This window comes from Pieris napi, chromosome 12 (assembly GCF_905475465.1).
Source record: "Pieris napi chromosome 12, ilPieNapi1.2, whole genome shotgun sequence".
NCBI classification, from domain to species: domain Eukaryota; kingdom Metazoa; phylum Arthropoda; class Insecta; order Lepidoptera; family Pieridae; genus Pieris; species Pieris napi.
In genome coordinates, this window is record NC_062245.1 from 5864702 (window position 1) to 5918859 (window position 54158).

At 33.2% G+C, this 54158-nt stretch overlaps 2 protein-coding genes across 2 annotated transcripts; both read right to left on the bottom strand.

Annotated features, from left to right (window-relative positions):
* Positions 1 to 4196: 4196 nt before the first annotated feature.
* On the bottom strand, positions 4197 to 5207 carry LOC125054829. Its single transcript, XM_047656956.1, has one exon. It carries the CDS (start codon positions 5050 to 5052, stop codon positions 4285 to 4287), a length of 768 nt encoding a protein of 255 aa, XP_047512912.1. The 5' UTR covers positions 5053 to 5207; the 3' UTR covers positions 4197 to 4284.
* Positions 5208 to 5319: 112 nt separating this feature from the next.
* LOC125054828 lies at positions 5320 to 33024 on the bottom strand. Its single transcript, XM_047656955.1, has 10 exons — positions 32848 to 33024; positions 29785 to 30059; positions 23894 to 24096; positions 19607 to 19734; positions 18706 to 18956; positions 12302 to 12463; positions 11580 to 11712; positions 10288 to 10476; positions 7251 to 7389; positions 5320 to 5678 (listed from the first exon to the last, which is right to left on the bottom strand). Exons 2-10 carry the CDS (start codon positions 30027 to 30029, stop codon positions 5545 to 5547), a joined length of 1584 nt encoding a protein of 527 aa, XP_047512911.1. The 5' UTR covers positions 30030 to 30059; positions 32848 to 33024; the 3' UTR covers positions 5320 to 5544.
* Between the last annotated feature and the right edge of the window lie 21134 nt (positions 33025 to 54158).

Below are 54158 nucleotides of genomic sequence, written 5' to 3' on the forward strand. Positions count from 1 at the left end.
AGTCTGAAATAAACTTTTTCTAATACAGATTTTTCTTCTTTCCAATTAACGACAACTCTTTGTAACGTCAAAATAAGCACAGTCCCTAGATGTCGTTACATAGAGTTTACTGTATTATTTTCATCAGATTATGTACAAAATAAAATTTATTTTTAAAATTGTATGAAAATCGGTAGAATTTTTAATCAGACTAAATATTGTTTCTTTTACAGAAGCGAGAAATAAATCGAGTGTTTAAAATCTGAATTATTCTATGTTCTGAAGTAACTCTATATGTCAGTCTAATATCAGGTTTCCAAAAGCATTCTTATATATCGACACATTTCGTTTAAGAGAATGTTGTATTTTAACTAAATTATTTTTATGTATGTTACCCTTTAGGTGGTTGGTAAAATACTTTTTGGATACACACATATTACATGCGCTACATATGGCTGAGTTTGATGGTTTACCTCTATTATTTGAAGTAGATGCCTCCGGTGTAATGTTAATGATGTTACAGATTTAATTAGGTAATAGAATATTATTGTGCTTTTCGTTTATGACCTCGTCCAGTTAGTTCCTGCCTAAGAAAAAACATTTTTGTTATTAAATAAAATCAGCAGTGTTGACAAGTGGCATCAGCGTGCGACTCTCATCCCCGAGGTTGTAGTTTCGATCCCCGATAGTGCACCAATGGACTTTCTTTCTATGTTCGCATTTCACATTCGCTCGAACGGTGAATAAAAACATCGTGAGGAAACAGGCTTGCCTTAGACCCAAAAACTCGACGGCGTGTGTCAGGTACAGAAGGCTGATCACCTATTTGCCTATAAGATTGACAAATGAAACAGATACAGAAATCTGAGGCCCAGATCTAAAAAGGTTGTAGCGCCAACGATTTCTTTTTATTTTTTATTTTATTTAATAAATTACAATTTTATAAAGATTAAGTACCTACGTAATTACAAAAATACTTACAATTGCTTTTCCACGTCAACACATAACTCAACCATTGTACTGTCATAGATACTGTCATTTTGAATATTATTTTTCTGCACTTCTTCATATTTTATAGATTCTTCCTTTTGCATTCACACATTAACTCATTCAGTTACAGTTATACATACAGTTCAATGTTTTTAGGTTAGCTCATCAATGATTTTAAGTCCAAGGAATGTAACACTTTATTTTTATAGATCAAGAAAGGGTTATTACTTAAGAACTTGTGAACAAATCATCTAAAGTTTTTTCTGCTTGATAATAGATGGGGACGTCTCGTCTTCTTCAGATAATGACGTATAGTAATTATAAGGTTTAAAACAATTTTCAACATCTTTCAGATTGTATGTTCCCTGAAACATACTATTCAATAAATATTCAAACAAATTTAAACACACAATTAAGAATGCAAACCTTAAATAGTTAAACTTACCTCCATTGCTGTATATTATTTAAAACTTCCAACCAACTTCACTTATGTCGAACTTAGAGCACAATACTAAACCTTTCTACAAGTATCGGGTTTTATACACTGGTAACGGATATCGTTATCTAATTACCATATTCAAGTCGACTGCATGTTTGAGCAAGTATCCGTACTTATCAGTAAAATGTGGATAATAAATACAAAGGGCACTCTAATACCCTTTGGAATCTTATTAATCGTTGCATTTTTTAAATATTTTTGGAATAGATAAAAACAGAAATGTATGTGTGGATTATAGTAGTTAAGCAATCACTTATGTAATTATTATAATATTAAGAATAACAAAATATAATATAAACGAATATGACATGGTTTTTATTTGCCTTCATTACTAATATGAAATGATACTATGAAATGTAGTCAGTAAAAAAGTAGGGAAGTAAACGCATAGTATTAAAGTATGAACACACTAGAAGTGCAAATGAGTCTTCGTAGAATACATCCCAGCCTCCACAGTAACGTATATTCTTCAAATCGATTGCCGATGTATGCTCAGGTACCAGCACTTATCATATAACTAGCGACCCGCCCCGGCTTCGCACGGGTGCAATGCTGATACTAAATACACTACAGAAAAACTGTGCGGCCGGCCGGTACCGCCGCAAACGCTACGTCCCGCAATTTTTAAATCTGTAATATCTTCGAAAATATTCACTTAAATCATACAGTGTAAAGGGCCATATAGATCTATATTAAATGAACAATGTATTCAAGGTATTTAATTGGTTAAGGACTAATGCTGTATTGGTTAAAATCGCTTCGAAAATTAGCCATTATTTGTCGTAAAAAGTAAATGACAAAAAAAAGTTATTGTGGGTTATCCATAAGAGATAGACATATACCATCACGGACTTTTCTGTAGACCTTTTCAATGTGTACAATAGTTAGTACAATATTTTGATAAAACTCGTAGGGTTCAGCCTGCGTTTGCAATGTAAGCGGAAAAAATGTAATTATTTACGACATCACATTAGTAACCTCAAAAATAACAGTACTTTTCCACTATTTAATGGATGTTATTATACATATAAACCTTCCTCTTGAATCACTCTATCTATTTAAAAAAACCGCATCAAAATCCGTTGTGTAGTTTCAAAGATTTAAGCATACAAAGGGAAATAGGGACAGAGAAAGCGACTTTGTTTTATACTATGTAGTGATGACTGAACCTTTTGAAGCATAAGAAGATTTTTTAAGGATGTGTAGGTACAATAGCGTTACGGTTTAGGATTATCTTTCGGCGGTGTGTAGAGAGTATCGCTTGGTATATACATTACTACAACTTCAAGTTTAGAAGACTTCCTTAAAAAAATTACATGCGACTCAGTGAATAATGATATGGTGCTAGTAAATTTGAATAGAATCATAATGGACATATAAATAAAAGAATAATACTGGAACAAAAATGTTTTATTTAACTATGTTACCCTTACGTCTATAGATAATGGTGTCTAATTATATTATAGGTAATGGTGCGTAACTATCGAGTTATTAATTAATTAGTTAACGGGTCGATTTTTGGCGCTGGCAGTTATATTGTTTGTTTGGATATTTAGGTATATTTATTTTTGTTTGTTTGTAGGTTATTAGGTTGGAAGGTTAGGTATAGTTTTTTATTTTTCATTTAGAGCCATGGGTTAGGTTAACAATGTAGGAAAGTTGATAACTATAGCGATGCATTCGTACTGAGTCAGTAATTAGAAGGAGCGGGAGTTTGGTGCAGGAAATAGTAGCTGATAAGGTGGTGATAAGTAATTAGCTAGGGTTTTTGGAAAGCTATATCTGAAACGATTAGAGATATCGCTTCGGAAGTGATCGCAAAAGGCTTACATGGGACGGCAATTTGACCAACTAGTATATATATACTTTAGTGTCACATAAAAAATATACACATAAATAGTTAATTGATTAAAAACAACCTAACGTTTGCATATTCTATGGGCTTCATACTTTCGATTGGTATAGAATTTATCTAATAATCGGTGAAATGTTTAAAAAAATATTTTTTTTTAATATTAATTAAAATACTCTGGACTGAAATTTGCTAAGCAACCCATATGGATTATATTTATTGACATATTAAATTAAATATAAAATACGTTTCATTAAATAAGCATCTCGGTGAAGGTCGTTGTATATCGGGATCTTAGACCAAACCTTTTTTTTTGGGTTTGGTCCATGAGCTTTGAAGTGAGCCAGAAACCGGGAATCGCTACTACTTATTAAAATTGATAATATTTTTGTAGAGTAACTGAATATTGTAAACCATCTAGTCGTATAGCTACTGTTATCGTTAAAACTATTTTTTCAAACGCTGCGCCTGCTAAAATTTAAAGGCATTTATCAAAACTCTTTATCGTAGAATTATGTCAGGCACTTTGTTTTTGTGACTTGTGGTCCAGGCTGTTATTATACATCTTATGTGAAATAAGCTTAAGGGCTACCGGAGTTTGCGAGATAATAAAAACCGATAGACAAACAAAATTACTGTAATTATTTTATTTGCTTAATCTGTAAATATTACATTTGGTTCAACTTTTTATTTGGACTATACCACAAATGTTTAAAAAGTTAAATTAATACTACTATAAAACTACTTACTTATAAAAGATAATAAATATTCAGTTCATTTTCACAATAGAATTGAAGATAAGATAAAACTTCTGCAAAGTGATAAATATATATACGTACCATTTATTTAATCAAATGAGAAAAATAAAATATCGACTAAATTATTTTATATCTTTAATGAGTATTACGAAGAAAATTAGTAGAAGTTCTTAGTATATTTAGTTCACGGCATCTCTCCTAACACCCTAACTGATTCTACACAAGACATCATACATTTTATGCGACACTTCCGATCCTCCAAAACTTATATAACAGCAACTATGACTTGGATGAACTTTTCCTGGGGTAATTGAAAGTTGGTGCCTTGCTCGACCCACATACAACACTTCACCTGCTTCTGTCTTCCCTCCAGGAATAGCTGCAGGAGGAACAATGCCATTTGAAGAAGGAACCCACCTTAAGCTATCCGGTTTCGAACAAAGAACCTCGATATTCTGCACTGGAATTTCTTTGCCGTTATACATTACGGAGGCAGACTTATGTCTCACTGAAAGCTTTCCAGGAATCAAGTCTCCGTTATGCCACGCTCGTATCACCCATAGAGGACTTCCGTCCCAACCCTCATGGCCCCCAAGAACCGCTTTCCCTGATAAATGTCCAGCTGTTGTTGTAGTAGTCGGCACCCAGTCGAAATCCCCACCAATTTCGGCTACTTGTACTTTATCTGCTTGGTTGGAGCTTTCGCCGTGGTAGATGTAATTGGTTATGTACGTTGGTTGGCCTTCCATAGGCGGTGGTGGCCCGGGCATTGGCATGGTGGGCATCGGCATCTGCATGCTGGGCATCGGCATTGGTGGCATGGGCATAACTGGCACTGGTACCATAACGGTACCTGGAACGTAGTATGGGTAAGATGGGTGTGGATGTTCGGCTGGTGGTGGATAGGGCCTAGAATTGTTCCCAGAGAGCGATGGTTGCCCATAAGATGGCGGTCCGTAAGGAGGGTAGCTCATCTTCTTGCTTATAAAACTCCTCTTTAAATTTCTAAAGACTATTTGAATTTTACACTGTTTACACTGGACAGTTTCTACTTTTGCGCGTAACAAATAACTGCCTATTGTCACGATCAATTCGTTTATATTGATAGCAAATTTAATCTAATCTTCACTGATACGAAATGGGGTGAACAATTGGAAATGACTCAATTATGTTATTGTTGTACGAATATCCTGGAATGATATTGTGAAATGTACTTTTGGTCTTTAAGATAAAAAACGAAGAATTTTTAAATAATTTAATTAAACATATGATACACATTATGACTAAGTTATTAGTTAGAATAAATATAATCTTATATGTTAAGCTTAGATTAAGATCCTTGTAAATATAACGATTTGAATAATCATTGTGGAGAAAAGCTAGACATCATCGTTCTGTATACATAATTGGTATGAATATTGTCCCCTATGTTTAAACAATACAGTGAAATCTTGTATAGCCCTTGGCTAAGTTAGAACAATAGCCCTGAAGACGCAACGATTATGATCCATCAAAGCCGGCCACACGAAAGATTTGATAAGGTCCGAGCGACGATCACCCGCCGCACTGTACCGAATGTGTTTCTCAGGGTTCATGACGACTGAAAACAAAAAAAAAAAAATTTTATAAGTGCCAGATAATTTTGACCTATAATTTAGAACTTTTGGATTTTGAATCACATTTTTACACTCTAGTATCCTCACCTCAACAGCTGTATTTTCATAGATTAATGAATTTCACGTTCTACTGCAGTATACAAATTTTACTAGTTTTTTTTTTATTGGACAATTCACACCAATTGACCTAGTCCCATGCTAAGCTGGTGAAGCTTGTGTTATGGGTACTAGGCAACGGATATACATACATATTATAAATAGATAGTTATATAAATACATATTTAAACACCCAAGACCTAAGCACAACACCAAATGCTCATCACATCGATGTCTGTCTCAGCCGGGGATCGAACCCGGGACCCATGGATTCGCAGTCAGGAGTATTAACCACTAGACCAATGAGTCGTCAAAATGATGTATCTTTGAATTGTCATATAGAAAGAATATTAGATTTTCTCAAATTTGTTACAATAAAATAATGAAAATGGCTCTTTAGTTCGATAAAAATCACGCAAATATTGATATATTATCTTTTTTAGTATAGAGAAAACAAAAGGCGATCTAATTTCAAATCAAATCTGTATATTTTCTATGAATTGAACAAGTAATGGAGGTCCAATCCTAGACCCCTGCGATACCCGGAGCTTACGCGCCGAGTACAAAAGGCTTATCTAATAGGCAGGTAATCTAATTGGAGTGGCTTTGTTATCAGGTTCATATGTGTATTACGTGTGATCGACATAATCCTACTCTTTGAGCACAGATTAGTTTACATTGAGGGAACAGATTATTTTGGGGCGTAAATGGATGTAGTTTTTTATCTGTAACGTTCTTTACGATAAAGTTCCTAAGAAGTTTCAAATTATTTAATTTTTAATGAATATGAAATAGCCAAAATTAAAATTCATTTGGTGTAAAGTCCGCCATTATAAGTGTTCGTCTCACAATGACAGAGACGCAAGTATGTTGTGGAATACGCTGCCTGACTCCGTACGATTGGCTACCTCTCTGACATCTTTTAAAACCCTTCTGTATAATCATTTCTTAACCTTATCCTATCCTGATCAATCGTGACTTGTATAATTCTTATGTTTCCATTTACATCACTATTCGCTGTTCATGTATTTGTAAGATAAGCTTTTAAGTTTTTAGTCTGTTATTAATATTTTTTTTGTATTGCTTTAGATTAAGGTACTATATATATATGTTTTATATAACATTTGGTTCTGCACTTCTCGCACGTTTCTTTTTTTTTAGTTTTTCTCTTTAACTAGGGTTGCCTGGAAGAGATCGCTTATTAGCGATAAGGCCGCCCGTTGCATCCCTTATAATTTTTATGTATTCTGTTTCTTTTTTGCAACGAAGTGTATATAAATAAATATGTTACCGGCTTTTCAAAAATAACGTTCTCTCAAAGAATTGTTTCGTATGGGCTGGGACCACATATTGGCGACAAAAAGTTTTGCGCTAAAATATACACATGAGCATATAACTGAACCTCGTACCTTGGTTTATTAATTAATCTTTTAAAAATCTGATTTTTGGTCTGGCCTTACCTGGAGTGAAATCTGTGTCTATGCGAAGCGGTGGAGAATGTAATGAAAGGGCCCAGGCAGCTCGGCAAGATGCAGCCACTAAAGCGTGCAGTGCACCACACGATGACAGACTACGATATTCGCTTAATGTCTTTACCACCTGTGAAGTGTCATGATATCATCTTCTGATTCCATACATTACTTTAAAAAAAATGTGAGCCGTCACGGAATGCCTGGCAGATGTGAAACATCGACATTATTTTGTAAAAGTAATATTCAGAAAAGAACAGATTGTGATAGGAACTTAATATGTATGTCAAAATGATAAAATAAAATATTACGTTTTTTTCCAGATAGCGATGACTATGTATTGAATAAACATTTATTATTATTTATATTACATACAAATTACGAATTTATTTCAAAATCGTGACTACTTAATTCGTTTAGTCAGTGACTTCGAAATACACACCGTACACACTACTGCATACAGACTATATATATACATCATCATATCACGTGCGGCTAAAGATGTTTCACATGAAAAATATATAGAAAAAATTATGTGCGTAACATAAACTCTTTTGCAAAACAAACGGGCACGGGAAATTTGCGTTCTAATGTGGATTTCAGTTAATTAAGTGAAAATTAATTGTCTGACGTAGTCTTTATAATTATAATTTTGTAAATTAATACGCGTGAATTCTGGAATTTTGGAATTTTGAAATGATGAATTCTTTAAGACCGATGTACACGGTCAAACAATAAGATGTCGGCAATAAAGACAGGATTTTTGAAGTGGAACTTCTTTAGGCGTGTGAGGGTAATTTTTTTACGGATGAAACGTCACGAAGATGTGCAGCGTTTTTGTCGAAGAAAAGGGAGAGAGCGATTGAAACCGATTGAGAGAGAGTGAGAAGGGTAAATTACTTTATAGAAATTCTATTTTTAAAATTTAGTAAAAAGAAATTATGAAATATTAGTATTTACTATTTTATCCAAAATAATTTATTGAAATCTCAAATGAATTGTAAATTAAAATTCATGAAATTCCTAACATATCTTCCTTTTTCCCTCTATTTTTTTTTTTTTTCTCGGAAATCCAAAGTTTTAGATTTGTATAATAGACCAGTGCCGATAATTTTTGAAACCAAAAAAAATTACAGTAGGATGAAACCCATTAGAAGAGGAGGGGAATATGATCAAAATGAAAGGAAAAATAAATTACGGTCGATCTGAGGTCGGGAAGGGTTAGGGGGGGGAGGTTTAAGGGTAAAAAACGGTTTATCTCGATTTCCGGCAAAACTAAAAGTCCTATCGAAGAAAGTTAAATGGCAAAGTTGTAGGTAATAAAAAGATCTAAAACTTTTGTATTCACAAATTTTTCACATAACCTCAAAATTTATGTGAAAAATTCAAAAAACCAAGTTTTTGGTTTTTAATTTTTATCTTTTACAAAATTTTTTTTTTTTTAACGAAATTTGGTGAAAACTTACCTTTCTATGTCCCAAATACGCTGTAATTTATTTGATTAAAAATATTTATTTTTTCACCTTATTTTGAATTAATATCGAAAAAATACCCTAATTTTCAATCGAAAATTCTGACGTCAAAATTTCAGCTTTTTTAAAAAAGTTGGTGTGCTTTCAGTTCGTTGAAATCTCTACTTTCCTATGGTAAAAAAAAATATATATATTACCATAGTAAATCTTCTCAGAAAACGCAAAAAGTCGTATGCAGTAACGCCCAGACTTGTCATCCCCTTCCTTACTTCTCTATGAATCTTCTTTAAATTATAATCAGATGCCTATTTATTACTATTTTAAGATAACTTATATATACCTGAGTGACCTAAAAAAAAATTAGCCTTTAGATGGGCTAAAATTTTCGTATTTCATAGAGAAGTAAGGAAGTGGATGACAGGTCTGGGCGTTACTGCATACGATTTTTTGCGTTTTCTGAGAAGATTTACTATGGTAACATATATATATTTTTTTACCATAGGAAAGTAGAGATGTCAACGAACTGAAAGCACACCAACTTTTTGAAAAAAGCTTACATTTTGACGACAGAATTTTCGATTGAAAATTAGACTGTTTTTTCGATATTAATACAAAATAAGGTGAACAAATAAATATTTTTAATCAAATAAATTACAGTGTATTTGGGACATAGAAAGGTAAGTTTTCACCAAATTTCGTTAAAAAAAAAATATTTTTGTTAAAGATAAAAATAAAAAACCAAAAACTTGGTTTTTTGAATTTTTCACATAAATTTTGAGGTGATGTGAAAAATGTGTGAATACAAAAGTTTTAGATCTTTTTATTACCTACAACTTTGCCATTTAACTTTCTTCGATAGGACTTTTAGTTTTGCCGGAAATCGAGATAAACCGTTTTTTACCCTTAAACCTCCCCCCCCTACCCCTTCCCGACCTCAGATCGACCGTAATTTATTTTTCCTTTCATTTTGATCATATTCCCCTCCTTTTCTAATGGGTTTCATCCTACTGTAATTTTTTTCACTTTTTATTTATTTTAAAGGCTATCTGCACTGGTCTATAAACAAGACTTAAAAATTAGTTTGCCAAAGAAGTTTCACTTCTGACATGTGTACTTTGTACGCACGCACTTTTTTTAATTAAAACGTAAATTTCCATCTTTTTTCAAAGGAGTTTATGAAAACTTGCTTCAATTGCTGTTGTCTTTTTACAATATTATGTCTTCGACCGATAATAATGTATCAAGCATATATAATATAAGTTTATATTTTATATAACAACCTTATTTTTATACAAGTTTATTTTTATCAGATTCTACTAAACAGGTAAAAGTACAATTCTGGTATACATCATTGATTCGATAATGTTTATTATCCGAAAATAAAGATTTTTATAAAGCCTAAAATTTACAATTACTTTAGTCAGTTTCTAATACTCCTGACTTATAAATAGTGAAAGATAAATAATTTTGTTAGATATTTTGATATTTTTTAATCAATAAACTCTGAGTTACGACACAATAAAATTACTGTATTACCTTAATTTGATTGTATATACCTGATTTATGACAGTCCTCTCAGCATCTCCCAGGGGAAAGTTGTGAGCCGTACTCCTCATTAACCTCATAGCAGAGGAAACAAAGCTGGAGATAGCTGGAGAGCTGTCATTCTCATTCTCACAACCAAGGAGAGATTTCACCTCACTCAATCTCCTATCGCGGAGACTAATCGCCGCGCGGAAAGATAACTAAAAACAATATAGAGTAAATTTAAAAATACTTAAAATACTAAAATTAAAAATGTTTATCAATGTTTTATATTATAGTCACAATTCGTTTATCCGGACTTACACAGCATAATGATCTCGTAATTGTGTTTTATAAAAGCTTTTTTTTATATAGAACAGGGGGCAAACTGCCAGAAGGCTCATCTGATGTTAAGTGATACCGCCAATGGACCGTCTCAATGCCAGAGGGCTCGCGAGTACGTTGCCGGCCTTTTAAGAATTGGTACACTCTTTTGAAATACTAAGTCGATTTAGTACGGAAATACGCAGCAGAAACTGCCTTAAGAAACGCTCAGTTGTGAAACAGCGGACGTCGAGGTGATACGGGTGGAATTTTGCATTCTGCCTCGACGTCCAATGATGAAATTCAGCTGCATGCAGATATTATTCCTAACAACTCCTCTGAACACTCTCATTTGTACATGTACAACACATGAAATAACTATAAAACGTTTTTTTAATTTACTATTATAATAGAATCTCCCAATCTATGGAGTCTGAGATAATCAACTATAGATATAAACTCACAAATCGCATAAAAATTATGCCGAATTGAATTTCGCTTCTGAAGTTCCAAAAACTAACACTACACACGCACGCTTCTAACAATTCTCAGCCACACTCTCAAATACAGAGCGTATTATACGCACACACACCCATACATTTGACTTTTGTTTGATTAGATGTAACAAGTACCACGGAATTGTTGTAATCTAGTTACCCACAACAGACGCTCCCCAGGGACTAGAATTAGATCAATTTTGTCACAACCATATTTCTGTCACGAATATAGTTATTTATTATGTTTGGTAACTGTTTATTTTAGCTCATGATCCTGGTACACTATTACACACGGGCCTGAGCCAAGAGAATACAGTTTTATTATTATTATAAAAAATCAATAGAACTTTTTAACGGATGTAAAACGTATTAGTCCTTTATTGTCTAAGAAGTATTATTTAGTTATTATTAATCATAATAGTTATTATTAATAGTATCTATTGTATAGTCTAAGAAGTAGAGTTATACTTATGTATGCCAAGTAAATCATAGTATATACTTACAACCACCACAGAAAAGACAATCTTGTATTTGAGCTGCGGAGTCTGTTTTAAATCGTCAAGTTGACTGAGAGCTGGTAGAGTTTCTTCCATCGCTAACGACCAGACCGCCGCGTATTGGGAAATCAGCTTACTTCTAGAAAATGATTTTATATGAGAATTCCCTTTGGGGCATACAAACAAATTGATACGTTAACATCTTTTAAAGCCTCCAGCCTTCTAAGCTACTCCATCAGTACTTGCGAGTTATATGTGATGAACGTTTCACTAAGTCTTGAAGGCGGGATGTTTTTATAATATCGGCTATTGCCTTTTTCCGAATCAGTGAAACTTTGGGTTCAATGCACTGTATAATCAACTTGTTTATAAAAGAAAAAAAGGCATGGCTATCATGGTGTTAATACCACAGCACACATTTCTAAATTATTTTCTTTACATAAAATACAAATAGTGTTAGTGAATGTTAGTCTGAAGTGCTAAAATAGTGAAAAAATAGAACACACGAATAAAGTGTCTTGCCCTTAACAGAGACTGTACGTTGTGTTATTGAACACTTTCTTAGGTTAAATATCATTATTAGTAGATTAAGTTAGACTTTAATTACCCTATAGTATTAAGTTAGGCTAGATTTTAAATATTTCATGATGTCTCAGTGAAGAGACAATGTATGAAAAAAATACAATTAATAAGTCTCGTTAAAAATCATTAATTGATAAAAAACTAACCTTTCAGGATGCTGTGGAGTATCATCGCTATCAGAATGATAACCATCACTGGCAGAGTCAGTTGGTGATCGCGGGGTCTCGACCGGTGCTTGCGTCTCTGTCATTTGTGATAAGACAGCCGCACAACCGCGAGAATAGTTCATCAACACACCAGCTACCGGTCTGAAAAGGTATTATTAGTAAAAAAATAAAAAACTAAAATAAGTCATTCATTATATCTTATGCTGCTTCATCATTAGAATATTGTGTCATATTGTAATGCTACATATATTCAATCCATAATCATAATAATTGCGAATAATTTTTGATTAAAAAAAATTAGTGGCACTACAACCTTTTTAGGTCTAGGCCTCAGATTTCTGTATCTGTTTCATGATTTGTCAATCTAATAGGCAAGTAGGCAATCAGCCTCCTGTGCCTGACACACGCCGTCGACGTTTTGGGTCTAAGGCAACCCGGTTTCCTATCGATGTTTTCCTTCACCGTTCAAGCGAATGTTAAATGGGCATATAAAAAAGTCCATTGGTGTTCAGCCGGCGACCGAACCTACGACTCCAGGGATGAGAGTCATGCTGAAGCAACTAGGCCAACACTACTCTTTTTTTGATAGAAGGAAAATGAATATCCTCTGCGATCCTAGATTTCATTGCATAGCCACTGTCTGTCTCAATGCCCAGTTTTGGCGGCAAGAATAATTTGGTCAAATTTGACCAAAAATGGCAAACATCAGTTCGAATACATTGGATTTCCACACAATATACAGTGTTTACTAGAATGTACGTGTATGTTTAGTTCCGAATACGCCCATGGAGCGCTCGAGTTTTTAGTAAAAAATTTAGTAAGAAATTTTACGTAAACTAAGGATTTTTAAAATCCTTACAAAAACGTACGTGCGTTGTTAGAGGAGTATGAGTATTATTTTTGACGTGACAACGTCTTATAATTCGATGGAGCCGGCTGCACGCACGAAAAAACATGACTCATGCGGCGTTACCTCGCTGTGAGGCGTTCCATTTAAAATTGACATAACATATTTATGTGTACAAATAAATGTGACTTGATCAATTCAATTGTGATTTCCATTTACCTCCTTCTCTATATCCATACAAAATACCTATCAAACAAATAATTTTTTTTTTAAACATGCAACCATCCCATCAATATTCTTTCATGACGTTGTCACGTTCAACTATCGTCAGTAAACCGACTTTACAGACAACCGATTTTTTACACTTTGCCACGTATGTACTAATTAGTCGACAGAACAACTTTAACTAATTTAAATCAGATAAATAATTAAATTTATAAGTTTATTTACCTATTGTAAAGATCGCGAAAAAGATTATTCCAATTTCACGTAATCAACGCAAGTTGTTATGAAAAAACTAAAAAGCTAGCATAACCCGTCAACAATAGTAAAATCTATTGCATCAGAACTTTCATACATTTGTATGGGAAAAGTGAGATAACATTGTTGAGAACCAACAAATTGCACCAACTTATTAGATTAATTACTATTGTTTTATTTTATCGTGTCAGTCACTTAACAAGTTGGTTTGAAGTATCCTTTTGGGCTATGGCACATAATATAAGCCGTGTCGATAGTTCATACATTTTACTTTGACCGTAAGGTAGTTACAGTCTTGTTTATTACACTTTAGTATTTCTTGTGTAAAATGGAAATATTTAGTGAAATAAGGAAGTAACCACGTAAGCTTTCTACAGCTTCCTTTCCATAAAGTTGCATTATTATGTAAGATGCGACAAAACCGCGATTACCTAATGCATAGATTTTTGTCAAACTTTGTTAAATTATGTAATTTTCGTCATAACTGAGCACTGGACTTTTCTTTATAAGAAATTAACACTTGTTGCGTAAAGAAAAACATCGTAAGAAACCCGGTCTTAGACCCAAATATTGACGTCGTGTGTCAGACAGACTGGCAACTACATTCAAAAAAAAAATCAAGAAACAATACAGAAATTTGAAGACGAAGGGATGTAGTGCCACCGACTTTTTTTCTTAAAGTAATCATTTTTACAAAATTAATTGAGACTAATTTTTGTCTTACGCACGACTATTTGTGAGTAATCTCTCACGTAACGTTTTAATTATGATTCTAATATAATATGAGACCTTTGAAGTACCCTTATGACGTAATTCTTTGTTTAAAACAAATGCGGTTACAAAGCATTCCCAAGCATCGTAAAATTTATGTTTATTGTTATTGAATAACAAAATTTCTCTAACCGCTAGAGAAAAGCCATATGTGATAAAATGTTGGAATGTAAACAGCAAATCGTCTAGAGAATTGTTTGAAATCTAAAATTTTTGACTGTAGTTTGCGTATAATAAACAAACGAAAAATAAAAATGAAAAACATCTTATTAAGTTATTGGTGGTACATACTCTGTTATCGGTGTTTAAAACCATTTGAATTAGAGTTAGTGCACGTTAGTATTAAGTGCTAAACAATGAGTGAAAAAATAGAACACAGGAACAGAGCGTCTTCGCCTTAATAGACACATAAATGATAAATGTATGTAATCTTTTACTGACATAACTTTTATACATGGAAAAACACTCTTTTACCGGATTAAAGTTATGTATTTTTTTTATATATATTTTTTATTTCGCGTTTATTTCACGCTGTAAAGCACGCGAAACGTCGGTAAAATTTAAAATTATGTAAAATAATTGTAAATTTATATAAAAAAAATACATAACTTCAATCCGGTAAAAAAGTGTTTTTCCATTAATGTATCTTTTTTAGTATTAAGTTAGGCTAGATCGTAATGTTCCATGATGTCTAACAAAAGAGACAATGAATAATTAACAAAACTATACATAAATAAAAAAACAAGAATTTTTTCTTAAGTTCCGTCTTCTTAGTTCCCATTGACATAAACCTATTAATATTAGAAACGCGATACAACAATAGCGATACAAGCGAAATTTACCCAAATTAATTTATTTAAAGACTGAAACTAATTTTCACCAATGTTAATAAATAAACAAATTAGAATATATAGAAATAACGTCTAGTTCTTAAAAAATTGATCACCGAAAGCAAAATCCAAAAAAATATATCCAATCGAAAATTCATCTCAATTAATCAATATTGACTCGTCCCAACTCGCTTTGATGTTTTCTATATTACGAAACCACGGCGAAAGTACACAAATATATAAAGTTGATTATGTAATATTAGAAATAACTGTCGACAAACAGGTTTTTATTTATTCCGGTGGTATTAAATAACCGTTAAATCTTGCATGTCATAGATTAACTAGAAAATGTTTACTAAAAGACGGTAACCATAGATTGCGTAGTACTATGCGGCAGAAACAGTGCTCTGTAGTTGAGATTATTACGGGGCCATGCTGACAGGTTAGTTCGTAATCGTACTGCTAACAATGGATGCTTCCGAGAATATTTGTCACGGGCGTATAGTCTGAAAAGGGCCTGAGATAGGTTCTATACCTAGGTAACACTGAAAATGTTTAGAAAATGACACACGGCTTAATGTAGAAAGTTGCCAATACTTTTATTGTTTTTCGAAGTAATCTCCGTTCCTCTCTACGCATCGTCGAATTTGATGGAACCACGGCGAAAAGCAGTGGACCCATTCTTCCTTAGGGGTCTCTTCTATGGCATTTTCGTACGCTTTCATCTTCAGGGCTCGTAAAGCGAATACCTCGAATTTTATCTTTAGTTCTTGGGAATAAATGAAAGTCGCAGGGCGCAAGGTCAGGACTGTATGGCGGATGACTCATTATGTTGACACCTGCCTTAGTCAAATATTCAACAGTCCGTTTTGCGGAGTGCACTGAAGCATTGTCGTGGTCAAGGAGGATCCTGCTTCGAAATTCAAAAAAAGTTTTCATTATCAATATTTCTTCTAAATGGCCAGTTCTAAACATTTTCAGTGTTACCCACGTACAAGTATAGCCTACCTTAACAGACCATAAGAACAGTCAAAAAACTGAGTTAGTCCCCTTTTGTTCGACCATCATTACAAAAAAATCCTTAACATTCATTCTTTTTAAGCGCTAGAGTCATTTAACATACATTTAAAATCTCCTTTCATATTAGTTTTAAAGTTATGATTCACCTGCGTTAATTTGAGACCTGCCTTGCACATCGAAGACCGTGGTACTTTTGTTGCGGAGTTATATTAACTATGATTTCTATGATAAATCAAATGGTACCAAGGAAAATATTTTTGAATTAGATACCGAATATCGTATTTGTATGGATAAGAATAATATCTATATAAAAATAGTTCCGGAAATAATAGAACAAATTTCATGACGATATGAAAGCTCTTTTTCACTAAAAAATTGAAGTGACCGGAAGTTTTTTAACTTAAAAAAAAGGATATTAAATTTCATAATACACCATGTTTGCCTTTCAATAAGAACCTTTTAATTTCTATTTTACTTGTCTTATGAATTATGCAATACTTTTCATTAATGCTCAGCTCTTACTGATACCGCGCCTAAAACCTTCCACGATAAATGAATTATCAAAAACTCGTTAGTTATGATATTAGTACAAAGAGTTTTTTGTAGTATTAGCTTTTGGAAATTTGATAAAGACTAATTGTAGAAACATATGTAGATGAACTTTGTAATATTCTTATAATTTATAAAACCAGTTTCAATAAGTGGGTTAATTACATGCAATTTCTCGTATAAGTGTGAATTAATACAATTGTAATGTGAATTACGGTTTAATCAATACGATAACGACACGACTTTATTAAACTGATTTTATTGCGTGATCCAACGAATTTTGGAAATTTTACGGTGATAAATATAAAATCAATACAACAACCTGTGCCTGGGAAAACTATTAGCAAAAAGACAATTCGCTCTTTTACATTTATTGTTTACTTTTATTATAACCTATTTTGTGATGTGTGTAGATGCTTATTATGTTCCATTGCAATAAAAACGTAGGTTTATATGAAACTGTCCTAAGTCATTCATATAATTATTTAAGCATGAAATCCATATCTTCTATCTATTATATTTATTATATTATGATATAAAATAACAAACGTTTTAAGATTCATGTATCCTGTAAGTAATAATAGAATACACATTGCGGCTTTACGAATTTACCCCGTGTTAAATAGTCGTATCGAATAATTTCATTAAATCGTATACGTACGTTATAAACGAATTTAGTACGAATACGTGATTTCCCGTTCTTCAATACAGATGATATCGCTTACATCCCGCGATCTAGGAAACACTGCTTTGATTAAAAGATTTTTTTACGCTCACCGCTTTCGCGTCCGTGTTTTGATTGGAGGTAATTTGTTTATTTAATTTGGAACTTACTAAGCTGATTTCGACAATAACATTAGAATAGAATAAAATGAGGAGTATAAACTTTATATGGGTTTGACCAAGGAAATTTTTTGGTTACAAAAAAATATGTTTATTATGGAACATAAGATACAGGTATCACTTATTCCACGTCATTAAATTTGATCGGCAGACATCCCTAATCATCGGCAAAGAAGACAGAGGGTGTAGGCCGAGAGAAAAATCCGGCGTAAAAACTTTCGGTACTCTTTTAAAATAGCAAATCATCATACAAAATGACTATGACAGACAACCTATACCGTCTTCCGTTCCTTATGCTTAAAAATCATCCCAATTGTACCATTTAAAAGTCTCTAAAATCTATCTCTTTTCATCATAGCGTTATCACAATTTGATAGAGACGAAATACTTTTTTAGAGATCTAGGTTATAAGTAAGTAGGTTTTTTTAAGCTAAGCCTACAGGGCCTTCTTATATGAGTCAGGTCACGATTAGCAAGATTGACCTTGGTTATTCCAGGTCCTGATTAAACAGTCGTATACTTTTTTTTAGAACAAAGGGCACACGGGCAGGAGGCACTTGATGTTCCCCACGGACCCTCAATGGCAGAAGGCTCGAATTGGTACGTTCTTTTCTGGAAGGATGAAAAGACGTATTGATTCGGAAATACCTAGATCAGCAGCTGGTTCCAAATAGCGGAAAAGAAATGCCTTAAAAACGCTAATGAGTACCGATAGTCCTGCCCTGCGATTCTGTAACTCACTTTTCGGACTCACACAGCGGTTTTCGCATCGGCGGTCGCTCTCAAATCAGTCGCGAAGCAGTCATTTTATGATTTGGCATTCTGAAAAGGTGGGAGCTTGTAGTTTATTGTTTATCGGAATGCCAAATCATAAAATGACTGCTTCGCGACTGATTTGAGAGCGACCGCCGATGCGAAAACCGCTGTGTGAGTTACAGAATCGCAAGGCTGGACTACGTTTTTAATCTTCTGTCGATCAAGGTATAACACATAAACTTACAAAGATTGTTGTCCAAGTCTGCAAAAAGCCTTAAACGACTAACCTGGTATCGCTCAAGTCCAGGGTCGGATCGCTTCTCTTAATCTGCCCAACGCAGGCCAGCACCGCCTTATCACTTTCCACCCTCGCAGAAAGGGAAGAGACCAATGTTGGGAGCTGTCGTAAAGCTGGTTTATCGACAATAGTGAGGAGGGATTTGTTATCGATGAGTCGGCGTTCGACATCAGCGTGGGAGAGTGCGAGTAACCGCTGGTGGGATGATGATGCTGGGTCCTGGTTTACTGTCACTGAGGACTGAAAAGAGTGCACCGTTATAAAAAATCATATTAAAATGGATAGTCTTGATTTAATTTAATATATGAAATTCTCATGTTCACACAATGCACAATGTTCGTTGTCATACTCTTCTGAAACGGCTAGACCGATTCTTATGAATTTTTTATGCATATTCAGTTAGTCTGAGAATCGGCTACTATCTATCTTTCAAACCCCAAATATATACTTATGTTAAGGGTATAAATAAATACCCCTAAATTTTTATTATTATTTTTTAGAATTTTTTTTATGATACAGCATACAAAAATACATACAACCCCTAATTTTCACCCCTATACGATCAACCCCTATTTTTTTATTATAGTTAATAGTTATTTCTATTGAACTAAACAAATGTTTCCTATAAATAATATACATGGCAAAACAAACAATCTATGACGTCGTTTAAGGCATTGTATTGTTTTGTGACCAGGGAAACTTTGACCTAAACACTATTTAGTTATGTACTTCAGCACTATTAACACTTGAATGACTGTGAATTCACTTGTAACAGATAAGTCATCATGTAGACATCGGAAGATTTATCGTCATTTAAGTTAGACGGTATGGACCATCTATTAATGAGCTTATATTTCACTAAAAACTTTACACAAATAATCATTGCTTACCAGCTCCTCCAGCTTATGTAAAGCCTGCTTGTAGACCTCCACATGCCTCTGCAGCTCACTCTTCATAGCCACGTGCAAAGATATGAGGGTTCCCGAAGAATCGGCTGTGAGACCATGTGTTCCCAGTCCTGAAACAAAATAATATTCGTATGTCTGTGACTTCATCAGGTTCCTTTGTAAACGTGAAATTCTTAAAGCATGTATAGGTCTCTCGAACCAACCATTTTAATAATTTTTATATTTTTTCTATAATTACCCTAATGGGCCAAACATATTTTTTGCTATTCGTAGTTTCATAATCCATATTTCATACCAAAAGTCAAAATCATTTATTCATATAGGCAACGCAATGAATTGTGAACGTCAAAAAAATACATATACGAGATGCTTCTAATTTCACATTTACTGCCAGTTCTCAAATAACTATGCCCTTTATTACGGAAGAAAAGATCTGGCAATGAACGAAATATCGTATTCTTCATTACTTGATTGGTATTGCTCACGCTAATGTAACAGTTTTACTAAAACGTACATTCATATTAAAAATCGTAAACTATAATAATAGCAGTGTTGGCTTAGTGGGTTCAGCGTGCGACTCTCATCCCTGAGGTCGTAGGTTCGATCCCCGGCTGTGCAACAATGGACTTTCTTTCTATGTGCGCATTTAACATTCGCTCGAACGGTGTAGGAAAACATCGTGAGAAAACCGGCTTGCCTTAGAACCAAAAAGTCGACAGCGTGTGTCAGACACCTACTTACCTATTAAATTTACAAATTATCATGAAACATACAGAAATCAGAGGCTCAGAATTGAAAAGGTTTTTGCGCCACTGATTTATATTTTACTAGCTGAGCCAGCAAACGTTTTGCCATCTATATTATTTCTAGGAAATGTTTTTGTAGTTTAATAAAATATAACTATCTATCTATAACTATCTACTGTAATAAAAAATAAGGGTTGATCGTAGAGCAGTGAAAATTAGGGGTTGAATTTATTTTTGTATGCTGTATCATAAAAAAATTTGGGGGTGGGACCACCCTTAACATTTAGGGGGATGAAAATTAAATGTTGTCCGATTCTCAGACTTACTGAATATACATAAATTTCATAATAATCGGTCGAGCCGTTTCGGAGGAGTATGGGAACGAACATTGTGACACGAGAATTTTATATATTAGATAATACAAAGAAACACCTTTTAGAATCTAAACAAAACAAGACTTATCCATCATGATTATCTAAAGGAAATATTTAAAATCCCGCTGTAAGGGAAATGACGAATTATGCTTCCACATTCATCGCACACGTAAGACGTCTAATGACTCTGAGAATGTTATACAACTTTCGTAATATTCTTTTGTGTTTTATGACTACTGTACTTGTAACATTCGAGAGATAGAAGAATTTTTCAGACCGTAAGACATAGCATTATATTGTAATACATGATTAAAAAACTTATAGGGTTATTGAAAAACTTGTAGCATCCTAGATACTTTTCCTCTTTTAGGTAATTCGACACATACTTGAACACGCCGAACCAAATATAAATTATTTACGTAATTATTTTAAATAACTGGTGGAGGAATTATCACGGCTAAATCTAAAAAGTAATAGTAAGCTTATAGGATACATACATAGGGCAGGAGGCTCATCTGATGTTAAGTTATACCGCCCATGGACACTCAATGCCAGAGGGCTCGCGAGTGCGTTACCGGCCTTTAAAGAATTGGTACGCTCGTTTCTTGAAATTAATATTAGCAACTCAATTCGAGTACTTTACTGCCTGGCCATGTATGACTCACCGATCCGCAGTAATAATTGCTTTGAATTAATGTAACACTGAATGGTTTTCATGCTATTAAATAAACTACTCATTAAGGCTAAAATTCGCTGATGCGTCCTAAATACTTGCCGGTAACTGAAATATAAACCTTATTCAGTAAATGAGTTGACGTTGATCTAATTTTGGCGTAGTTATGTGAAACCGAATTAATCGCTTTATTAGTAATGTAATACCGCAAGTGCGTAAACAATCATATTTAATTGTTTTTGGAGTATAAGGGCGTCAGCAGCTTGATAAAGAGGCAAGAGGTCAGTAGAAGTAGAAACAGAGGATGGGAACAGTATGTAAAAATGATAACTTCTATCTGCTCTTGACTGTACAATAAACATATAAATATAGAAACTCAAAATATATTAAACAATAAAAAATTATTTTACTATAGATTATAAAAAAAGATCTTTCGATTTTTAAGGGACAGGCCGCTGCTGGTAACTGCTGCATCTCTCTGGCAAAGCTCTTGCATAATATGTATAAAACAAACACCGGTAGTGAAATCAGCAACAAAATCTAGTACGAATTCAACCAAATTCCTTTCCATCATATGTATTCATATTTCAAATGTAAAAGCGGCTACCCTTAACTTAAATGGGCCTATAGTAGCTATGCATATGTTAATTTGTAACAATATAATTGAATGCCCAATCTTAGTCCAATAACTTGACCTTTGACCTGAGATAGACAAACCAAGTAAGATCATAGACTATTTTAAAACTTGGTAATATTAAAATAAGCTCAATCAGATACTTATGATATTAGTGAAAGTTAATTCTCGGACTTTAAAAAAGTTGTTTTAAATATATTTTGAGGATCAAGTATTATTTTGAAATTGGATTACAAACGTCCATTACGAGAACGTCGAATATAATACAATTAGATTCTATTAGGAAAGAACCTTTTATAAAGCGTTTGTTAGTACTACGAAATATTGTTTTTTTATTTACATTATCCAGTGTTTCATGATTTTTTATTATTGACAAATCAGGAAACTTCTAGCCAACTTAAAACCTGTCGCCGTTATTCTGTCAAGGAGATGACTATTTAGCTGCCGCTTGAAAATATGAAGGGGACAAGGAGTTCCATTTCTTTGCTGTTTTTACAAGAAACGACGAACTAAAACCTGTAGTGCGGCATTGTTTGAAAAGGGATAACATGTCTAGATGTAACACATACAATACGTATTTCTGAATAAAAACATTGAGAAATAACCATGAAGAAACCCAACCTTGAAGAGCCGAATGATAAAATAATTAGCTCATAACGATAATATGCAACTTTTTCTGCTGTAGAATTTTTTATGATGCAATTAACATTGGCGCCGTTTTTGTAATATTCTAAAACTTTAAAGTATGTAATTACGTCCGCAGAATGTTCGGCTATCAAGACATTATTGTCTTATATATAAGAAGCGGTTTTTATAGTCAAATACTAAACGCAATTGATCCGTCATAGGTTTTTAATAGAAACTAAACGCTAAAGAACTAGGCACTCAATAATTTAAAAAAATACACGTCAAATTCCTTCAAGGTTTTTGATTCAAAAGGAAGTACAGGCAGTCCTCGTACTTACGGCATGTTAGGTTCTCGAAATACGCGACGTAAGTCGAGACATATTTTTTCGTATGTTAAAAAAAACTGAATTTATAACATCCTTTGTTAGAAATTCTGTTTTTTTTAAATTATACAATATACATTCTTTATTATCAAAAGTAAGTTCTTAAAAGAATTAAATGTATACGCACTTATGAAATTGTTACATAGTTATTTTTGGTATTTGTGTGTTATTTATTTTAATAATAATTATAAAACTTTAATATGTAATGAGAAATAATAAATTCAACTTTTGGCTTAAAGAAACTATCAATTCTAGATTGAAAACTGGTAGGCTGCACAAATTTTGTTATTAACGTTGAAACTTCTCTCAAAATTAGGATCATTTTCTTCAAAAATTTGCATGGCATTCTCCAAATTTGCACAAGACTAGTGAATTCTCCTATGCCGGAAATCGAAACAAATGGCGTATGCTTGAGGAATACTGTCAAAACATTGTTCGACGTAACTTGAAACAACGTAAGTCGAGGACTGCCTGTATTACCTTTTTAGGATGGCAATCCCTTAACACAACTTTTCATAGCCCATAGACAATGAGCATGGTTTAAAGTAGGCGAAGAGATGACGATTTCAATTTACATGGAGTTTTCGTACATTTTCGTTATTACTGTTAATAACATTGTAAGAGCCAGACCGACGAAGAGGGTAGCCCTGCAGATAAGTAAACTATGAAAATATGTAAAACTTTTGAGCTACTGTATATCATCTAACACCAGTTTCATGGTGAACAACCCGGGTTCGAACCTACGACCTCAGGGATGAAAGTCACACGCCTAAGCCACTACCAACACTGCTCAATTAAGTCTAAATTATTTAAAGTGAAACTATATAATTACCTTGTACTGCAGAATCTAACTGCCGTCGCCGACTGTCGACGGACTCTCTGGCATCCGGGGAGTATTGCACCAGAGACGAAGCCAGTCTGCAGGTTCTACCACGAAGACCAGAGCCCTGCTCGCTCCCCAATAGACCCACAAGTCTCCACGCAACAGCCTCACATTGTAGTTCTGGTCGTGGGATGATCTCTAAGGAAATCAGCCTGCAACAGATTAAATAAAAGTAGGTGAAATAAAAGTTTTATTTTATAAATTAGATACTTTTTATGTATTTAAGTTCTCTCGTAAATTATTTAATGTTTACAGAATCACAGTACAATTGTAAGAAAAAAGAAAACCCAAATTATGTTATTCAAGCTTATTATCCAATTTAAAATTAAATTAAGAAGCAAAATGCCAGTTCTTTTATTTATTAAGGCATTATTTACCTACCAGTTTTCCGGTACACACTACTGTACTAGTATTGAAAATAGTAATGTTTTGCATAAGCTGTTTTGCATTAAGTGATCACTCAATCGGTCGTCTTAAAAACCGGATAACTTATTTACTTAAACAAGCATGAATAGCCTTTAATATTATCTATTAAAGGCATATGTACTGAATAAACTTTAACTATCTATTGCAGTCATATGCACTGAATAAGCTTTAATATTATCTATTAAGGGCATATGCACTAAACAAGCTTACATCTATTAAGGGTATATGCACTGAATAAGCTATTATCTATTAAGGGCATACGCAATGAACAAGCTTACATCTATTAAGGGAAAATGCACTGAATAAGCTGTAATATTATCTATTAAGGGCATTTGCACTGAACAAGCTATTATCTATTAAGGGCATATGCACTGAACAAGCTTTCATCTATTAAGGGCATATGCACTGAATAAGTTATTATCTATTAAGGGCAAATGCACTGAACAAGCTTACATCTATTAAGGGCAAATGCACTGAATAAGCTGTAATGTAATCTATTAAGGGCATATGCACTGAACGAGCTTTCATCTATTAAGGGCATATGCACTGAATAAGCTATTATCTATTAAGGGTATATGCACTAAACAAGCTTACATCTTTTAAAGGGCATATGCACTGAATAACATTATCTATTAAGGGCATATGAACTGAATAAGCTATTATCTATTAAGGGCATATGCACTGAACAAGCTTACATCTATTAAGGGCATATGCACTAAACAAGCTTTCATCTACTATGGGCATATGCACTGAACAAGCTAACGTCTTTTAAGGGCATATGCACTGAATAAGCTGTAATGTAATCTATTAAGGGCATATGCACTGAACGAGCTTTCATCTATTAAGGGCATATGCACTGAATAAGCTATTATCTATTAAGGGTATATGCACTAAACAAGCTTACATCTTTTAAAGGGCATATGCACTGAATAACATTATCTATTAAGGGCATATGAACTGAATAAGCTATTATCTATTAAGGGCATATGCACTGAACAAGCTTACATCTATTAAGGGCATATGCACTAAACAAGCTTTCATCTACTATGGGCATATGCACTGAACAAGCTAACGTCTTTTAAGGGCATATGCACTGAATAAGCTATTATCTATTAAGGGCATATGCACTAAACAAGCTTACATCTATTAAGGGCAAATGCACTGAATAAGCTGTAATATTATCTATTAAGGGCATATGCACTGAACAAGCTTACATCTATTAAGGGCAAATGCACTGAATAAGCTGTAATATTATCTATTAAGGGCATATGCACTGAACAAGCTTACATCTATTAAGGGCAAATGCACTGAATAAGTTGTAATATTATCTATTAAGGGCATATGCACTGAACAAGCTTACATCTATTAAGGGCAAATGCACTGAATAAGCTGTAATATTATCTATTAAGGGCATATGCACTGAACAAGCTTACATCTATTAAGGGCAAATGCACTGAATAAGTTGTAATATTATCTATTAAGGGCATATGCACTGAACAAGCTTACATCTATTAAGGGCAAATGCACTGAATAAGCTGTAATATTATCTATTAAGGGCATATGCACTGAATAAGCTTTAATATTATCTATTAAGGGCATATGCACTGAACAAGCTTGCACCTATTAAGGGCATATGCACTGAACAAGCTAACATCTATTAAGTGCATATGCACTGAACAAGCTTACATCTATTAAGTGCATATGCACTGAATAACATTATCTTTTAAGGGCATTTGCACTGAACAAGCTTACATCTATTAAGGGCAAATGCACTGAATAAGCTATTATCTATTAAGGGCATATGCACTGAACAAGCTAACATATATTAAGGGCATTTGCACTGAATAAGCTATTATCTATTAAGGGCATATGCACTAAACAAGGTTACATCTATTAAGGGCATATGCACTGAACAAGCTTTCATCTATTAAGGGCATATGCACTGAATAAGCTGTAATATTATCTATTAAGGGCATATTATCCATGCTACAATAGCTCTATTCATCTACTTATATTTGATATTGCTTAACGCCCATTATAATCATTATATAGTGACCTGTCAAGTATTTTAAAACCCTTGAAATTATATGTATTGCCTTGATATGCTTACATAATAAACACATTTTAGTTCACATGATAATAAAGTGTCCCAGGGTAACAATAGACTATAAAAAAGTTTCATCACTCGCATTCAGCGAATGCGATTCTATTTCATTATCAGTAGTCTTATTCGCGTAAGTATTATATGCTATCATAGCGTTTGACTGGCGGTACTCTCGAATTTGGACTCAATTTTTTATGTTTTTTATGATACCTGGCGAATTATCTTTTGTCTATGATGGAAAATTGCGACCGCAATTATCACTGTACTACTGACATATTAAATTATCTAGGCAAACTGTGAATACCTAGAAGCGGAAGTTCTGGAACCGACAAGTTTAATAAGCAATTAATACTCTTCATGTTTTAATCTAGAAGTTTTTCACTCCTTCATCTTATGCTCTAATAGGTTGGGTGCATTCTGGGAATGCGTTATTGTGAGATTTTTTGTTTATATTATCGTATTAAATTATACGGAGCCTAATTTTTTTAGAGTAGCGTGAACCTAACTACATCGATCTTTTTAACATATGTATAACAAAGCAGATCTAGCGACGCAAGTGGAAACGGATAGGTCATATACTCCGAAGCAGCATCTTATTCCCAAGCAGGCGCTTGATTGGATCCCGCAAGCGAAAAAGAAAGAGAAAGAAAGCGGAAGCATGCTCGTCCCAGACAAACCTGGTGCCATACAGTTGCAGATGAGGCAAAGAGAGCCGGAAAGACTTGGGGTGAGGTAAAATACAAATACTGGTGAAACCCACTGTGGTCGCCCTTTGCCCCATCTAGGGGTTCTAGGACATTTAGTCAAGTAAGTCATAAACGAGGCCTCACTTAGTTCAATCAGAAACATAACTTCCATTTTATTCCGATATCAATGTCGACTATTATGTTACGCGAATAAGACTTTAATACTCTTTGAAAATGTGTGAACTGATACGATTGTCGATTAAAACGTTGTTTTTAGTTCGTACTGTTATAATTTACATTGTTCTTCTGTTGTGAATGATAAGCATGAGATGCGGTTTTTAAAGGTAAACCTCACCAAAGACACTGATGTTGTTTTCATATAAAATTATCATGTTTATTTTCTAATAGAGACGCCATTATGAGACATATTATATTGCAATGAAATATTTATATTGCAATTTGTGTAAAAATTCGTTTTACACAAATTTTTGCCTTTGCCAAAAAAAGGCACACAGATACCTAGGAATTAATGAGATGATAGAAATATAAATTTATTTAAATTTAAAGTATCTTAATTAAAAGGCTTTTATTTTAAATATTGAATATCTCTTTTAAGATACGGAATACATTTAATATCATCATTAATGGCAGTAGTAGGAGATATTCATTCGCTTTACTCAGTATTCTTTGTCATCAAAATGTGCCGGACGTCGTGCCTTTCTTTTCAAATCTTTGGCACTTCCACCATCGCAGCCTTGGTCTACTGGGTTTTTTATCATCAGGTTATGTTGGGATAGTCATTGGGTTCTGGCATTACAAGCTAAGCCACTTCAGCCCGTTTCTTGCGAATAGGACAATATCGGCGACGAAGATATTTCAAAGACCTTATCAGATACTAATTTGACGACTCATTGGTCTAGTGGTTAGTACCCCTGACTGCGAATCCATGGGTCCCGGGTTCGATCCCCGGCTGAGGCGAACATCGATGTGATGAGCATTTGGTGTTGTTCTTAGGTCTTGGGTGTTTAAATATGTATTTATATGTATATATCTATGTATAATATGTATGTATATCCGTTGCCTAGTACCCATAACACAAGCTTCACCAGCTTAGCATGGGACTAGGTCAATTGGTGTGAATTGTCTTTAAAAAAAAAAAAAAAGAAGAAGAAGTCCCGCTTCTGTACCGTCATTTGTTTGACCTTTACCAGCTTTGAGCTTTTAAACGTGCACTTAACAAAACGTTCACCAAATTATGATTAACAGTAAAAGTATTATGCAAAAACCTGTCAAACGAGAATAAACTGTATGTCAGGTGGCCCGCCCAAAAAAGTTTTCTTTAATTTACGACACGAAAGTTATGTTATGTAATACAGGTATGGGTAATTAGATAATATTTTAAGTGTTTATTTAAATTACGTTTCACTGAAGATGCTTTTTATTGCGACAGTTATGATAGTTTAAAAATCTGACGATTTGTGAATTTCACAGCCTCCGTGTTCACGGATTGACTGTTGTTCTACCCTTTGTATGTAGTACGTTACTACAGAGATGGTATAGTAATATTGGATTAGATATAGCATCAAAGTCGTTATTTTGACGGTAAATATAGACTAACTAGCTGATCCGGCAAACGTCATTTTGCCATGTATATCATTTATAATAAAAAATAGCGGTTGATTGTAGAGGGGTGAAAATTAGGGGTTGTATGTATTTTTAATGCTGTATCATAAAAAAAAAATATAAATTATTTAAAAAATTTATAAAACTGCGGTGGACTACCCTTAACATTTAGGCGGATGAAAAATAGATGTCCGATTCTCAGACATACCCAATATGCACACAAAATTTCATGAGAATCGGTCAAGCCGTTTCGGAGGAGTTTAACTACAAACACCGCGACACGAGAATTTTATATATTAGATTTTTGTAAAACTCTCCTCTCAAAACGGACGAAATAAATTACGAAAAAATTAGAACAGATTAAATTACATTGACCTCCATAATTTAGCACTTTATAAATCAATATAGAAAGCAGACTGACGGGCGGTGCCTTTCAAACAAGATATTATGTAAATGTATGGAAATAAAACTAGTAGGAAGGAAGGATTATTAATCTGATTTCAATTGATTCCGTTTGTTAAAATAAATTTGTGAGACAATTTGACATAAACACAAAGTAAAAGGCATGTGTTATTTTTTCTACCAGTTGGAATTTTAAATAGCCTACGAGGTTCCGGTACCACGCAATCGCAACTTCATCTAAATTTCCTACAATTTAATAATGGGTTTAAAAAGTACTGGCGCTGCAAGCAAGAATCTTGGCTTAAAACGCCGCGTAACTCTAAGTTCGCGATATTAGAGCTACTAATATTAAAATACGGGCTTAATAGCTATAAAATATCTATTTTATAGCTACTAAGCCGCAGTAGGTAAAAATGTCTTTGCCTACGAACACACAAATCACAATAGCAAAGTGTGATTGAAAATGGGTCGGTTAATAATTTACAGTTTGTAACTGGGTGCAATCTAACCTGATTAATTTCTTAGGCAGACTATTTCCGTTAGTTTTTCAAAATTTCTCTTAAATGTACGTAATTGAATATATATTTATATTAACAAACCTGTTCAGAAGAGTTTCAATTAAATGAGCTGAATGTGGCAACGATTCGATGAGCAAATCGATGGGCAGCTCCGACGCAACGCTCTGCAGCACGCCCGGGCCGAGCCGGGACAAAATGGCCGCTGCTTCCCGAAACTGACGGCCCTCGGCCAACAGGAGCACGCGACGTAACGCGAGACGAGGAGAGGTATATGTATTCTTCTCTCTCTCGCGCTCCCGACGTATTCTTTCTCTGCTTTCGTTCATGGTGAACCGCTAGCCCATTATATTTTGAATCTGTAAGAAAAATATTTTTATAGTACAGAATTTTGTAATCAGATGCAAATTTTAACTAAAACGTCTATTGACTAAGCGGGGAACGGCGGGAAAAACAAAATAGCCTCAATTGTCAATACACTATCATATTAATTAGTTTCATACAGAGTTCAGGCGGATTCTTTAAGCGGTAATTTTTATATTTAATAGTACTATTTAATTTGAATGTTTTCTTTTTTACCATTGTTATTTAATAGTACTAACTATATAGTATTTTCACGATAGAGTTAATTATGCTTTACAGTATAATATATTTTTAAAGCTTAAGTCAAAACATTAGGTACCTACATGTGTTTTAAAAAGAGATATCGTATTATATTGTGTTATTGATGTGCATTAAGATATATTTAAAGAACTAATAAGATAATAACTAGTAGGTACATATATTGAATTGTTTAACGAATGTATGAGAAACCTAAACGATATATAAAATGGAATAGCGAACATAAACTAGTTTATCTACTTCAAAAATGGCAACCATTGTACACCACTTAAGTCATTAAGCATTAAATCTCTAGAGAACGCATTAAACACAATAGTGGGGACAAAAAGTAACTTCTCATCTGACCGTTACACTCCCATGTCACACATACAACTAACGGCAGCATATTATTCAACTCATCATGATTTAGTAGAAATGAAGATTTTCATGTTTTACAAGTATAGAATAAGTTGACATCAAATTATCACAAATTATAAATAAACAACACTTGCACATATTGTAGAAACGCATCTTTTTTTTTAAAGTTTAAACCATCTGCAATCAGCCTCATGGCTTTTATCAGATTTTATAAGAAATAATGACAATTAGGGAACGCAAATCCAATAATTCTTTTATTCCCTCCGTATTTCGTAAACTGTCAGACTGCGGCAAGTTTTGCCAGCAGAAACGCATCTAAATATTTTTTAATGATGGTCATATTTTTTAAACTTGCCGATTACAAAACAAATTGTCAAATTATCGTATAAAAAATTACATTCTGTAGGACGTAATTTTCCCGCCAAAAGTAGTAAGTGTAAAACGATAAAAAAATTGGTCGTTTGAGTTTATCTGTACTTTCAGTTGATATTGGCATGCCGTGTTATTATCTGTCGGGAAAAAACGCGCCAAACGTGGTGTTAGCCAGAGACATATTATTATAGATGCTAGGTATGTGTGAACTGTGAACGTGTGCTACTGTATCACTAGCTATTAAATAATATTCGTAGACAAAGGATTTCAGAAATTACATAAATGGCTATAAATATAATAGGACAATAGGAGATAGAGAAAATGATCTTTATCCCAGTAGGTTTATATATATAGCATATAACAAATATATTAGGTAGATATAATGTCGCCAGCACAAGTGAAAACCACTGATTTTCTCTAGAAACTCCCAAGTAAAAATATGATTTGCGTTGGTTGGAGCTGGACTGACAGGTTTGTTGAGATTTCACATCTCTCTAGATACAATTTATAAAATCGTGTGAATTAAACTATCGTGAGATTATATACTATTTTAAATAATTCTTAGAATATCCTCAAAACTTTTACTTTTAAACATCAATATTTAAATAGATTAGGATAATACATATAATGTTATACTCATATATAATATAATAATTACTGGAACGTATAATATATTGATGCTGAAAATTTGTTTGTTTGTATCTGCACGAATTGAAAAGTTTTTGTTTGTTTAGTCCGTTGAAACCGCGGAGCACATCCAGTACTGAAGTTTATTTTTAAATTGATTATAATCTATATTTTTTTTAAATACTAGAACTTATACTCATAACTCAATAGTCAAAAATCAAAACACCATGAAAAATCGCATCAAGTTCATAAATTTCGTGTGTATGTGTCAAGTGTCACGAAAATATAAACACACACGAAATTCAATACACTCGTCTGATGACCTATATTGAGTATGCCATCCAGAAACCCACACACACAAAGTACACATACAAAAACCGGAGTAAAACCTGAGCCGTCATGAGGTTATAGCTGTTTGGTAACAGTCTGACCCGTTTCACGCATCAAGGGTTCCAAGTTCATTGCCTCGTTAACGAGATTCCATTGAAACATCTCCTTTTAAGTGTACAATTTCAAAAGTAATACTAAATTATAAGCAGAAGTTAATAAAACTTACACCCACGTTTTTAAAAGTGAATGATTCTTCCGCTTAAATTTAGACCGGTCTTCACTTTCACGCAGGTCACGGCTGTATTCAAGTTCTGTATTCATCGCTTTAAACTAGCAATCTGTCCCGGCGTAGCACGGATATATACGGATTCCAGACATTAATAACTTTTTAGCAAGACCTTTTTCTTAATTTACGAAATATTTAAATAACAACAATAAAATTTATCGTCAGTGTCTCGTGTCTTATTTATTTATTTATAAGTAATCAAAAAACACTTAGACAATATACAATTCCAAAACATAATACATTGTTAAACAGAATATACGAAACATAAAACAAAAGTCGAATAAGTACATTAATAGATAAAAAAAGAAAACTGAAGTTAAACATTAAATAAATTTCAACTTAATATTTTAAGGAAAAAAGCTATTATAACTACTGCTAAATAAAGTTTGAAACCCGTAATGCCTTATGTGTACGGATTTAATCTATTAGATAATATTAATCCTAGGACGCAACTCAAGCGCACGACGAGTCATATTGTATGTTATTAAAGAATATGACCATATATAAAGAATTAAATATAGAAACTGCCAGTGAACCTTAAATTTCTCACTTACCTAAAAATCAGTAATCCGAAATAATAGAACACTGCACAGATGTAACAAACTTCAGAAAAACAGTTCCAAATTCAAAAAAAAGTATTCGCATAGATAAAAGTCTCAATTTTAAATATTATGTTGTTTTATTTATGTTAATCAAATTTCGAACGTGATCACACGAGTACCGCGCGCGTTAACTTATTGATGAGTGCACGGCTCAGAGGCTTTAGCTTCGAGCGTAAAACGCCCGTGAAAGCTTCCGGATGGTATTATGCATATTTCAAAATTAATTTTTCCTTCTAGTTAAACTGTCTCAAACATCTCTATATTTCCCTCCGAAACGTAGTAAGGCATATACTATAATTTATTATTATCAAAGCAATAGTCTTGTGGATCAACAGATATTTTTGACGTGACAACGTTTTATAATTCGATGGAGCCGTCTGCACGCACGAAAAAACATGACTCATGCGGCGTTACCTTGCTCTGAGGCGTTACCTCGCTCTGAGGCGTTCCATTTAAAATTGACGTAATTGTATTTATGCGTACAAATAAATGTAACTTGATCAATTCAATTGTGATTTCCATTTACCTCCTTCTCTATATCCATACAAAATACCTATCAAACAAATAAAATTTAATTTTTTTTTTAAATGCAACCATCCCATCAATATTTTTTTATGACGTTGTCACGTTCAACTATCGTCAGTAAACCGACTTTACAGACAACCGATTTTTTTTTCAAGGAACTACTATTTATCTCATAATAAAAATCTTCAAATGTCTTGGAAATTAAGCGACGACTACCGTTTAGTTATATTATGTAACATATAACGCGTAAAATATAATATTATATCTATTTTACGTAATTGTCCATCATTGGTGCTATGTTGCATAAACCTCAACAGCAACAGGTGGTAATAAAAGTTGATAGCTTTTCAAGTTTAATTTCAAAATAAACCTAAATAAATTTCATTTAATATGTTGTAATCGATCTTGTTTGGACTTACTTTAGGTTTGCTATAAAAAATCTCACAAAAAATTATAAACTGTATGGGTAAATTAAAACAACTCAGTGACGCAACTTTTAGGTCCTAGGGAACCTTTTTAGGTCTGGGCCTCAGATTTCTGCTTTATGATTATTTTTAAATCTAATAGAAAAGTAGGTGATCAGGTTCCTGTGCCTGACACACGCCGTCGCTTTTTTGGGGGTAACGCCGGTTTTCTCACGATGTTTTTCTTCACCGTTCAGCGAATGTTAAATGCGCGCATAGAAAGAAAGTCCATTGGTGAACAGCCGGGGATCGAACGTACGACCACAGGTATGAAAGCCAGGCAAAAAATATCTACTGTATGGGTAGTATGTTGAAATATTTAGAGCCTACTCCAATGGTGAGCTGCGAAGTCATGTACCAAGGTACATTTATGTTTGCTTAATAGGCAACTATTAACCAAAAATAATTACTAAATGTATTTCTACCCAAAACAGTTATAAATAAATAATTTATTTATTTCTGTAAAGTTATTATAAAATACACACAATCCAAATTATTATTATATTTATTTACAGATATGTCAAAACTTGTAATCTAAAAATAATATACCTTTAGAAATCTAAAGACCTTACCTTTGAAAGCATTACACGGTAGTGTTTTGATTGCCATTTCGTAGGAGTTTATGAATATAGCTAAACAAGATGGCACCCACAGCCGTGTTGAATACCTCGGAAAATACAAAATGCTTTGAAAAATCGTGGGTACTTTTTACTATAGGTCGGTAACAAACTAAGCAACGGAAACGGGTTTTAAAGAGTACATAGCATAGAGTTTATTTAATTTACTTGAATAAATTAAATTAATATATTTCGTGCAAGGTTCTTCCACAAAAAATAATAAGGTCAATTTATGTTTTTGTTAGTCTTTGTTTTAGCGCTCGTCCTCACTGCAAGGCTTATCTGATAAAATCAAATTATGTTTTAATATTATGGTTCCTCCATCCGTTATAAAGTGAATTATTTACATAATTTAGTTGTGTTTTTATACAATTTTGGGGAAGTTTATTAAACAATACCTTGTCCCGAGTTAAGTTGTTGTTGTAAGAGAGTTGGCCTTATTGTTTAGGCGTGTTACACTCATACCTGTTACCATACACTAATGGACTTTTCTTTTTATATGCGGAATTAACACTTGATCGTACGGTGAAGGAAACATCACAACGAAACCGGCATGCCTTAGATCCAAAAAGTCGACTACTTGGCTGTTAAGATAAACACATACAAACATCTGAGGCCCAGACCTAAAATGTAGCACCAACTTTGCACATTGTTGGAAACTAAAATGATGTATAACAATTTATGAGTGTGGAAAAAACTAAAGGGCTCATTTTGGCTTCAAGTGTGCGATGATTGCTAACGCTTGTAATTTACTAGAATATTTATATGTAACTTTACTAATATTAGGTTACATAACTCCTGGCTGGATAATTACTTTTTAATGTGAAAACTAGCAATGATTTTATAGAAATCAGTCCGTTTTTGGGTTTCTTCGTTACAAAAGTAAAATTTATAAAAATTTCCTCTAAAAAAAATTATATTAATTGTCATTTATAACAATGAACTAAATGAACTTTTTGAACAATTTCTTATAGAACAAGATACATGAATGGCTCATCCATGGACACTTACAATGCCACACCGCGAATGTGTTGCCAGCTGTTTGATAATAATAATCGCAACACGCACTGTCTCAATTAGCAGCTAATATTTTATAAGAATTTCCGATTCTTATATAAATAATATATAAAAAAAAGTGTGTGTGTACAAAGTACACATGTCAGAAGTGAAACTTCAGTGGCAAACTAATCTTGAAGTGTTGTTCATATTTATACAAATCTAAAAGTTTAGATTTCCGATACTTACAGGGACGGAAAAAGGAAGATATATTAGGAATTTAATGAATTTAATTGTCATTAAAATATTAAGTGTCGAATAATAAATAATAAATAATAAATAATAAATAATAAATAATAAATAATAAATAATAAATAATAAATAATAAATAATAAATAATAAATAATAAATAATAAATAATAAATAATAAATAATAAATAATAAATAATAAATAATAAATAATAAATAATAAATAATAAATAATAAATAATAAATAATAAATAATAAATAATAAATAATAAATAATAAATAATAAATAATAAATAATAAATAATAAATAATAAATAATAAATAATAAATAATAAATAATAAATAATAAATAATAAATAATAAATAATAAATAATAAATAATAAATAATAAATAATAAATAATAAATAATAAATAATAAATAATAAATAATAAATAATAAATAATAAATAATAAATAATAAATAATAAATAATAAATAATAAATAATAAATAATAAATAATAAATAATAAATAATAAATAATAAATAATAAATTATAAATAATAAATAATAAATAATAAATAATAAATAATAAATAATAAATAATAAATAATAAATAATAAATTATAAATTATAAATTATAAATTATAAATAATAAATAATAAATAATAAATAATAAATAATAAATAATAAATAATAAATAATAAATAATAAATAATAAATAATAAATAATAAATAATAAATAATAAATAATAAATAATAAATAATAAATAATAAATAATAAATAATAAATAATAAATAATAAATAATAAATAATAAATAATAAATAATAAATAATAAATAATAAATAATAAATAATAAATAATAAATTATAAATTATAAATTATAAATTATAAATTATAAATAATAAATAATAAATAATAAATTATAAATTATAAATTATAAATTATAAATTATAAATTATAAATTATAAATTATAAATTATAAATTATAAATTATAAATTATAAATTATAAATTATAAATTATAAATTATAAATTATAAATTATAAATTATAAATTATAAATTATAAATTATAAATTATAAATTATAAATTATAAATTATAAATTATAAATTATAAATTATAAATTATAAATTATAAATTATAAATTATAAATTATAAATTATAAATTATAAATTATAAATTATAAATTATAAATTATAAATTATAAATTATAAATTATAAATTATAAATTATAAATAATGTGACGGTAAATTTTTTTCCAACGCCGATAAAGAAGTTTGACTTCAAAAAGGTACATGGCGCGTAACCGAAAAACGTGACGCGTAACGAAAAAATGTTACACTAAATTTTTTTCCAACCCCGATAAAGAAGTTTCACTGCAAAAATGGAATATAAACATGCGTTTAAATCTTTTTTGATTATTGATGATTTCAATACACGTTGCAAATAAATATTATTAGTATTTATTTTTAAAATATAGTGGATACGAATTCTTTAAGCGTCGTCACCATAAGACTGATTAATGATGTAAAAATGTCTCGTTTCTTGAAGTAATTAGTTGGATGAAGAGAATGTTTGAATGTGTTCAAGTGTAAAGAGTGCGCTGAATATTCATTTGCGGTAATTCCTAATGAGATGAGGTCAATAACCTTGTAGTGAAGGAGCTTACATCCAATTAGCAATAATTGTTAAAATAAATAATTTATGTGTAAATTAATTTCGAATATACTCTTTTTACATTTTAGTACTTTTTTACCTGACATAAAAATGTTAATGTTATTAAAAGTATTTATTTTTGTTATTTGTATAGCATCTAGTAATTGATAACTACATTTAAAATTAAAGCTGTACATTAAAATGTAAAGAATTTTAAATCCAATAGTTTGTTATCTCTTAAGCTATGCGCTTGAGCCGACTTGAACACTACAGTGAGTAATTATTGTATCTGCATAAACTTTGGAGTGACATATCGCATTGATATTTAAAAATCAAATATTCCATATTCATAGCCTTTCCAATTTCAAAAAGAATATTATAATAAAGCCTTATTTAATCCTTGAAACATTCATATTTACAAAAGGTTTACTTTAATTTTTTTTTCAAGGTCCTCTTATCTGGCTTCATCTCTCTCTATGTTTGTATCATTTTCCCCATTTCTATAGGAGCGTCAGCCCACCGCATGAGGGCCACCTCTCTTTCCTTTCCCTGGTGGCCCTTTCCGTCGTAGAATGTATCTAGAATAAATTGTCTTTGGTTTACGTTATTACAATATTTTACAACAGTTAGAAAAGTGTACCGGATAGGTTTTTCTGTAGAGGCTTACCTTAAAACCAGCCGTTTTTAAAACTAAATAATTCATAAGCCAAGCTTCTAAGAAATTAGGATCATACAATCAGTATCAATAAGATATGTTTGAATAATTCTTGATGCTTGGACGTAAATTCTGTGACGCGTTCGGTGCGTTTAAAAATATCCGGTTTCAATTCCCGACGAAACAATAATGTAATAATAGAATAAAACAAACAATCGGGGAAGGGCTCAACGTCATTGTTGCGAACATGTCTTTTTTTTATTTTTAATCAGTGGCGTTTGTGTTTTGGATAAGCTTATAAGCTAAACAATAATGTTACACAGATGGATAAATACGCAAGAAAGAAGTGGCTACATGGACAAAAAATCTTTGGAGCTTGTTACATGGACAAAAGTTCTTAATTTTTAATTTATTTACGATCCAAGTTTTTTAATTCAGTTCAGAATTAGAAATATAAGAATAACAATACTTAAAAATACAATACAAGTTACAGGGTTTCTTTTACTATTAAATAGTGTTAACATTTATAATATGTTTAAATTAAAAAAAAAACTACATACAGAGTGCGAACGTGTCTAGAGAGGATATAAATAAGCAGGTCGATAAAAAAAATATGTCCTTCGGGGCCTCAAATATGTGAGTTACTTATTGGGGGGGGGTTTATGTACCGGTTTTACCTTCAACATTCTAGGGCCAATACAAAACTCTCGCATAAATCTCCGAATGCATAACTTTTTACCAGCCCAATATGGTCTCAACATGGATTCCCTTTCACCCAAACTTCGTATCATTATTATAATTAATTATACGCACTTTCACTGTTTGTCTGTGAGGAACCTGTCTTTGACATCGCTGTAATATATGAAAGTCCATTCGGGGTGGTCGGTTTATGGCTTTGTATGGAAATTGTGTGGAAAAGTTTTATATTACAGACTACCATAACAATTTTTACATTCTTTGACAATGCCGTTCTACGAAAGGTAAATTCAGACACGATATTTACCGTTAAACTCCCGTGTATGTTGCGTTAAGTCTACATGACACCCTTAGATCCGTGTTTTTTTTTATGGCTCTGGCACGGTTTGTGCATTAGCCAGCGTCAAGTATAAGATTTTTATAATTCGTGCTTTTTGCCTTAGAAATTCGACCATGTCCTCCATGTACGGTTTAGGCACTCGCCCGGTAACCCACAACCCTCTCAAAGGCCGAGAACAAATTTAAATTAAATTAAAACTTACCCTCGAACCGGGAATCGAACCCGGTACCCCTCACCTAGCTGCCACTTAATAAGACCGCTAGGCTATGAGGCCGTTGATCCGTGTTTTTAAGAAATAAAAAAGAACGTATCCCGTTTATAGATCGTACCACTATACTCTACCATTATAGTCTATGACGCTATAAGCCTTCATGAGTGACGACCTTAGATCGGTATCTGTTTTATTAATTATTCTTCTTTAGATTAGTAGCGTGGTTCCTGATACAAGTCGTCGATTTTTAGGTATGCCGGTTTCCTTCCGATTTCTTCAACGAGCAAGTTTTGATTGCATTTGTTTACGTACAAAATTATATAACTTTGTTTAGACTTTTCAGCACCGTATGCTATTCCTGCGTATAGACTTAAACCGTTCCCACACAAAACATCTACAAATTTAATCTAACTTAATATTTCTCAATCGGGCTATTGGCAACGCCGGTAGCCCAGATTTATCATTTTCACCTACTTTCTACTAATAGCATATCATCTATCACGACAATCATTATTGATTTAAGATAATGTTACACAGTTGTTATGAACCGTTGTACTGAACTAGGTGTATTTTAAAGACCTATTTGTCAAACGTTGGTATATTTTTGGGTCTATAGACTTTTTAGGTCTATTACTAAGACACAAGAGCAGTATTGGCCTAGTGGCTTCTGCGTGCGACTCTCATCCCTGAGGTCTTAGGTTCGATCCCCGGCAGTGCACTTATGGACTTTCTTTCTATGTGCGCATTTAACATTCGCTAGAACGGGAAGCAAAACATTGTAAGGAAACCGGCTTGTCTTAGTAAAGTCGACGGCATGCGTCAGGCACAGAAGGCACATCACCTTGCCTATTAGATTGACAAACGATCATGAAACAGATAAAGACATCTGAGGCCCAGACCTAAAATAAAGGTTGTAGCGCCACTGATTTTATTTTATTTATTACTTAGACACAGATTTGAATTCTTAACTAATTTTAATGCTTTATAGAATAGAGTCTAGTAGTATTAAGTTCGTATAGAGTCTATACCAGTGATTCCCAAAGTGGTCTATATCGACCCCTAGGGGTCTATGACAACCTGCAAGGGGCCTACGTCAGCGAAAAAAAAATTGGGGGTCCATGAAATGAAAAAGGGGGTCCACAGTAATGGATCTCAACACATACACTGATTGTACCTGTACATACACTGAGTGTACTTACATCATACTATCTTATAATATCAAAACATATACATTATTTATAGAATTACCTACATATCAGATAAAAAAAAATATTTTGAGTAGTTTTAATTTAAATTAAAATTGCCGAGAACAAATTTAAATTAAATTAAAACTTACCCTCGAACCGGGAATCGAACCCGGTACCCCTCACCTAGCTGCCACTTAATAAGACCGCTAGGCTATGAGGCCGTTGATCCGTGTTTTTAAGAAATAAAAAAGAACGTATCCCGTTTATAGATCGTACCACTATACTCTACCATTATAGTCTATGACGCTATAAGCCTTCATGAGTGACGACCTTAGATCGGTATCTGTTTTATTAATTATTCTTCTTTAGATTAGTAGCGTGGTTCCTGATACAAGTCGTCGATTTTTAGGTATGCCGGTTTCCTTCCGATTTCTTCAACGAGCAAGTTTTGATTGCATTTGTTTACGTACAAAATTATATAACTTTGTTTAGACTTTTCAGCACCGTATGCTATTCCTGCGTATAGACTTAAACCGTTCCCACACAAAACATCTACAAATTTAATCTAACTTAATATTTCTCAATCGGGCTATTGGCAACGCCGGTAGCCCAGATTTATCATTTTCACCTACTTTCTACTAATAGCATATCATCTATCACGACAATCATTATTGATTTAAGATAATGTTACACAGTTGTTATGAACCGTTGTACTGAACTAGGTGTATTTTAAAGACCTATTTGTCAAACGTTGGTATATTTTTGGGTCTATAGACTTTTTAGGTCTATTACTAAGACACAAGAGCAGTATTGGCCTAGTGGCTTCTGCGTGCGACTCTCATCCCTGAGGTCTTAGGTTCGATCCCCGGCAGTGCACTTATGGACTTTCTTTCTATGTGCGCATTTAACATTCGCTAGAACGGGAAGCAAAACATTGTAAGGAAACCGGCTTGTCTTAGTAAAGTCGACGGCATGCGTCAGGCACAGAAGGCACATCACCTTGCCTATTAGATTGACAAACGATCATGAAACAGATAAAGACATCTGAGGCCCAGACCTAAAATAAAGGTTGTAGCGCCACTGATTTTATTTTATTTATTACTTAGACACAGATTTGAATTCTTAACTAATTTTAATGCTTTATAGAATAGAGTCTAGTAGTATTAAGTTCGTATAGAGTCTATACCAGTGATTCCCAAAGTGGTCTATATCGACCCCTAGGGGTCTATGACAACCTGCAAGGGGCCTACGTCAGCGAAAAAAAATTTGGGGGTCCATGAAATGAAAAAGGGGGTCCACAGTAATGGATCTCAACACATACACTGATTGTACCTGTACATACACTGAGTGTACTTACATCATACTATCTTATAATATCAAAACATATACATTATTTATAGAATTACCTACATATCAGATAAAAAAAAATATTTTGAGTAGTTTTAATTTAAATTAAATTAATAAATGTATAGATTAACATGTGTTTTTACTTAAAGTTTTTACAATAAACTTCACTACAGATAGAAATTTACAGGAAATCAATATCAGGTAAGTAGGGGGTCTACCCAACACAGAAAAACATGGCACGGGGTCTACGACACAAAAAAGTTTGGGAAACTCTGGTCTATACGAACCTAAAACTACAAACGCGAACTTTACCGAATACGCCAAAATCTTGCCAAGAAACGGGACGTTACTAAAATAAATCGTTTACGAATATTGAAGGTTATATTATTGGGTTAATGAAACAATTAAGAGAAACACGTTTTAACATATAAAATTATTCAAAATCCTAATTAGTGTTCTTAATTGATAAAAAGATACTTTTTTATTACTAAACTGATAATGCAATTTATTTTAATAAATACGTTTAATTCGGGTCAACGCATTATTTATAGACAAGAAATGTATATATGAACTAATCAATACGGAAATATACTATCTCAATATTGAGATGCACTTTCTACGATATATTTCAATAATTATTCGATTTAAATACATTTTAAAGATTTTTTACTATTTTTACAGAAATGGGCCAAGTATATTGTGTTTTTCTACGAAAATGTTTAAATAAACAAATATCAAACCTCAATTTGTCGTATAAACGCGATTCATTCCTGACTCTTCTGAAATATATATAATATACCTGAACATGGAGCTTTTTGACAGCAGTATTACAACTTATTAACAACAATTGTAATGCTTTAGCGTGTTTTTATTGACTTTAATTTTCTTGAAATAAAACATATACAATAGAGCAGTGGCTTCAGCGAGCGACTCTCATCCCTGAGCTCGTAGATTCGATCTCCGACTGTGCACCAATGGACTTTCTTTCTATGTGCACATATAAAGGTGGGAACTGACCAACGTTACGAGGTGTAATGTAACATGTAATGTAATGTTACACAGCGAGCATTCGTGCAGTCAGTACGTCGTGTTACGGGGAAACCAGCGAGCAACGAGCCCGTCGTTGCTCGCTTTGAGTGCTCCACCTGGCTGTCGGTTTTTTGGCGAATCCTTTGAGTGTTACGCGGTTCGGTCAGTACGCTCTTTGTCAAAAGTCGTCCCGAGCGCACGCGCGTCGCGAGTAATCACACGTCAATCAATCAATCAATCAAACATGGAGTGGAACAAAGAAAAATCTCTGTATTTTTCTATAAAATGGAAGAAAAGAGGAAGTGTTGTGGAACCCAGCTCATCCAGAGCAAATAAATTCAACAGTTCTTCAAAATCGATCGGAGACATGCGTACAAAGTTTTTATACTGTCCAGTAATCATTTGGTTTTTCAAAGTTGCTATCAATGACAAACCACCACATACGCCTATGTTTTTAAATAAGTTTGATCTCCAGTAACGTATTTTCTTCTTCTTAATTTGGATGAAACAATAATTAAGTAGAATCAAAGATACCAACGCGTCCTCGCTGTCGGCCATCTCGTGAACACTGGCGGCGAAAGCGGAGCACAGACGTTTGACGAGCATGTTACGCCGATTTTAATACACAGCGTAACATGCTCGATGCGTTACACGCTCGATGCGAATGCTACATTACACATCGTAACTTTGGTCAGTTCCCACCTTAACATTCGCTCGAAAGGTGAAGGAAAGCATTGAGAGGAAACCGGCTTGCCTTAAAACCAAAAAGTCGATGGCGTGATTCAATCACAGGAGGCTGTTTACCTATTTGCCTTTTGACAAATTATCATGAAACAGACATCTGAGGCCCAGACCTAAAATAGGTTGTAGCGCCACACCATTTTACTAAAATATAACAATGCGTTTTTCACTAAAATATAAAGAATACTCTACGGAGATGGGCAACAAGTGAATCATGGTAAATGGTGGTGATAAAATTAGTTTTATCGCCGTCGGTCAGCGCTAATCAGTGAAAGCCACACTCTTACTGATTGTGTGCTACAAGGCATAAGCGTTCGGAGACATGTGTAAAGTAAGCGGGAATAAGCTTGCTCAATAATTAGTTTTATTATTTAAGCCATTCTAAGAATTACCCCGACAGGACAAGACACGCTCCACGAGACTGAATATTATACCTAAATCTAGGACAGAGTGCAACGGAAATGACTTTAAAAAAGAAACACAAATGGGGAACAACACTTTGAATATTGATCTATTGTAAATGTATTTATATCTTTACTAAATCGCTAGTAACCATTTTTGTTTGACAGTATTTGATTTTAAACAATTGGCGTTGCGGTCCAGGCATCTATCTAGTCTATAGATTATATTGGCTATTATTGGATGTAGCGCTTCTGAAATACTATTTGTATTTAATAATAATATATATTATGTATATAAAGTGTAGCTCAATATTACAAAAGTAAGATATGTACCTATGTGGTTTTTGAAATGTTTGGTATAGGTTTATTAAATTCAAATAATATCAGACTCAAATATCGGCTTTTTATGTTGGAGTTATGCAAATGCCAGTTTTTCGGGCTCGCGAGTGCGTTGCCGGCCTTTTAAGAATTGGTTCGCTCTTAGTTAAAGTTATTAATTAACACGAATTACCGATATTGATCTTAAATATAATAATACCTACACTAATAACCAAACGATACTAATAGGATCATAGACTACAGGTACTTGTTTTTGGCTTGTACATAACAACACTAGGAAACAGCACTTCGCTTTTAACTTCCGCCATACGGCAATCACTAAACTTATTTTAACATTCTTAAGTCAAATACATACAGACTATAATTGCATGTCCGCTTTCGAAGATTCCCAAACGCATTCTTGAAATAGAGATACTCACGCTAGAAGAATAATACGGTATCAAGTTTTAGTGAGTACGGCACATTTTGGCAATTTAATTTTGTATGTGTTCCATGTAAAACATTATCGTTGTCAAATTTTAGGCTAGTAATGTAGAGATTGAGTTAATTTAATTTTTTGGGGAAGACAATAAGCTCATTTAAATAAATATTTTTTTTTTTAAATCTATCTACAAATTAAAATGTTGGCGACGGTAGCTATAGCGAGCATGGTCAAGAGTTATCAGCGGTTTTATAACTTAAAATAACCAATATTTATGATGGTAATATGTGTGTGAAAACACAGAGACAAGTGACCTTATTCAAATAAAATGCTTAGAGTTCATTTCCAAAAAAACAAACATAAAAAATCATCCATTTGCGTATTGAATCGTTTACAACGTTTTGTGGTATAGCATGGTCAGTAGTTGTAAGCTTTATAATATATTACAGTAATTGTGATAACATATAGAGACATTGTTCAATAGCCATATTTACAGTTTACTTACCAAAAACAAATATGTAAAAAACATCTATTTGCGGATTATTTCGTTTCTCACATTTTGTGCTGCCACAAGCATGGTCAGGAATTGTCAGAGGTCTAAATAGTCTACTAACAATAAATGCGATAAAATGTCATACGGTCTTATTCAATAGTATACGATAAGCCTCTAAAAGCCACCGAATGTGGAGAACATTTATTTATTTCCAATTACGTAATATTAACACCATACAATTCTTGTACCATGTCATGAGAACTATTTGCACGTCTTCTGCATGCGTGGGCGCAAGCTTACAATCATTCATATCAATTACAATTATCAATACGTAATGTCAAAGCATGTTGCGTAACAAATACACAATGACAGAGAAAAAATATTATTTATTTAAACGTAACTTCATTATTGTGTAACTCTCCAACCCACACTTAGCTAAAAAACTTAAGTACCCAATAAAGGTGATCTCAATTAGCTTTAACTAGTTTAACTTAAGATTTAAAGAATTAACAAGTTTTTGATGAATTTTAAAACGATACTATCGAAGTGGTACAAATAATTTGATTATTTATTTAAAATATTACCTAAACTAGGCCATAACAATGTACAAAGTCACTCATGAATTCCAAGAAAAACAATGGCGCTATAACCTTCTAGGTCTGGGCCACAGATTTTGTATCTGTGTCGTGTGTATTTCTATTACGCAAGTAGGTGATCAGCCTGTGCCTGACACACGCCGTCGACTATTTGGGTCTAAAGTATTCGGTTTTCTCATGATGCTATCGTTCATCCTACGAACGAGTGTTAAATGCAGAGCGGGGGATCGCACCTACGACTTCAGGGATAAGAATCGCTCGCCAATACTGTTAGTGTTAAGCTGAATAAGTCAGTTTTTACCGTAACAATATTAAGTGTGCGCAATGTGGTGGTAAGTGGTGAATCTCTGAGCAAGTGAGTGCCCACTACACAGCCAGCAATAGTTGCCGTTTTCTGCCGTTTTTCTGGTGTTGTTAATTGGTGCTCGCAGCCCCAACCTCTCTAACACATCTGCATTATGTACGTAAGGATCTCATATAGGTACCCAGTAATAGATCCCATCCAAACATACCTGATACCCAAAACGAAGGAGAGTTATTCGGATTAATTCCCGCCGCTGAGTTTCATCGTCGGACCTCGAGGCAGAATACGAATTCCCACCTCTCGACGTTCCACAACGGAGTGTAATTTCAGGCAATCTTTGCCACGCCACCACTACGTGGAACCAGCTGCCAACTGAACTATTTCCGAACTAGTTCGACATAGGCCGCATTGAGTGTCCATCGGCGGTTGGATTACTTAACATCAGATGAGCCTCTTGCCCGTTTGACCCTGTTCTGTATAATAAAAAAAGAACAATGTCGGATACATACGCAGGTTGAACGAGTAATTTCCTCATCCTCATTTTTTATTACAACTTATTTTTGTATTCGCTTCATATTGATTTCCACTGTAAACATCTCGGCGAGTATTGTGCGCTTTTCTAGCCTTTTTGTATTAAAGCACCCTTCCTTTTTTTAAAAAGCTTCTTTCTAGAAGGTTTCCTTTTTATAACACAATTTAATATGCTTGAAACTACAACTTTTTCTTTTAATCATAATAATGTCAAACAATATTAACCATCCCCTCAAAAATTACATTTTAAATTTACTTTTTTTTTTAAATTTCATTTAAAAATATAATTTATCACTAAAATAAAAGCCATAAAATTAAAACAATTTATTAATATAAACATTTACATTTTCATCTCAATTAGATATGCATAAATTGATAACCATTTTATTAAACAATCTATACTAGGAAATACTTTAGCAAGTAAATTGAATTGTACTATTTAATTTTTACCAACATTACCAACTAGCAACTTCAATAGCTTGTTTAATTAGAAATACATTCCCAAACAAATTTACTGTAATTCGCTTTAAATCACATTTATTCAGAAACAGTTATAGTCAGTTGTTTGCTGCGACTATTTTCGAATTTGTCCATGGTTTTTATATCCAATATCATAGTTATGGACACAGATAGACCAATAAGCATTATAAATGTTACCATTAGACCAGACCTGAAAATGTTTTAATATTTAGTATGTATGCTCCATAACACTCAATTAAGAAAATTTTCTACGTTTCAATTCATCGTAATTCTTTATGGGCAAGTAGGTGATCAGCCTACTATGACATAATTTGACATTTTGTTAAAGACATTTTTTGACCATGTTTTCTTTCATGGTATTTCAAACAATCAATTGATGCACAACCAAGGTTCGAACGCACAAACAAACGCATCAGCCTTAAGCCTTTCTCCATATATTATAAGAATGTTATAAAAATACGACTTTCAAAAACAGTCAAAGACACAAATACGTTGATACTGCAGTATTTCAATTCATAGGAATAGTACCTATTAAAATTGGTCATTAGATTTGCCTGTACTTAACTTACCATATGGGCACACTAGTAAATCCAATGCAGTCAAATGCATCCGAGAATTTCTCAGTACTGTCCATAAATGGCTGCATCTAAAACACGAATTTCTTTTAAATAAATAAAAAAATGTTTTCTCTTGTTCACATTGTATAAAATGATTCTAATACCATTAATTATTGTTCAGCGAGTAGAAAACATTTTAAACAGTTTTTTAAACATTCAACTATTACCCCAGGCAATTCCCTCATAGGCCGACAACACAACCGTAAGCCGAGGTTGCTTGTGTCCATGGGCAGGGCTGAACTTCATTCAGCGAGCGTCCCATAAAAAAATGCGCGTGTACCTGGATATTCCGAAATGTAAGAGAAGCATCCTCAGACGCGTAGACCAACGGTAGGGAACAGTGATAAGCCTTTCCCAGAACAGCTGAAGGAGCATCTGGAGGGGCTGGGGCCTGTAAGTTGAGGCCACTTGTGGCTAACCCTCGCTTCACTTCAACACCCACTGCTGTCCACCAACCAGCTGATTGCTTGAAGCTGAACTCCAGGGTTATCTAAAACCGTGTATGTTCTATTTAAATTTGATAAAATATTAATTTTAGGAATGTCAAATATAATACTTATAACTTGTGAATAGGCTATCTCACTCTTACAATTTAATTACTAACATTGATGAGAATATTGATATATTATTATATTTCATAACAATTTCCTACTACCTGTAATTTTGTGTACAAGCGTATTACGCTCTTAATGAGATTTAAGTTTCTGTTTAGTTTTAGTTTTTACCGTTTGCTTGTGTTCTCTCACTTGCCCTATCTGTTCTTGTCCTAGATATCTGTTCTTGCCCTAGATATCTGTTCTTGTCCTATATATCTGTTCTTGCCCTAATTATCTGTTCTTGTCCTATATATCTGTTCTTTCCCTATATATCTATATGTTCTTGGCCTATATATCTGTTCTTTCCCTATATATCTATATGTTCTTGGCCTATATATCTGTTCTTTCCCTAGATATCTGTTCTTGCCCTATATACTTGTTCTTGCCCTAGATATTTGTTCTTGTCCAAGATATATATTCTTGACCTATATATTTGTTCTTGCCCTAGATATCTGTTCTTGCCCTATATATCTGTTCTTGCTCTAGATATCTGTTCTTGCTCTAGATATCTGTTCTTGCCCTATATATCTGTTCTTATCCAAGATATCTGTTCTTGCTCTAGAATCTGTTCTTACCCTAGATATCTGTTCTTGCTCTAGATATCTGTTCTTGCCCTAGATATCTGTTCTTGCCCTAGATATCTGTTCTTGCTCTATATATGTATATATCTATCTGTTCTTGCCCTATATATCTGTTCTTGCCCTATATATCTGTTCTTGTCCAAGATATCTGTTCTTGCCCTAGATATCTGTTCTTGCCCTGTATATATATATCTATCTGTTCTTGCTCTAGATATCTGTTCTTGCCCTATATATATATATCTATCTGTTCTTGCCCTATATATCTGTTCTTGCTCTAGATATCTGTTCTTGCTCTAGATATCTGTTCTTGCTCTAGATATCTGTTCTTGCTCTATATATCTGTTCTTGCTCTAGATATCTGTTCTTGCCCTAGATATCTGTTCTTGCCCTGTATATATATATCTATCTGTTCTTGCTCTAGATATCTGTTCTTGCTCTATATATGTATATATCTATCTGTTCTTGCCCTATATATCTGTTCTTGTCCAAGATATCTGTTCTTGCTCTAGATATCTGTTCTTGCTCTAGATATCTGTTCTTGCCCTAGATATCTGTTCTTATCCAAGATATCTGTTCTTGCCCTATATATCTGTTCTTGTCCAAGATATCTGTTCTTATCCAAGATATCTGTTCTTGCCCTATATATATATCTATCTGTTCTTGCTCTATATATCTGTTCTTGTCCAAGATATCTGTTCTTGCCCTATATATCTGTTCTTGCTCTAGATATCTGTTCTTGCCCTATATATATATATCTATCTGTTCTTGCCCTATATATCTGTTCTTGCTCTAGATATCTGTTCTTGCTCTAGATATCTGTTCTTGCCCTAGATATCTGTTCTTGCCCTATATATCTATCTGTTCTTGTCCAAGATATATATTCTTGACCTATATATCTGTTCTTGCTCTAGATATCTGTTCTTGTCCAAGATATCTGTTCTTATCCAAGATATCTGTTCTTGTCCAAGATATCTGTTCTTGCTCTAGATATCTGTTCTTGCCCTATATATCTGTTCTTGTCCAAGATATCTGTTCTTGCCCTAGATATTTGTTCTTGCCCTATATATATATATCTATCTGTTCTTGCCCTATATATCTGTTCTTGCTCTAGATATCTGTTCTTGCTCTAGATATCTGTTCTTGTCCAAGATATATGTTCTTATCCAAGATATCTGTTCTTGCCCTATATATCTGTTCTTGTCCAAGATATCTGTTCTTATCCAAGATATCTGTTCTTGCCCTATATATATATCTATCTGTTCTTGCTCTATATATCTGTTCTTGTCCAAGATATCTGTTCTTGCCCTATATATCTGTTCTTGCTCTAGATATCTGTTCTTGCCCTATATATCTGTTCTTGTCCAAGATATCTGTTCTTGCCCTAGATATCTGTTCTTGCCCTATATATATATATCTATCTGTTCTTGCCCTATATATCTGTTCTTGCTCTAGATATCTGTTCTTGCTCTAGATATCTGTTCTTGCCCTAGATATCTGTTCTTGCCCTATATATCTATCTGTTCTTGTCCAAGATATATATTCTTGACCTATATATCTGTTCTTGCTCTAGATATCTGTTCTTGTCCAAGATATCTGTTCTTATCCAAGATATCTGTTCTTGTCCAAGATATCTGTTCTTGCTCTAGATATCTGTTCTTGCCCTATATATATATATATATATATCTATCTGTTCTTGCCCTATATATCTGTTCTTGTCCAAGATATCTGTTCTTATCCAAGATATCTGTTCTTGCCCTATATATATATCTATCTGTTCTTGCTCTATATATCTGTTCTTGTCCAAGATATCTGTTCTTGCCCTATATATCTGTTCTTGCTCTAGATATCTGTTCTTATCCAAGATATCTGTTCTTGTCCAAGGTATCTGTTCTTGCCCTAGATATCTGTTCTTGCCCTATATATATATATCTATCTGTTCTTGCCCTATATATCTGTTCTTGCTCTAGATATCTGTTCTTGCCCTATATATCTGTTCTTGTCCAAGATATCTGTTCTTATCCAAGATATCTGTTCTTGCTCTAGATAGCTGTTCTTGTCCAAGATATCTGTTCTTGCTCTAGAATCTGTTCTTGCCCTAGATATCTGTTCTTGCTCTAGATATCTGTTCTTGTCCAAGATATCTGTTCTTGCTCTAGATATCTGTTCTTGCTCTAGATATCTGTTCTTGCCCTAGATATCTGTTCTTGCCCTATATATCTATCTGTTCTTGTCCAAGATATCTGTTCTTGCCCTTTATATTTGTTCTTGCCCTAGATATCGGTTCTTGCCCTATATATTTGTTCTTGCCCTATATATCTATCTATTCTTGTCCAAGATATATGTTCTTTCCCTATATATTTGTTCTTGCCCTAGATATTTGTTCTTGCCCTATATATCTATCTGTTCTTGCCCTACATACCTGTCCTTGCCCTAGATATCTATCTGTTCTTGCCCTAGATATCTATTTTTGCCCTATATATCTATCTGTTCTTGCCCTAGATACCTGTCCTTGCCCTATATATTTGTTCTTGCCCTAGATATCTGTTCTTGCCCTATATATCTATCTGTTCTTGTCCAAGATATCTGTTCTTGCCCTATATATATATATATCTATCTGTTCTTGCCCTATATATCTGTTCTTGTCCAAGATATCTGTTCTTTCCCTATATATCTGTTCTTTTCTAGATATCTACCTGTTCTTGCCCTATATATCTGTTCTTGTCCAAGGTATCTGTTCTTGTCCTATATATCTGTTCTTGCCCTATATATCTGTTCGTGTCCTATATATCTGTTTAGTGATATTTTTTTTCTAATAGGCGAGTAGGTCATCAACCTTCTGGGACTGATACAAGTCCTCGAATTTTTTGATCTATTTTTGGGTTGGTTTCCTCCTTTTCTTCATCCTACGAGCGAATGTTAAATGAGCACATAGAAAAGTCCATGGGCGCGCAGACGAATTTTGAACCTACTCAGGGATGATAGTAGGGTAGGCCGGTTACTGCACAATCCCAATGTTTTTTGGAATAATATTCTTAAAAATATGAGTAGGTTTTATAGATGAGAAATGTTTTGAGAACTAAAATAGTGACCAATTTTTCTCTCTAGCGGTTCAAATAAAATACCTTGTCTCGAGTTTTACCGCCGTCAGCAAATCTCACAACGAGTATTGTATATAGTCTAGTTGGTTTCACAGTTGGTTCCCCCACTGGAGTGTCAAGGACTGTGGTGGTACCATCCTCCCACTTGAGCTCTGGCCATCCTGTGGAGTATAGTAAAGCTGCTTTGCCTGGCGGACCTGGAATTAATGATTATTTATTAAAACAGGACAACATAAAATGATCCGCAGTGAAATGAAGTGCCACTTCTTCTAGACAATCAATAAATGTTTTAAATTGATAGTACAAAAATTAAACAACCTGTTTTAAAGTACTACATATATTTTGGAAAATATTAAAATCTGATGCAACTATTAGCTTTTTTAAGTTATTGCATCGATTTAATCGCGGGCTTTTAGCGCGGCGACCGAATCAAGAAATTCCGTAACGAAAAAACCTTACGCGTTAGAGTGGGATAGAACGCAAACTGCGCATTCCCATTTCCCTGACGAGATCGGTGACGTAGCGTGAGCGGGACTGGTGCAGCCGGTACGCGTTAGAGTGAGACAGACTATATAGGCGTTTTAGTCTGAGTCTGGTAGAGTAGTAGATTGAAATAATATCAAATAAAAACAAATACTGCATAAATAAAAATAAATAAATAATTATAACTGCATAAGTTGGTAAAAATGCTATGCAATAGCTTTACCGCGGCAGTCCCCGAGTGCCACACGTTTTTATATATAAAACTTATTCCACTCATTTTGATACGTTATAATATAGTTTAGTACACAAACTTATGTTTGTTATAATATACAAATAAAAATGCGTGTAAAGCCACGAACGTCTTAATTGAAATACTACTTGCCAGTGGCATTATACAGGGCGTATTTGGGTAAATTCCGAGCTGGTTTTTCTTCTTCTGTAGTAGAAGTGATTGTTGTAGTGCCGTCTTCTGCCTGGCGCCGAACCCGAGACCACTCACTGTCGTAATCAATAGGTTGAGACTGAGATACTGAGTTACCTGTAATTCATATAAAACTATAAAAATACGTTTTTTTTACTATTATAAAGCAGGTCAAGATCAGCTTCTGTGTACATATTCATATTAGGAGAAAAAAAGCCAGAGCAAAAAATATAAATGTTATTACTCACTTTTACTGCATTTCGAATTATATTTATCGGTATTAATTATAAATTTATGAATAAGATCATGAAAACCTAATTCAGACAAGATTACGTATTTTGTGAAATTTTTGTTTACAATTTATTTGCGGTTTCGAAAAGTATAAATATTTTTTTAAATTGCAACCTTCTAAGTAATCTGCTGAGTAGTTTTTCTACATTTGTTTAATTATAATTCATACTATGTATGACTGACAATATTAATTATATTTTTTTAATATAGATTTCTGCATCAAAATCACTTTACATCATATTCAATTTTATAACAATTTTTATACCTATTGAAGTTTGCATAAATTTATAACAATACTCATAAGTGCGCATGCGCCACAGATCTAATTTAAAATTAAAATATACATACAATATTTTTTTTACTTGTGCTTAAAAGTAGGAACGTGACTATGACTCGTTGACATTTTTTCGTATATGTACATAAAATTTATTGAAGTCACGTAGGTTCTTTTTGAATTTCAATAACAATACAGTATAATGCTTTGGCGTCAATCTGAGATAATCTTAAACCCAGATATTATTAAATGATCGAATTATTGTTGTTCGACTTTACATTTGCGATAATATTTTTAACAGGCGCTAAACAATTTATTTTTACGGAAATGGGCCAAGTATATTGTGTTTTTTTATCGAAAATGTTTAAATAAACAAATATCAAACCTCAATTTGCCGTATAAACGCGTGATTCAATCACAGGAGGCTGTTTACCTATTTGCCTTTTGACAAATTATCATGAAACAGACATCTGAGGCCCAGACCTAAAATAGGTTGTAGCGCCACACGCGCTACGCTGCGGAATGCGTTTTTCACTAAAATATAAAGAATACTCTACGGAGATGGGCAACAAGTGAATCATGGTAAATGGTGGTGATAAAATTAGTTGTATCGCCGTCGGTCAGCGCTAATCAGTGAAAGCC

Excerpts from the sequence above, each read along its gene's own strand:
- LOC125054829 (XM_047656956.1), bottom strand. The coding sequence starts at position 5,052 with ATGAGCTACCCTCCTTACGGACCGCCATCTTATGGGCAACCATCGCTC.
- LOC125054828 (XM_047656955.1), bottom strand. The coding sequence starts at position 30,029 with ATGAACGAAAGCAGAGAAAGAATACGTCGGGAGCGCGAGAGAGAGAAG. Across the intron at positions 19,735-23,893 it reads GTTAGATTCTGCAGTACAAG|GACTGGGAACACATGGTCTC; the intron begins GTAATTATATAG and ends ATTTTGTTTCAG. Across the intron at positions 18,957-19,606 it reads TACATAAGCTGGAGGAGCTG|TCCTCAGTGACAGTAAACCA; the intron begins GTAAGCAATGAT and ends CACTCTTTTCAG.